General features: G+C 39.6%; 2 protein-coding genes across 2 annotated transcripts; both read left to right on the top strand.

Moving 5' to 3' along the window:
• Window positions 1-18,815: 18,815 nt before the first annotated feature.
• On the top strand, window positions 18,816-20,380 carry LOC104437440 (pathogenesis-related protein PR-1). Its single transcript, XM_010050380.3, has 2 exons — window positions 18,816-19,140; window positions 19,870-20,380. The coding sequence occupies exons 1-2, from the start codon at window positions 18,860-18,862 to the stop codon at window positions 20,204-20,206; spliced, it is 618 nt and encodes a 205-aa protein (XP_010048682.2). The 5' UTR covers window positions 18,816-18,859; the 3' UTR covers window positions 20,207-20,380.
• A 12,978-nt stretch (window positions 20,381-33,358) lies between these two features.
• Window positions 33,359-34,924, top strand: LOC104437439 (pathogenesis-related protein PR-1). Its single transcript, XM_039310443.1, has 2 exons — window positions 33,359-33,657; window positions 34,393-34,924. The coding sequence occupies exons 1-2, from the start codon at window positions 33,380-33,382 to the stop codon at window positions 34,727-34,729; spliced, it is 615 nt and encodes a 204-aa protein (XP_039166377.1). The 5' UTR covers window positions 33,359-33,379; the 3' UTR covers window positions 34,730-34,924.
• The last annotated feature ends 26,024 nt before the right edge of the window (window positions 34,925-60,948 follow it).

The following is a 60,948-nucleotide window of genomic DNA, read 5'->3' as shown; positions in this document are numbered from 1 at the left end:
TAAAGAAAAATCAGAAGTATTCGGGATGTTCAGAATGTGGAAGACCGTGGTAGAAAAAGAAACAGGTTATCAGATTAAAGTTCTGAAATCTGATAATGGTGGAAAATACACAAGTAAGGAATTTGTAGAATATCTGAGTCGAGAAGGCATACACGGGCTAAAGACTGTTCCTAGAACTTTTCAAGAGAACGGTGTAGCTAAAAGAATGAACAGGACTATTCTAGAATGTGCGAGATGCATGAGACTACACGCGGGTCTCCCGCTACACTTATGGGCTGCCACAGATGATGCAGCTGTTTATCTTATCAACAGAAGTCCATCTAGTGCGTTGGATGGAGAAATACCACAAGTGCGGTGGTCAAGTAAAAAGATTAATTATTCACATCTAAAGGTGTTTGGTTGTATTGCATATGCTTTGATTGATATGGAGGATAGGAAAAAGGCTTGATGCTAAGTCCCAGAAGTGCATCTTTATCGGATACGGTGGCCATGAGTACGGTTATAGGCTTTAGGATTATGAGAATAACAAAGTCATTCGCAGTCGCAATGTGGTATTCCATGAAGAAAAGATGTACAAGGATCGTCAGACAGAGACATAGCATGAAAAGGTAGTACAACCAGAATATGTTGAATTAGACACAATGCCCGTGAAGATGTTTCCAGTAGATCAAAGTTCATCTGAAAGAGAAGTTCAAGATGAGCCTATTATTAGTGAAGAGGTAGTTCAAGAAGAACGCAGTGATTCGAAGCAAACGAATGACCACGGGAAGTACTGTCTTGAGAAGGTCTACACGTGTGAGAAAGCCAAAGGTAATTTTTGATCCATTAGCTAATACTGTTCTGAGCCATGTCTTATATATAGATTCGAGAGAACCGGAGACTTATGATGAGGCGAAGGCAGACACGCCTCACTTGCAGTGGGAGTGTGCTATGAAAGATGAGATGAGCTCGTTACTTCAGAACAAAACTTGAGAGTTGACCAAGTTGCTCACAGGTAAAAAAACTTTATTAAACAAATGGGTGTATAGGGTTAAGAATGAAGCAGATGGTAGTATTAGATACAAGGCGAGACTTGTAGTCAAGGGCTTTTCTCAAAAAGAAAGGATCGACTATTCCGAGATATTTTCACCTATAGTGAAAATGACATCAATTAGAGTTCTGCTAAGTATAGTTGCAGTGGAGGATCTTCATCTTGAGCAGTTAGACGTAAAAACAACGTTTTTACACGGTGACTTAGATGAAGAACTATACATGGTACAACCTAAAGGTTTTGAAGTCAAAAGTAAGGAGCACATGGTATGTTACTTGAAGAAAAGCTTGTATGGCTTGAAACAAGCTCCGTGGCTATGGGACCTAAAATTTGATGGTTTCATGCAAGAAAAAGGATTTGCACACTGTGAGTCTGATCACTGTGTTTATTTTCGCAAATATGATGATGGTGACATTGTGTATCTCTCTTTATATGTGGATGACATGCTAGTGGCTAGTTCCAATATGAAGAGAATTGTAGAAGTAAAGAAGATGTTATCATCACAGTTTGCTATGAAAGACTTGGGAGAGGCCAAGAATATTTTAGGCATGAAAATCATCAGGGATAGGAAAAATAAGAGATTACGGTTGTCGCAGGAAGACTATGTGAACAGGGTGTTAAAGAGATTTAACATGGACAAGGCAAAACCAGTTGCAAATCCTCTAGCAAATCACTTTAAACTTTCAAAGGATATGTGTCTGAGCACTCAGGTTTTGAAAGATGAGATGGCGGTAGTTCCATATGCATCAGTAGTTGGGAGTTTGATGTATGCCATGGTGAGCACGAGACCAGACATTGCACATGCAGTGGAAGTTGTGAGTCGATATATGCAGAACCTAAGCAAACAGCATTGGAATGCATTGAAATGGATATTGAGATATATAGTAGGTACTTCCAATTACTCATTTTGTTATGGTGGTACATCTCTAGAGTTGCAGGGTTATGTAGATGCAGATTATTCGGGTGATCGAGATAGTGGTAAGAGTACCACTGGATATATTTTTACAGTTGTAAGTTTAGCAGTCAGCTGGGTATCTCAACTACAAAAAGTAGTGGCTTTATCGACGATAGAGGCAAAATATGTAGCGATTACGGAAGCCTCCAAGGAAATCATGTGGTTACAAGATTATATGGAGAAGTTACATCGAAAATAGCTAGTCAGTACACTTTGGAGTGATAGTCAAAGTGCAGTGCACTTAGCAAAGAATGCAGCTTATCACTCAAGGACTAGACATATCAAGAAGCGTTATCACTTTATCAAGTTAGCATTGAAAGATAATGAGTTAAAGTTACAGAAGATTGATGGCTCCAAGAATCCAGTTGACATGATGACCAATGTAGTAGACAGAGAGAAGCATATTTTCTGTACTACTACCATTGGTATTACTCCACGCTGATTGATGAGGAGTATTGCAGAGGCACAAGTTTTTCAACTACTATTTTTTGAAGAAGATGGATGCAAAGTTGCTTGGTGCTTGGGTACATTTGTCTTCAAGTGGGAGATTGTTATAGATGAAGTCAAATATTTGTTTTTAGGGGCTTTTTTGTCTTTTCTATTAGATTTCCTTTTAGGTTAAAAGTGGTATCTTTATATTAGCGATGGCAAAATCCTAGCCGTCAAGACACTGAAAAAGGAAATAGATAATCAAGAAAAAGAGAGAAGAAAAAAGTGAGTGTTTTTTTTTTTATATGAGAGTTCTCAATCTCTTTGTGCTCTGATCTTGAGAGAAGATCATTGTTGTATTCCAACTTTTTCTGAAGTCTGCAACTTTTTTTGAAGTCTAGTGGATTCGCAGAGTGCCTCTGCGCGGAGACGTAGCCTAGGTTTGGGTGAATTTTGATAACAAATTTTTTGACGTGTTTATTTGATTCTGCTATTTTATTACTATATTATGTTTGGTGAATTGTTTGCGAGCGTTATTTTTCTAGAATCGACATGCAATTTCATAACAAAAAGAACCATCGGGTTTAGCACTACAGTCACTCGGACCTAGTAGACTTAGATTGCGTCGAGTCATAGCCGAAAGCAAATAGGTTGATCATTAGCGAAGCAGGGGTAGCATCCTCCACAGCACCATCAGGAGGGTCCAGCTCCATGGGATCCCATTCAGCGTCCTTGGGGCCTTTATCGGGTGGCCCGTCAAAACCTTGTAGAGGATCGATCTGCATATCTCCATCCCTAATGAATCACGCCTAGGAACCAATGGGGTATCCATTGCCCCGGTTCCTCATCTACCCAAATAGTGGATAAATACTTCTTGAAGAGGTGCGCTTGACCTGGGAAGTGGTGGCGTGTCACAACAATATCCCAGTCCTTAGAGATACCGAACCTCATTAGCGAACCTTTAAGAGTGTGAGGACTTAGCAATGGAATAGTAATCCCACAAGTGCCTTTCATTTGTAAGATTCATTCAGAGGGATTAGATTTTCGAGAGGGAAAATGAGACACTATTAAAGGCGATAGAGAGCGACATAGTGAGATGAGCTAGCTAGGGTTTTTGGGTAGAGATAATGTTAGGGTTTGAGGAAGGGGCAGACATGGCTATACTTATAATAACCCCGCCTCCATTTCTAGGGTCATGAGTGGCAAGGGTTATTTTTGCGATGTCATAGGCTCGTCACCTTCCTAATTCTTTTTATCTTGTTAATAGGCATGTGCAAAAGTGTGAACAAATAAATTCTCCAAAAAACAATAGCTAGAAGATTATGACATACATCACATAGAACACGTTACTTTATATTACAACAATATATTTGCAAGTCTTTTCTCTAAGGGTCCTTCTTTTTTACATCATACTACAAGTTTTGGGAATTTCTATCTCATCTAGCGTGACTACAACTTCTAAAATCGACGTGAAACTTCCATGCCTACAAGTCTAAAACATAAGGGAGTGAGTTGGGGAACTCATTAAGTAAAATTCCTAATTTCTGCTAGGAGGACATCTCATCATCAAAATTTGGTTAGTACAGCAATCGTAATACAACGTCGATGGGAGATTAATAACAAACTTATTGTTATACCTCGACTACATACAAATATCCATTGCAGCATACTTCAATGTATGCTTACCTTCAGCTTATTAATAAAAACATCAACATATCATAGTTATACATATACCAACACACATAAAAGTTTCATTTAATTTCGTAATACAACGTCGATGGCAGATTAATAACAAACTTATTGTTATACATCGACTACATAAAATATCCATTGCAGCATACTTCAATGTAATAAAAACATCAACATATCATAGTTATACATATACCAACACACATAAAAGTTTCATTTAATTTTGTCATGGCTCAACCAAGCCCTCTCTACTTGTCCTAGGCTTCCAACTTCATGTTGGGCTTCCCGACTCAACCAGAGCATCTCAGAGTTGGTATCCCGAGACTTACGGGCTTAAACCTAGGCATCTCGTTGTCGTGAGGACATCTCTCTCTCATTAACAAGGTATCCTATTAGCGTAGGGGCATTGTGGCCACCTCAAGTGGCGATGGTTCTTATTCTTTTATAGGTGATCACACATGGTGCATCACACAAGCCAGTTTTTCATCCTTCATCTTAGCCAACGCATACAAAGGCCTAAAGGCGTGCTCATTCAAGAATGTGTGCCAGGATCCTCAATATCATATCATACAAAATGCCAAGCATGATTTTTGGTTTGTAGCTTGAACTATATGCCTAGATTGATCCTCATATCAAGCAAGACTTGGAATCAGCACGCTTAATGTCGTACCAAGAGCTTATGGGCTTGGGCAATCTTTGTATCGAGTAAGACTTGGAACCAACATGCCTTAATGCTGACACAAGATCTCGCGGCCTTAGACAATCCCCACACCAAACGAGACTTGGAATCAGCATGCCTTAATGCCAATCCAAGACCTCGCAGCCTTGGGCGATCCCACACTTAATAAGACTTGGAACAAGCACACCACAATGTTGATCCATGGCCTCGCAAGTTTAAGCCATCAAAACTTGACGTCGATTTCAAGCCAAGCGGACATTGACCTCATCTTAAGGCATGAATGCATTCAAGCATGCAAACATGAACAAATCATACAAAGATCATTATAATATACACATGTCAACATGGGTGAACATATAACTGAACTAGACGACGTAACATATCACCTTAGCCAAGAGTTAGGAATTTTACTTACATATCAAAGCATGAGGCAACTGATTGTTAACATGTACAAAAATTAAGCTCGAATGAGAGCGCAACCAAGTCCGAGCAACGTGACTCACGACTTAAACCAACATGCCTCAATGCTAGTTTAAGACCGAGCAAGACCCATCCGTGACCCGGTGCGCGATTCGGCTTAGGAATGTAAACACATGAGCAATCAATCATCAATATGTATAAAACTAGGCACATGTGTGTATACAACTAAACTCAATGACATAGGCTATCGCCCTAATTAAGAGTTAGAGATTCTGTCACGCCCCGAACCTTGAGTGCGCCAACATCCCACCATGGTCATGCAAATGCGACATTCCCAAGTAATGTCGTCGACCCCATTAATTTATTATTGCGTAAGCGGAACGTATTATAAAACTCATGACAATGAAATACGAGACAGAAAAGCAGGAAACAAATCACAACATAACACTTTCATAATTCAACAGAATTACAAACAGAGGTCTACGGCCAACAGTCTACAAAAGACCGGCTCTTAAAAAGGAATTGTTCTACGATCTACAAGTCGGACACATTATCCAATCCTCATGACTTCACCTCTGCAACTCCTCAAGGCCAACCAAAGCTATCTAGCCGCTCCGTCCACTAGGGACTTAAAATTGTAATCCCCAAACCGGGATGAGACAATGTCTCAACAAGTTCAACCCCCTAAACCCCTATTAGAAAGAAAATACGCCCCGGGTGGCCTAGCCACATCACACAGAAGACTTACCTCGCATTAGCCTTCATCTGTAGGTTAGCACAATTTATATAATTCAACCACGTACAATTATGATAACCAAACAACCATGGCACAATCACATTATCAAAACAATTCAACCACTTGGATCGTCTTAGCGATCAATCGACTAGGCCGATTACATATCATTCTAGCAAATTAATCATTGCTCTCAATCACGGCCCTATAGGAAGGTTTAACAATCAGTGGCAATCACGGCCCCACTCGGCACAATTAGAATCAGTGGCATCATGGCCCCACTCGGCGCGACTTCTAATAGGTGGCATATCACAGCCCAGCTGGGCGCGACCTCTAATAGGTGGCATATCACGGCCCCACTGGGCGCGACCTTTATCGGTGGCATATCACGGCCCCCCGGGCGCAACCTCTAATAGGTGGCATATCACCCCCCCAGGCGCGACCTTTATCAAGTGGCATATCACGGCCCCACGGGCGCGACCTTTATCAAGTGACATATCACGGCCCCACTGGGTGCGACCTCTAATAGGTGGCATATCACGGCCTCACTGGGCGCGACCTTTATCAGGTGGCATATCACGGCCAATCGCCCATCAATTTCCACACTTAGGATTTTATAAAGAATCCCTATTTATCGCAATCACACTCAATTTGCCACAACCAATCATCAATTTCAAATTCTAAATGCATAGCAGCGATCAGCACGAAATTCTGAGAATTTAGGGTCTCAAAATAATTTTTCAGAATTTATTAAATAATTAAATTTATTTCGAAAATTAATTAAATAATAATATCCATATCTTTCACGTTCCATGCTCAATTTATAATATCCAATCATCAATTTCAAAATCTGACTACACAGCAGCGATCGGCACGAAATTCTGAGCAACCGGGGTCAACAATAATTTTTCCTTTTTTTTATAATAATATTTTAATAATTTCGGATTATAATATAATATTATAATTTCCAGAATTTCGAAGCAATTAAATAATTCAAAATTAAAATCCTATTATGTCCCATCAAGGTTTATTATCAAATAAATTCTCTTAGCCTTTAATTAAACATGCTTTAAATTAAACAAACATCTTAATCTAATTCACAATTAAATAAACTAAACTAATCACCTAAGCTTACTTAACTTAGGCTAAGCACACTTAGGGCATCATTAACGGTCTAATCAAGGTTTAGTGAGTTAAACTCACCGGATTAACGAACCGAGCGGACCAAAACGACGGGGACGACGCGAGGATTGACTTTCCTCGGGCGGGCCGAGCATTCGGGCTCGGGAAGGCGGCCGAAACGGGCCAAACATGGGCTGCCATACCCATTTTCTTGGTTGCTATCTTGGGGCCGAGAGGGAGCGGATCCGGCATCGATTGAGCGAAGGAGAACCAGCGGTGGCAGCAGCTGGTCTCGGTGGCTGCAGGCGGGACTCCGGCGACCTTGGCGATGGCGAACGGCAGCCGGCGACGGACGCAACTCTGGACGACGGTGGTGACGGGCTGGCGCGGGCAAAGCGAAGCGGAGAAGGCGGTGCGATGACGAGCGGGCACGGTGACGGGCGTGCGGGCGAACGGCGACCGCGACGGCGAGCTCCGGCGAACGGGCGTGCGAGCGGGCGAAGAGGGCGGCGTCGGGCTCGGCTAGCTTCCGGTCGAAGCTCCCCCTTCTCTCTCCTCCAAAGTCCTAAGCTTGAAGATGATGTTGATGGGTGCCTTTCCAAGAGCCAATATCCACCCTCCACTTGTCCAAATCTCATTCTCTTTGGCCCAACCACCATGACATCATCTCATGTCATCTTCCACTAACTCATTTCCTCTACAACCTATTTCAATGGGTCCAATTTCATTTTCCGCCGGGGCATAAAACTTTGTGTAACAATTTCTTCAATTCCACTCGATTCTCTTCCAATTGAGTTCAATTAAAGTCCATAAAATTAATCCAATGTTACCATACTTCAATTCACATCTTCACTTGTCCATAGAACCAACTTAAGTCCCAAAAGCGCGACCAAAGGCGGACCTACTAATTTCTCGAGCCAAATTAGCCATTCTCTGATTTAATTTCTGAAAAATTCTGATTACATGAAAAATCTTCCGAAGATGAGTTAATATTTCTAAAATGATTTGTGACACACCCATACTTCCAATTTTTGAATTCGATCTCAATTCCACGGTTAATTTCACTTTGGCACAATACTAGCGCGGCCCAACCTACCAGGTAGCCTTTAGAAATTTTCATGCATTTGACTTGTGGTTGATCATCTCAAGCCACAATGTACATCTTTGAAACATTGGCGACTTTCGGTTGTCGGTAATCTCAAGGTTTCAAATACGGACATAGGGTACCCAATCGATAGAAAAGTCGGTCCAAGTGCCGATCAACCAGAATTGTGGATCTGGTGGAATCACCCACACCCAATCACATGCCTCTGTCGAGTCGACCTATCTCCAATCTCTAATCGATTTTTAATTGTGTCATAATGACCCTTGCAGATTAGCTCGGTCGAAAGATCGCTTCCTGGTCAAATTCTCGCGTCTGATGCATTAGAAACTCTTAACGGCTTCACCCGATAGACTAGTTTTCACATGAGTGGCCGACTCAAGGAAAAGAACTATATGCGTGCCAATGAAATGCCCGTCTCAAATTATTGAAAATAGAATTGGAAAATCGGGATGTCACAGATTCTATTTACCTTCGATGAATTAGAAGTGATTTTATCAAGAGAGAGCTATCTAGTGAGGCGATAGGTGAGGGTCAGCAAGGTCGAGAGAGGATGAGGGGCGATGATGAGAGGGCGTTAGAGAGAGAGAGAGAGAGAGAGAGAGAGAGAGAGAGAGGGAGAGAAAGTGATGGAGAAAAGGTGGGCAAGAAAATGAGGGGATAAGTGCCTCTATATATAGGCAAAGCTCTCATCATTTCTCTTCAAAGTGGACCAATCACTTTTTTCTATGTGGATAACTTAGGATGAAAAGGTGGCAAGTTAAAAAAATGAGCGGCAAGTCTAATTTCTAGAGGAGTACATTTACTCATTCTCACGTTGGGCTACTTGAGGCTTGAGTCATTTTAGTAATGATGAATAGTAATGATGATTATGTTAATTAGGGGACACCTAAGTCTTATGACTCACCCTCTCTCATTTAATATTTAGATTTGACAATCATGAGGTTTGGATATTTACCATATATCTAAATTCAAGAACTTGCTCCCTAAGTTAAGTTCTCTAGAACATTCTTCCTTTTAGGCCACCTAAGGAATTGAGTCACCATATAATAATGACAAGTAATTATTTCGTGGATGCCTAAGCTAGTGACTAAGCTTTTTGATTTAATGCTTAGATTTTATGTAATCATTAAGTTTAAATATTCATCACATGTCCATAATCAAGACTTGCTCTCCAAGTTTTAGCCTTCTAAAATCTCCTACCAAGCTTTCTTCCAATTGGTCCACTTAAACCCTTGAGTTATCCCTAATGAAGACCTTATTTGGAAGAGGTGGCATGCCTAATAGGGTTACGTGACTCTCCTAAGCTTTAGGGAAATGATAAGATTCCTCAGTGTCTTTCTCTTATTGGTACACTCAAGCGTAAGTCACTAACTTCTCATTCAAGGCAAATCTTTTGGCCATCATTACATAATCTTAAGATGATCACCAAAGGGGGTGCTTCATCCCTTTGCATTTAATGACCAAGCAATTTTATAATCTTCTATTTTGTTTTGTTTTGTTTTTTTTTTTTATGACCCGAGAACCTCCGTACAGCCGGCAATCGATGGGGTAAACCCGGGGCGAACTGGGCCGCCACCACAGACCCAGCCGCAAGTGAGTCGCGCAATGGGGACGCGAGGTTTCGAACCCCTCCCTCCTCAGTGGGGGAGAAAGCTCTAACCATTGCGGCTAGCGCGGGCGGTGGTATAATCTTCTATTTTGTTTTCTTCCAAAGAACACAACAAACATGGAAATAAGGCCATTGGAAGCGTTAATGAGTTTGGGTGAGAGCTCTTTATGTTCATCCACAAGCGACCATTCCAACCGAATTGAGATTCGAGGCCAAATCACCATCAAGTGGGGCAAATTCATGATTGAACTCTCCTTGCATGGATAGGTCAATGGCCCATCTTGTGGACTCAGTGACCAGCCCCACGGTTGACACTGGGCGAGTAGACTAGGCCTAAACTAACTCGAAGCTTGGTGTAGGGTTGGGCACAAGGCTTGGCTCACGGCCAAGCTCCTGGTTTGGTCCATAGCCTTACGAAAGGGCTCAAGGCCTAGTCCAAGGCCGATCCATCACTTGGTATGAGGTAGGGCTCATGAATTGGCACAAGGCCTAATGAGAAGGTTGCCGAGTCAATCCGAGACCTATCCAAGACTAGTCCATGATTCATTGCAAGGGGCTAGTTCTCGATTAGTCCATGGTTAAGCATACTTGATCCATGGTTGGCCCTCGATTGTCATGTGGTTGCGTGAGATTGGTCGATCTGTGATTGACACATTGTCGCATGGGATTAACTCATGGTCGACCACGGGCAGTACACGACTGAGCAAAATCACTCATGATCGTAACATGATCACTTGGGATCCATTCATGATCATCTATCGATTTGCGGTGGTACGTGACCATGCCACAACCAATTCTTATGGTCGGGCAGCCATTCATTGGTTCACTTGTATGGTTGGTGGATTGGTTCAGGCCTACTCTCAATTAGTCCATGACCAATCTTCGATTGGACCATGGCTAATCCCTTGATTACCCTTCTGATTAGCTCAACCAATCCATGACTGATCCTTGGAATGATTCATGGTCGATTCTCACCATCGCCACACCAAATGCATAGCCAATCCTCATGGGGTCAGAATTGTGGATGTTACAGCACCAAAAGCACAAAAACTCTTCCAAACAAGAGAGAGAAAAAATCTCATGGGGCTATATATTTGGTACCCATCAGTTATGAAATAGATGACTTAGAAGGCACCAAATTATTTCGGTAGTGTACAACTCGTGTGTGTATAAATATCTTAACATAAACACACATAATTAAATATCATAAAATACCTTAACCCATTATATTAATAGGTCAATTTCCAATTGAACAAACTGGAGTCTACACTCAAATGCATATCATCACTAGTCATGTTGAGCGAGTTGAAACATTTTCGACACGTATGTAAATGAAAATTAAAGAAAGAATAAGATATTCTCATTACCTTGTCGGGATCATATCGTATTCTCGCATGCTAGATGTTATCATTGGGGCACGCCCTCGTCTAGACTCAAATGCATATCATTCGGGCACACCCTAGCCTCAGTGGTCAACGAAGTCACCGCATCTCTCAATGATGGCTTTCAATCATGGTACAACTAAGAGAAGCAAACGCATCTTTGGTCAAAAAACGACCATCCTTCAAGTTCCCTACATGACCCTGGTTTGCAAACCGGGTTACAGCCATGCCACTTGAATTGCATCCTCTGAAATACACCCAACATCTGTGGTCCCTAACAAAATCAGGAGGATCCACTTCACGACATTGCAATGTACACTTGGATTAAACATATAAGTTCTCCTCGCTGCACCTAATAGATGAAGCCTAGTAAAAAAAACCCATATATGGGATGATCCTTCACGGATATAAAAAGAAGACTCAACACGCACGGGACACCGAGCGCACTCGAGCTCTCAATCTCTCTCGCGAAGCTCTCTCTACTGAGGTTCAAGGTGGTTGTTCCTTCTGCATCTATTTCCTCCATCCGCTGTGGCCGTCAAGGCGGTTGTTCCTCTTCAGGATCTTGCCGGTTCATCCATCAATCTACACTGGTGATTGCGGTTTGACAAATTACACGCTTTCTCCATCGGGAGCACCACTATGGCGATGGCTAACCTTTTGGAATTGGCGCTCTAGCTTTCAACACTCGTCCGACTGGTTTCCTCAGTAATCCTAACTAAGGTAAGGTCAATATTTTGATCCTGGTGGTGTATGATTGATGCTGAACTGGAGCACGACGATTGAGTCTAGTATAGTGCATTTTTCTGTCGATCGATACGGTAGTTTTATTTCTTCCGGCTCACGGTTGGATGATTCGTGTTAGACAAAGGGATGGTTGAATGTATTGATACGATCATAGGCGTCAATAACAATGGTTGCCTCTCGCTTGCATTGTAGGTCGATGGTTCCTAGACAAATTGGTGGAGTTTCGTTAAATGCTACAGAGACAGACATATGTGTCCATATCATTGACATCTGTGTTGAAACTTTGATGATATTTACGCGCAGAATGGTTCCTTTGGTTGGGCTTATTTTTCTTTTCGTTATACGTTCATGATTGTTGTTTTTCTCGTGGCTTCACTCCTACATGGGTGCCTATGGGCAATCATATGATAAAACAACTGAATCTTTTTGGAATGCGTAGAGAGTTCATTAGCTATTTGCTCCTCTCTTGCATCATAACGATTTTATCAATCTCACATCATATAGTTCATATATTGAAAAATTGGATATTTGAGCCAAAAGATTAGACTCTCAATTATATTATTCATGCATAGTACATAGTAATTATTAAGAGTCCAATATTAGTGTCATGATCTCTATGCATGTAGAATGTCTTTACATATTGTCGATATATCTTACATGCATCCATATGTTCTTGACATAAACTTGAATATTCTTAATTATTATTTACATGAAGATTGATTTGCATATTTGAACTATTAGTTTTTGTTCTGTCGTACATTAGTTTATGCATATAAGTCTGTGTCGCACGCCTAGGTTTCATTGAATAAGTTTTGTTCGTATTAATTTCAATTAAATTAGTATCTCATCTAGTTGATACCTAGTTAGTTGATACATTAATCTATGAATAAAGTTCACGTCATTTAAATTAATGCACGTCACACTGGGTGTAATTTTATAATGTTGCATCTAGGTTGCAATTAGTTTTATATAGTATACATGGCATTAAATTAATTGTTATCGATGCATGTCACTTAGGGAAGTGACTTTGTGACTTTTCTTTAAATAATGAGAAAAACAAAAAAAAAAATTAGAGTAGGTTGCATATGAAAAAAATTTGCGTTGCGACTGTAAATGAGTTTAATTTGTAATTCATGCATAATTGTATATATTATAGGCATCTAATTTAGACCACGCTTACATTATGTCATTTTATCTGTGCTTTTGTTCGGTTTTTAGTGGTCGGGTTTTGGCTTGGGACTTGATGATGAGGCTTTGCTCTAGTTTGCTTAGTGCGCTTCAGATTCTTTAAATTTTCAATCATTTATTTACGCTTTGATAATTTATTTTCATCTTTAAATGTTCATGCACCGTACATAATCACTTTCATTTGTTAGTGACTAGATATAAAATCAATAAAAATGTTTTCATATAATGAGAAAATGAATTGAAATGACGCAAGATTAATATAATGAAATTAAGTCTCCGACTCGTGAATTTCTATTTTGTAAAAGTGAGGTAGACTAGTCATGAATATCTACTTCGTAGAAGAAAGGTAGATTCACTTGTCTTGGCATCACGTCCATTCAGAAAATAATCCGTTTATCCATATGAGATTTGCCCCCACATGACCTTGTCTACCTTTGTGAATTCTGTGAAAAAAAAAATTTGAAAAAAGGCTGGAATATTTTTTCGTAGCAAATCGAACTTAAATTGGAGCTCACCATTTCCTCAAGGACATGTTTGGAGGTGATTTAGTCTCTATCATGCTATTGAGTTTATGTCATCTGAGTAAAGTGCAACATACATTAGCATCTGTGCTCTCATTCCTCGCTTACCAAATCAAATAATGGAGGTAACAATATTCCAGGGCAGTCTTGTGAAGACAAAATCAGCATTAGCATGGCTCAATCAAATCAAGTTACAACTTGGTCTGCACAGGAATTTGATTCTCTATAGAATTTGGGGCCTTGTTCCTCCGCTAGATCATCGAAATTTGTCATGCCACTTATATGAATTCCGAAGTCACAACAGTTTACAAATTTGGTAGGGATGGTGCACAAACCCAACCTTTATAGAGGTTCCATCATAGGGCTAGTTTGGTTTACTTCAACATCTTAAATATAGTTTGGTTTACTTTAACATCCCAAATAACATGAAATGTTTATAAATTTGCACTTATTAATCAGTAAGAACATTTTTCAACGGAAACCCTGGAAAACAATTAGTATATATGAAACAAATCCAGGAAGCAATCGAAATTCTAGAAAGCTATCAAAAGAATTCTAGAAAAAAAGGAAAGGCTCTTACGATGGTATAACTGGTTGCTTGGACAGTTTCATTATCCAGCAGATCATCCCATCTAATGGGCATGATGTCCTTATATTTATATGTAAATTTTAATTAAATATTTAGGATTAAATTGTATAGAAAATTAGGTATCAATTTTTGACCCTAACAATAATATCCTCCTTAAATAGCTCACTATGCAAGTATCAATATTACTCACGTTGACTTACCCAACCACGAGCAGCGCACTCGATGTGAGTTTTCTCCAGTGATCTCCGGCAGTTCCTCAGTCATAAATATATATATTACTTACGTTGACTTAGTTTTATTTTTATTATTTTTTATTACATTTCACTTTCCTTTATTTTACTTCATTTCAGATAATTAGAAAATTTTAAATAATAATATTTTTTAACAGAAATTATTTTTAAAAAAAAAAAGAAGAAGAAGAAGAAGAAGGGGACCTCTTCTCTGCCGCGCACGCAAGGAGGACAGAGGAAGAGCGGTCGCTCGACCCCTGAGAGGGAGGCTGAGCTCGAGCACAAAAACAGGGGCGAGCCGTAAGAGAACGGTGAGCAAGAGCAGAGCGTAGTCTTCATTTTCACGCCAAAGCCAACTGTAGGTCGTGTTCGATTTTTCTCTGTTCAGGTCGGTTTCCCAAGGATCCCGGCTCGGAGACGCGCGAGGCGGATGGACGTAGTCCAATCTATCGAGCTTGTCCCCCCGTCCGACGTCGCCGAGCCGGGTAAGAGGGCACCCGACGACCGCCCCTGTTTTTCCCCTGTTTTGCGCCTTGTTTTCGCCCGAGCTACTGACCCGGGGCTCGTCGCCCCATTTCGCGTGCGCGACGGACTCGCTAGTGCCGTTCTGCGTTGATATGGAGCTTTACTTTGCTAATCTGTGTCGACTTTTGATCCGGTTTTGGGTCTCGTTCTTGTCCGCGCTCGCCTTTCGTTTGACGCACCCCAAGCGTTCGATACAAAGCCTAGACTAGATCTGAAAACTCGTGCTGAGAATGATTGTATCTGAGATCGTTTCTTCGTCTCGCCGTCTTGTCCTTGGCCGTCACTGCCTCTTTTCTGGTCAAATTCGAAACGGGCGAGTGTCGCCGGAGCATGGTATTCGGTCTGCGGGGCGTCGCAAGACTTAGAGTTTGGTCCCGGTTTGGCCGCTCTGGGCAAGGATGGCGCGGTCGTGAGTGGGCCGGCGAGGGCAAGAGGGTATCGGCGGCGGTCGTGGTCATCGGCCGCAACTCGCTGAGCGCCAGACGCGGCCGGACGTGGAGGGCCGGCCGTCGCTGGTGCTTCTCGGTTGGTCCGGACAGGGAGGCTAGTTGGCGAGCGGCTCAGTCGGGTCTATTGGAAGACACGGGCCGGGTCATCTGTGACGGATCCGGGTCGGTTCCGAATCGGGGAGATGCTGGAGGGCCAGCTTATGTCTGGATCAGGGTTATATTTCAACGGGCCGGCTTGCTTGGTTTAGGTTTAGATTCAGTTTAGTTCGTGGGCTGGGCTTGGGTATTTAACTTTTCTTTCTTTGGGTGTGCCGGTTTTTTTCTTCGGGGGCCCGGTTTGGCCCAGACCCGGCCAGATCCGGGATAACCCACCGGGTCCCTATTTTCGGTTAAAAAATAATAATATAAAATATTTTCATTAAAAAATATTTTAAAATAAAAGTTAAAAAACCCCAATTTTTTTCTCAAAATTAGTAAAAGACTAAAAAAATGGGTTTCTTATCGACTCACTATAATAAATCAATTAGACACCGTAAATGCATTAGTTAATTAATTAGTGTGATGAAGTCTCAAATTTTAATTTCTTTGGTTACGTAAGAATAGTATTTTTCTCGATACTTTATTTGGGTTTCTTATCGACTCACTATAAATCGATTAGTGGTGATTTATAAATGAAATTGACTTGTTGATTAATAATTCGGACTGTTAGTTATGAAATGGTGGGTTTGGGTGAGTTCAGGTTAAAGCCTAGACTCAGCGAATTATTAGCCTCCACATTGTTGGAGGCTTCAAAAGGTTGTGACACTTGACATGAAAATCAGCACTTGGTGGTCTAGAGTATGTGCTATAATAGTCATATTCGAAGTGCTGGTCTAGAGTATATGCTGTAATAGTCATATTTGCTACTTGGTTGTCCTAATGCATTAACTCCTGGATCACCTTTTTCATACCTCCTTTGAAGCGTGGCATTCAACTTTCAGGAAGAATTAGTGGTTGTGACACCTTTGCCTTTTGGATCGACATTGGCGTCCTCTAGTCGGCTTATCGTGTCCGACTTGGGAGGAGAAGGTGGAGCTGTACTCAGCTTGTCCAAGCAATCTGACACGTGTAGCAGTGCATTGTTTAGTTTGTCCACTTGACGTTGGAGTTGTGCCATCCTATCATCACCCTCTCATTTGAGCATCAACTTCTTGGTCATTTCTTCCTTGGTGTCATCTACCAAGACCCAAAAGACTAGGTTGGTTCTTGGTCCTAGATTCTTGAACTAGTATTATGTAAGTTGGTCATCGATCCTAAAAATTTAGGGTTGGTCCAACCTAGACCCACCCAAACTGTATCTAATATATAATTTATAATTTTTTTTTTTATATATATTCTAAAGAGAAAACCTTAAGTCAAATAGTATCAATAGTATTAAATGGCTTATCGTGGTGTCCAAAATGACATAAACATCATTAAACAGCTCCTCACGGCATCTTTCTCTAGTACTTGTTCTCTTTTGTCTTCTTTGTGCTCTTATTCTTCAATTTGCCGAAATTGAAAGAAACAACTTTCTCGCTCATCACTCAACTTCCCAATGTTCCTATCTTGTCCCCATATCTCTATGAGCAGTCTTAATTGTTGTTATGGTTTTTTACTTTTAGTAGGTGTGAAATTTCTATTATTGTCTTATCTTAAATTTGTTGAATATGTACATGCATTATAGTTTGGTTGCATGATGTCGTATTGTTGATGAATATATAATTTGAAATGGTAGGTTTGTTTTTTGTAAAAAGTGCAAAAAATAAAACAAAAAAAAAAATTATTGATTGGTCTCCAATTGACCTTAGAACTAGACTAAATCAATTAGGTTGCGTTGATCCTTAGTCCCAAGCTTAATAGGGTCAGTTCTCAATCCTAAAAATTGAGGATCAACATTGTATTGGTTGGTTTTATGGTTGGGGGAGGATTGACCCAACCTGGACTATGCTCACCCCTAATTGCCATGACTAAATTTTGTGTCTTTTATTTATTGAGTAGACATGATTGTATGTTTTTTTGGCCAACAACAGGGTGTATAAACCTAGACTCCTAAAAGCACCTGGCTAATCTCACTTGAATTTCTCGGTCGTCATGCTTAAAGAAGATCGCTTGAGCAATTAAAGGATGGGGATGAAGTTCGTAAACTTTTGCCCAATTTGTAATGCTTAATGTAGTCAATAAATTTTAACTTAATGTGTAATGTGATTTTTGAACTTTCAATTTGTTTAATGTGGCATTTAGGCTTTTGATACATGTTTAACTAAGTCCCTGAATTATATGAAAATCTTCAATGTTGAAAATTGAATAAATTAAAAATTTATGAACTACATTACACATCGGATCAAAATTTAAGAATTATTTTTGTCATTTTCCCTAATGAATTCACATATCCATGTCCTTTGATAGGGTTTGCGTCAAGAGATTTTGCGCATGTCTTGATGCGTCGAATTTTCTCATCAACATATTATATTCAGACACGACATTCTAGCGACATGTGAACATTCGTGGGGTTCTAGAATGGCCTACGTGGGCGATCTCGTCCTATAAAGCGAACAAGACAAGGGTTCACGGGTGTTCAACAACAGAAGCCAAGCCTGCTCTGATTTCACGAGAAGCCCTTCAATCATTTGTTTGCTTTAGGTCTCTAATCTCGTGCAGGAGGAACGCCTGAAGCGCGTGCTTGAAACGTGCCGATTTACTCGGTCCAGATTCATCCAACTTCCCATCATTCAACTGCTGCGATTCCACTCTCCATTCGTTCAGGTGAACCGAATCCTGTGGCAATGAAATAATATTTCTGAGGTGTCACCACCAATCAATAGGACCTTCTTCGCATTGTAAAAGATTTCATGTCCACGTACCATCATGTGGTCGAGACGTATCTATCATTCGGAAAATCATTTCATATCGAATCGTGATCACGAGACTACTGAAGATGAAATATAGAATCATGCGATGTCCCAAGGGAAATGTTGTGCACATGTGTATTCATATTATAGCTATGTTGCGATATATTGTAGCATAAGCCCTCGTTAATAACCCGGGTCTGTCTTCAAGGAACAGACGTTCATTTGTATGAGATGCCTGGTATAGGGTATGTGTTTAATTTCCATGACATCCAGTGCGAACAATCCCATATTCGAGCCACTCATTAAGGTTCAGAGGGTAGAGCCGGCTTGCTCGTCTTATTTGATTTTTGGGGTCAATGATTTATTTCACGAGTCAGTGGCTTATGTACCTTAGACAAGTTTTGTCATAGTGAAAGATCCAAAGCCATATGGTCCCAAAGATAAGTAACATTACTGTGGAAATTTTTTAACAATGGGTTTGGAAATTATTGAGAAACAATTGATATGTTCCCAAGACCATCTATATAAAGCCACAAGCGTGGAGCTCTGCAACACCCACACTCCTTCCCATTCCAAAGAACAAAACCATGGGCAGTCACCTCTCACTCTTTCTATTCCTTGTACTCCTCACGAGCAGCAGCAGCAGCAGCATCAGCGGAATCTCCGCAGTCTCGGCCGCTCCCTATCTCTCTCCACAGCTCCAAGCCAAACTGCTCTCTTCGAAGCCAGACAACGAGACGATATACAGGGTCTCCAAGCAGCTCTGCTGGAACTGCATCGGCGAGTCCCTCCAGTTCTTGTTCGCCCACAACCTCGTGCGCGCCGCCAAGTGGGAGCTCCCCTTGATGTGGGACTTTGAGCTCGAACGGTACGTGTAAATTCGATGTTGTTCTACTCTATTGAATCGGCGTCTCGCATCTCGCATCGGACGGGAGAAGGATCGTTATTCATAAGTAAAGATCGGCTTCAAAAGGCCATCACTTGAATGCATTACCCCTTTCGAAAGCTTGGCTGGCATTTCTCTTGTTCTGTTCATTCCTTAGCCGCAGGATTCTCAGTGTAATTTTTATCCGAATGTATAATATGCTTTATGAATTTTCTGTGAATTTCCTGCATCTCACTCCAAGTTAGATATCGTGCACTTACATCAAATAGGCATTTACAGTTTGTTGCATCGCTTGATAATTCAATTCTTTAAACTGCTTTTGGTATCCCTCACCGGGATCTTTTACGTACATACATAAATGTTTTGAATGACCAGGGAGCATTACATTTATCACGGGCACATATATTATTAACTTTATGGATTACAAAGAACACGAGCAGAAATTTAACAGCAGTCCAAATAGGAAATTGTTCACTCACACTCGGTGACGAGGGTAACTAAATTTGTGTGGTCTGCATCGTCTACACATGTACGTGTCCCTTTCTTAATCACTAAGCCAATTACGTACTCAAATTGGTATAAACTCTAGAGAACATCTTAGAAATTCTAATAAAAAGTAAATAAGGAAAATCTCATTCAGATATGGTTCAAGCTACTATGGCATATTTTCCCGTGGAATTCAACAACTGATGTGACTTGCTAGTAAGAAAGGTACGCGAAGTGGTGGGCCGGCCAGAGGAAGTCGGACTGCAAATTGGAGCATTCTTTCCCGGAAGACGGGTTCAAGCTAGGAGAGAACATTTACTGGGGGAGCGGCTCGTCGTGGACGCCGAGCGACGCAGTGGGCACTTGGGCGGCGGAGGAGAAGTATTACACGTACGCGACCAACACGTGCGAGGAAGGCCAAATGTGCGGCCACTACACGCAGATCGTCTGGAAGACGACGAGGCGGATCGGGTGCGCCCGGGTGGTCTGCGACGACGGGGACGTGTTCATGACTTGCAACTACGACCCGGTGGGGAACTATGTCGGGGAACGACCATATTGAATGTCTCTAATTCTGGAGTGCTTATCAATAGTCGAATATGCTCTGCTTCGAGCGATACTCTCTTCAATGTCTTGTAGAAAGTAAATGAATGTACTATACCAATATATGATAGAGCTATATGGATTTGGCTGAGGCTTGCATATAATAGCTATCGACAGCGACAAATATTACATATGTAAGTTACATTTTCTTTTTTTCTCCTTTGACATAGCATATTCAAAACTTCAACTCGACAACCATCCTATAAATTGGGAAGAGAATATTGAATCTATGTATATGAGATATGTATCAACATGATTTTCTTCATTCAAGCGCTCTCGAGATGATGATAAGCAAGCCTTTATGTTTAGTTTGATCGGTTTCATCAAGCGAATCAAATGTTTTCCCTCGGCTGTAAAGGTCAATCTCTTCCTTGTTCCAAAAGAATCCCAATTTTCCAAATTCTATCCCCTTTTCCCATTTTTGAAAAACGTTTTAATTTAATGCGCTAGCAGAACATTGCGGATCTCTCTCTATCTCTCTACTGATCCGAAACAAACTCAGCATACACATCGCAACTGCTCAGAAAAAGGCGGATCTTGGAATCGAAAACGGGTGAAGACGCTCAGATTTTATTTCAAACGAATCTCTCTCCCCTCTCTCTGCGTCAACAGCGATAAGAGGGCACGATCGTTCAAAAATTGGAGAACACGACAAAGCTTTATCCTTGTAATTTTCCGATTGTTTGCAACTCTTCTCCTTGTCTTCAACTCTCGTGAGCAGTCCCGCTGCCACGGCCGGCCATGGCGCTCCGCCGACGCTCCGCCGACGCTCCCACCGTGTTCAGTGAGCCCAGCCACCTCGAGATTCCCGTGACGCCTCCCGCAGCGAGTTCCAGGGACCGTCCGGCGAACTCGGAAGCTTTCCCGACATCTCCTGCAGTCATTTGCCAACGTTGCTCCCTCCTGGTGCTCCCTGTAGCGAAGCATCGCCGAGCTGATCCTGACGAGGCCCTCGCCACCTTCATGCCCAGCGGGTCCGGCGAGGAGCACGGCGTCCTTACCTGCCTTGTTGTGCGGCCACGTCTTGCGACTGCACCACGCCTCGACAGCCGCTCCTGCGGGTAACTGGCGATACTGACACCCCCTTGGCGTGCTTCCGCATCCCTTCGCTGCCTCAGTCCACCGAACTCCACAGCAGCAGCGCCTCCAGCGAGCTTAAGGCCGTGATTGACAATCGCCTAACTGCTTCGCTGCACCTTGAGTTTTCCTTGCAGGTTTCTCCGGCGTAGCCGCGCTGTGTTTGCAAAGTCGCCACTTTCATTGCTTTCGGCCTCACCCCTTCGCTGGCCCCTCGTTCAAGTCTACGGTCGCGACCTTATTTTGTTTTGCCTCTCGGTGTCCCCAAAACCCATCTTCAAGGTAAATATAAAGTGTCTTAAATGTAAGTAGTAGCATAGATGGGTTTTATCTGAATAATTCCATAAGCATTGACCATGAACAAGATTGCTATAGCTTCCAAAAAGAGGTCACGATGCCATATCACGTTCTTTCATAAACAATGTGACCATATAGCTTTACATAGGCTTTAATATCATATGACGTTGTCTGCTTGTTGAAGTGGTTATATAGGTCAATCATCATAGCATGAATCTCGCACTTATTCGAATGCCATTCATCCTCAGTATCGAGATAGATTATTACGCAATGACCTTATTACAATCGGCACTAACTACTGAGACCTAAAGAACTTGAACCAGTCTGTTTCAATGCGACAGAGTACTGGCTAGAAGTTACAACAGGATTGAGCCCACCGAAATGCAATGATACCCAAATGCTATCGATTGGTGCGGAAGCTTCATTCCCGCTGATTTGCGCTTTCTGCCGACTCTGTCGTGTGATGTCTTCGTCCTGCTTTCAGACGAAGATCTCTGGTTCCTGCCACAGCAAAGCTCTCTTTATCAGTCTTGATTTTGGTTACATTCAGTCGAAGCTTCTCCATCGTACACAGCGATTACTGCAACAAGATTAAAGTTATGTTCTCTCTCATTTTCAGACTTTCGTTTTTCGATTCATTGGCATTGATCCTCGGTCCTTTCTTGAATTTCCAGAGGTTTCTTTGTCAATTTTCCTTCTCCATCGCCCCCCTAACGCCAAAATCCACCACTAATTGACACCGCTAGCCACTCCGGAGACTCACTGATCGCGCCTCCCTTTTATTCTGTTTTCTTATCAGAGACTACAAAGAGCTCCGCTCCTGCTCGCTTCTTCTTCGCCGACGCGGATCAACAGCGAGATTGCCTCCAAGACATCGGCTTCTTAGTTTGATCATCCTTCGAAATTAACATCCACATCTTCAAGGTAAGTATATCTGTACTCTGTTCTTGGAGAAACAAAGATGAGAAATCATAATTACTGGTTCCCGGAGAGTCGTCTGCCTTTGAGTTCCTGTTTGTGATTTGAACACGTTTCATTAAATATGTGATGATTAGAATATGGATTATGGCTTTGCTGAGTTCCCTGCTTGCTGAAGATTTTTTATGATGTTAAGTTTTTGAAGCTAGAACAATGATGGACAAAGCTAGGGGTGTATTTGGTAACATTTTTGTTCTCTTGGAACAATTTCGTTCAGAAATAGTTTTTTATATTTCTATTCCTTGGATGGGATCTTGAGTAGAAAAACATGTTTTGTAATTGTAGAAAAAGTTTATACTCGGAATAAGAAAAAAACACAAATGTGTTTGGTATGACTTAGAAAATTTTTATTCCCAATTTTTTATTTAATTATAAAAAAGTCAATGAAGACTTGACATTTCATGTTTGGATGAAACTGGACTTTTGTAATGATTTAATTGATCAAGATATTGTAAGATAATCGAGGAAAATCTAACATAATAATTAGTCAAAGATGGATGACTGAAAATGACAATAGAGAGTCCTACAAACATGTTCGTAGACCTTTTGAGCATTTTAAGCTACAAGAAGAAAAGCAAACATTGCTTGGAGTCGCCAAGCTTTCTTGGCCTAGCATTGTCTTTAAAAGAAAATGACATTAAAAAACCTATAAAATAAAACCCTAAAAGCTGATTCAATTTTTCCAATTTTCATTAAAAAATGATTTTCAAATTTTTTATGCTAAACTAATTATAAACTAAAATTAACATTAAAATCTAATAAAACTGCTCAAAATCTAATTTCTAATTTTCTTTTCACAAATTTCTGAATTTATTATTTATTATTTACTATTTATTTCTATTTTTTATTCCAAAAAAATGGGGACTCAAATCGGGTTAGAAGACTTGTGTAAGGATGAGCATTAGGCTATGCTGACCTTGTTTTTCTAAAATGACCTTATTTCTCTTTTTGTTTCTAAGAATAAAGAAGTAAGCTTTTTTTACTTCTTGTTTTTATTCTAAATCTATTCATTGGCTATTAATTTGTTTGGGAAATAGAAAAATTAGCTAACGTTACCAAACATATTTCTATTCTTTTTCTTGTCCAGAAACAAAAAAAAAAAAAAAAATAGAGAAATAAAAAGTTACCAAATGGGGCCTAAGTGAATGATGAACGGAGCAAAGATCTAATCACGTCTCCGTGCGATGTTTGAAAGAAAGAATAAATTAATGAGGCAAAGGGAAAAGAATCGAAGTATGAGATCATGTTCAGAAGGTGATGGACTGAGAAGAGACAGAAATAAGGAAAATAAATGAAAGAAAATAAGGAAAAATGAAAAAGGCATAATAAAAAATAAAAAATAAATGAAAAAAAGGAGGAGAAAGTTTAGGTGACCTACGTGTGTTTGGGCGTAAAGGAATAATAAAAAAGAAATTCAAGGGAATAAAAATCATAATAAAAATAAAAAAAAAATTATCCACAGATATGTCAAATTATCATGTGTATCTCAAAACTCATCAATGCCGTTAATAAATCCCTTCGTCTTCCAAATTTCCATCAAATGATCTACAAATATGTCAAATTCTTCGTGAAACAGTACTCTTCATTTAAATCCTCATAATAGACTTTTAGAAAACCGAGCCCTTCATCCACGCCTTGAATTTTGATACCCGAATTTGTCTCTCCAAGGGTGAATGTTGTCCTTATTCCCAAAAGTTCTTCCCACTTCATCAACCAACACTGGAAAACCAATGCACTTTCTAACCATGAGTAAATCAAAATTTTAGATGGAAAACTCTCCTTAATCCTTAGCGAGAAGTCTTTATAGAAAAATGTGCATTCAACATGCACGGCGCATGCAATGCATGTGCACCGCATGCGCGACACATTTGTGGCACAAGCACGATAAAATAAAATTTCGGCGAAGCCAATGAAAAAAGAGTGGCCGAACTGCATAGTGAGGCCAGGCTTAATTGGGAGAAACGAAAGAATCCCAGCCACTTTATCCAAGACTCTTTGCTCTCAAAGGAATTGAATTTCGTGAGAAATTTGTATAGGCTTTTTTTGTTTGAAAGTTTGTGGTAGTGTACGTATTATTCTACTCACCACTTGGTTCAAAGTGATGCTGATTGCACAACCTTACACACACAGTCTCAATGGGAAGATCTCGGAGTTGTGTACTCACAAGATTGGTCCTATCTCAATGGAGAAGGCCACGTAGGACAACATGGAGGTGATGCACATGGCCACGGCCCACATGAGCTTCGTGTGGCTGTGGTTGATGATGGCGAGGGTGAGCGAGAAGATCATCCCACTATGCAGCTCTGCGGAAATGGTTGCCTCCCAACTTGATTGAGGAGGAAGATTGTGATGAGAGTGAATATTGTCTTTACAAAATCGACTACAATAGTTGTGAGGAGCTTTTTGTCAAAGGAGGCCTTGTTGAATATGCGAGGGTTGTAGAGGACGTTGGTGTCAATACCAGAGTCGCTTTGGAAAAAGTGGATTCCGATTGTGCAAATGAGCATGTGGTGGACGGATGGGTCCTGCCACCCACCCTCTTTGATGCTCCACTTGGTGACCTTGACTATGTCGCCTTGAACTCGTCAGGAATTTTGATAATGGTTCATCTACGGAATGTCATTAACAATGTCATTCACCTCTTGTCAAGAACCCTGAGGAGTGCAACGTCGATGTTATCAAGGTCACCACTAGGAGCACTGGGGAGCGTGTGTGGCTAGATCTCATCAATATCATCTATCCCTCACATGCTCGTTTGCATCATTAGGATCCATTTCTCTGGCATTGACACTATCGTCTTCTACAAGCTTTGCATTTTTGAGAAGGCTGCCATCACCTCCTTTCACAAAATGCTCCTACTGACCATCGCAGTTAGCTTTGCAAAGACAGTGTTCATCGTTATTGCCACCATCCTCCTCGATTGGGATGGGCAGTTGCCAATGCTACGGAGCAGTGTTAGCAAGATGATTTTCCCGCACTCCTCCCTCGGAATGTGCCTCATCATCATTGACCAAAGCCATACAGAATGGGCAGTGGCCATTTGCATTTTCTCGGTGTTGTCCTACGTGACATTTTTCTTTTGGGATGGGGCCAATCACTTGGATGTACAGGTCGAATATCTTGCTATAGAGAGTGCGTGCACAATTAGCGTTGCTGAATCAAGCGGCGAGTATAGCGTTATCGATAATGTACTTATTGCTGTATAAGGCGATCACCATTGGCGAGGCCTTTTTCTAGTTCACAGCAATCGCGAGTATCGCATGCAAGTTCTTTTCCATGAGGATGCCGGAGACGGAGAGGTGGACCTTGGAGGAGATGGGATAGTATATTGGTAAATACACCAGTCGGAGGTCTGCGGTGAGGGAGATGGAAACGCAAGGAAACAATGGGGTTAACGGCAAACGTAATAGAGGGGCAGTTGGGAAAATGATTATAAACTAGGGTATATGTGGTAAAAAATCAATGACTTTGTTAGGATATTTATATTAATTATATATGATATGAATTGGGTTATGTTTGCGGACGTGGATGAGGACAAAAAAGAATTACAATGATGAATTTTGAAAGAAAAAAGAAGAGAAAATGTATGTGGAACATGTACGTCACGCGCTTATGGTTAATGCAAAGACATAAGGAAATTTCGGGGAGGCCAAGCAAAAGGGTGTGTGGTCCAACTACATAGTGGGGTCGGGCGCAAACAAACAAAAAAGGCTATGGATTAAGGGGAGTTTTGCATCTAGAATTTTGGTTTGCTCTCCTTAATCCTTAGCCTTAGCCTTTTGAAACCAAGACTAATCTCACTTGAGTTTCTCGGTCGAGCTTAAAGAAAGCTCGAGTGATTAAAGTAGACATAAATCCAAACTCTTTGACGGGCTTCGGTTCAAGAGAATTGCGCATGTTTTGATGCATCGTATCCTCTCATCAACATAATAAATCTAGACATAACATTCTAGTGACTTATGAACATTCCTAGAGTTCTAGACTAGCCTATGGGGAAAGGCTACATCTAGTACTAGATCAATGGCTATGCGTTATTGGTCCTGAAGAAGCAATATATTGGGGTTTATCAGGACCAATGCTATGAGCTTCCAAAATCCAATAGGATCTATGACAATTGTCTTTCTGATTGGTACCACAATGGCCCTTTTGGTTGGGTGTTGGAGCAATATTACTTATTGGTCCTAGCCATTGTAACACGTTCCTCCCCCAAGGCATAAGGTCTATTGTTGCCCTCTATGGTAGAATCAGCTGTGGGGCGAATGAGTATGAAAGGACAATCAATCGAACAAAACAAATAGGTCATTTACTTCTTTTCAATGGAGGTTTTATTTTTCCATAATGGTTGCCACCGTTGAAATTTGGAACCCAGAACAGATTGTAGGTGGACGATCTTGTCCTATAATTCGAACAAGACGAGTTCACGGGTGCACAACAACAGAAGTCACCTTGCTCTGATTTCACGAGAAGGCCTTCAATCATTTGTTTACTTTTATGTCTCTAATCTCATGCCGGAGAAACGCCTAAAGACTTGCCAATTTACTTGGCCCGATTCATCCACCTTCCCATTATCCAACCTCTTTGGTGAGGAAATTTTATGTGAATTTCCTTTATCTCATCCCAAGTTAGATATTGCGCAATTACATTTAATTGGAATTCACAGTTTGTTGCATTAGTTGATAATTCAATTTTTTGATCTGACTTTGGTATTTCTCGCCAGGATCTTCAGCACATGCATAATTTTTTTCAAATGACGAGGGAACATTACATTTATCACCGGCACATGTACTATTAACATTATGGACTACAAAGAACACGAGCAAAAAATAGGATGGCTAGTTCAAATAGGATATTGTTTGCACTCGGTAAAGTGGGCAACTAAATTTGTGCGGTATACATAGTCTTCACACGTATGTGTCCATTTCCTAATCACTAAGCCAATTACGTCAGGTTCAAATTGGTAGGAACTTCAGAGAACAGGCTAGAATCTCTAATGGGAAACAAATAAGGAAAATCTCATTTAGATATAGTTCAACCTCCTATGATATATTTCCCATGGATTCCTACAACTAATGTGACTTGCTAGTAAGATAGGTATGTAATTTAACATTTGATTGCTGGATGTGCTCAAGCTACACCATGAGACTTTTTATTTGATTTTTATATTCTTGATATATAGTTGGTTGTAGTTAGACCCATCAAATGAGTGGGTCGGGTCGAAAATGGGTCGACTCATATTCGACCCATTTAACCTGTTTTTGACCCATATTCATGTAGTGTAAATCTAGTGGCCCATATATGATCCGACCCGACCCGTATTACGAAATCCTATTAATATTTTAGGAAAACCCGCACTTACTATATGCTTGTCGCGACCTCTTTTTTCTCGGCGCCCGCAATCGGGTACGGGCGCCTAAGGAGGCTAATGGCTCGACTAATTTTAATTATGCCCGGACTCTCCCAAGTCCACCAATTCACGACTTAATGGTTCAAGTTTTTAACCTGTAATTCAATTTTTAAAATGGTGTCGCCATTAATCGATTTGGGGTGGGTTGATTAGAAACCCAAGTGAAGTATAGGGAGAAATACTCATTCCTGCGCAACCAAAGAAATTAGGATCGGGGACTTGATTACACTAGTTAATCACTAATGCCCTTTCGGTACCTAATTTTGTTTAAACCTTGAGGTTTTTGGATGTTCGAGGATTTTCCATGCATTTTGGAGGAAAAACATTTTTGAGTCATTTTCTAATTTTTTGGACACAAATGGGATTTTTTTGGGGTTTTTTGGGTACTCTTTTGGAAAAATACAAGTCTTTTTGGCATTTTCATGATTTTTTTGGCTTTTTGGCATTTTTTGGAAAATATGAAATATTTTTGATTTTTTGATTTTCGGAAAATAAATTATTTTTTAAATATTTTTAATATTTTCGGAAAATAAATTATTTTTTGATTTTTGGCTTTTCGAAAAATAAAATATATTTTTTTTATTTATTTAAAATATTATTTTAAAAATAAAAACCGACCGGGTCGGATCCACGGGTTGTGTCCGGCCCAGCCGGCGACCCGAACGAGGACGGGCCCGACTCGGATTTTTTTTATCTTTTTTTTTTTTATCACATTAAAAACGACACCGTGGCCGGGCGTTCGGGGACGCCCGCCCGGCCCGACGACCCGAATCCAATCCGACCTGCGACCCGGCTCCCGCGAACCCTACCCGACCCGGCTCCGATTCGCGACCCGACTCCCGCCGCCCCGAATCTCGTGAAACCCTACCCGGTTTGAGACCCAGATCCGACTCGGCGACCGGAAAATCGCAAACCCTAGGGTTTGCGAATCCGTGGCGCCGAGGGGGAAACCGGGATGCTTGTCGGCGACGGAGACTACGGCGGCGGCGCGGCGAAGGCGACATCGGCGACGACGAAGGCGACATCGGCGACGGCAACGGTAACGGTGACGCTTTTTTACCTTCTCTCGAACGGGGACGGCGACGGCAGGAGGGCGGTTCGCGATGGTGGAGAAACGGCGAGCGACAACGGTGACGGCGAGGCCTGGTCTTGGTCGGATCTTGCCGGAACACTCTCTCTCTCCCTCGGGTTCGCTTTTCGAGCTCCCCAAAGTCTCTCGGGGACCCCTCCGGGCTCACCACACCACGACCAGCCTGAACTCGAGCTCCCCGAAGTCTCTCAGGGGACCCCAAGCTCCGGTGGCCTCTCTCTCTCTCTATCTCGGTGTGTCTCTGTGCTCGCTTCTCCGGCCGACCTTGGATCTCGGCGTGCTCGTCCTCGGCCCCCCTTCTGAAGTCTCTTAGTGGGAGGTTTCGAGGATCTGCAGCTTTCGATCCTTTTCCGGCCTCTATCTTCCTCTCCTCGTCGACGGTGGCCCCCCTCTATTTATAGGCGCGGGAGCGGCCGGTCGGCGAGGCTTCGACCCGCCGGTTGGACCGCCGTCCCATCCGCCATCATCACCTCCTCCGGTCACGTCCAGTCGACGCCAACTGCTCCTCTGCTCCGCACGCGACCGCCGTCCGCTCAAGCTTCTCCGGCATCGCGCCTACCCGCGCGTGCTCCTCAGTGGCGCGAGGAAGAAGACGACACAGAGGGGGCTGGGCTTGAGGCAACGATGGGCTAAAGGCCCACGCGGGAGGGGGCTGCCTTTCCGCTTTCGCTTTTCTTTTTCGTTTCTTTTTTGGTTTATTATCCGAAAATTAAATAAACAAAATAATAATAAAGCCTAATTTTAGGCGTCAACAATGCTAATTGGATTAAAACTTCAAATTAAATTAAAAATAGTAAATAAAATAAAAAAAATAAAAAAATCTATAAATTGAAATATTCATAAAGAATTAGACCATGCACATGCTTCTTCTCTTGTTTGAAGTGAACATACTATTAAGTAACTGAAAATTGTAACATGAAAAATGTTTAACCAAACCTAATAAAGCTCATTTTTATGATATTTTTTTATTTATAAAAACAACGTATTGATAAAAGTGTAAAACACTTTTATGCAATACAAATTTAATGGAATTTTTTTATAATTCTATTAAAATTATAATTTTAAAAAAATCGAATTTTTAATCATTTTTTATTTTTTATTTTTAAATATGCGAGCTTGTGGTCGCCGACAATTGGCGATGCTCGCCATGCTGGCCATCAGCTAAGGAAGGAGGAAAAAGAAAGAAAAAAAGAAAAGATAAAAGAAAAGAAAAGAAAATTGAAATATGAAAAATAATTATAATTTCGATTTATTATAAAAAACATTTTTATAAATTTAAAGAGGGAAAGATTGTGAGGGGCTTGGGTTGGAAATTTAGAAATAGGTTCTAAGATTCTAACCTATTTGATATTTTAAATGGGTCGAAAAAGGGTCAAAAGTTTTGACCTATTTTTGACCCATTTAAATAAAACTCATTTTTTTGACTCATTTTTAGTTGGGTTTTTAAAAGCCTCTGACCCATATTCAACCTATATAAATAAAATATGAGTCTAATTTGATACCTCTAGTTGTAGTCCAAATGTTTTTAATGACCCCTTCCATGAGAGAATTAAGAAGGGACGGTTTCATGACTCCTTGGATGGTAATTTAATTTTGGCACCTCTAGTTGTAGTCCATATGTTTTTAAAGACCCTTTCCATGAGAGAATTGAGAAGGCACGGTTTCATAACTCCTTGCTAAAACATTCGGACTACAACTAGAGGTGTCAAAATGTGTCATGAATCCATTTTTAGACTCATATTTTATTTATATGGGTTGTATATGGGTGATAGGCTTTTAAAAACCCAACTAAAAATGGGTAAAAAAAGTGGGTCTGATTTAAATGGAACTCAATTCTAAATTTCCAACCCAAGCCTCACACAATCTTTCCCTCTTTAACTTTATAAAAATGTGTTTTTTATATAAAAAATTGAAACTATAATTATTTTTCATATTTCAATTTTCTTTTCTTCTCTTTTTCTTTTTCTTTTTTCTTTATTTTTCCTCATTCCTTAGTCGGTGGCTGGCACGGTGAGCATTGCCAGTCATCGACGACCACGAGCTCACATATTTTTAAAAAATAAAAAAATAATTAAAAATTTGATTTTTAAAAAATATTTTAAAAAGAATTATACAAATTTTCCATTAAATTTGTATTGCATAAAAGCGTTTTAGCAATGCTTTTTTTTAATAGAAAAATATCATAAAAATGAGCTTTCTTAGGTTTGGTTAAAGATTTTTTATGTTATAGTTTTCTGTTACTCAATAGTATGTTCACTTTAAACAGGAGAAGCATGTGCATGGTCTAATTCTTTATAAATATTTCAATTTATAGGTTTTTTTTTTTAATTTTTAAAATTTATTTACTATTTTTAATTTAATTTGAAGTTTTAATCCAATTAGCATATAGTAGGTGTGGGTTTTCCTAGAATATTAATAGGTTTTCGCAATACGGGTCGGGTCGGGTATGGGTTCAGTCTGGGTCGGGTTGGGTATGGGTTCAGTATGGGTCGGGTCGGGTATGGGTTGTGTATGGGTTTGGTCGGATATGGGTCACTAGATTTACACTACATGAATATGGGTCAAAATGGGTTAGATGGGTCGACCTATTTTTTTAACCCATTTTTGACCCGACCGAACCCGATCCCACCTATTTGATGGGTCTACTCAAAAGGGTATTCTCTCTATTTATAGAACTCTAATTCACTATGGAACTATAAGAATCATCACCCCATGAAAAGCTTCATTGTTCATCCAATTACAAAATCTTTAACAATATGTATCCTACTTCCACCAATTAAGTACAAAATTTTTTTGTAACACTTTTGCTAACCGCAGCTAAACTCAATGACTACCCACTTGACTCATTGAAACTCTCTTTTTAGGGACCAATTTCCAAAAATTTTCTAATAGTCTACATCTATGACAGCATTTTCATTCCAAATCTATATCGGAAGTTTATCTACCTAGAGGGGAGATGTTAGAGTGGTTGGTCCCTATTAGTGAGGGTCATATATTTTTCATGGCTTCAAAGGACTTGTAGTTTATCTACGTAGAGGGGAGATGTTAGAGTGGATGGCTTCTGACATCCGTTGATGGCAAATTTGAGAATGGAATTGAAAGGTTTTATGACGTGGATTCAGATCATATGTGGCTTATGTATTCCAGAACATGGAGGGAAGAAGACGCTTTTGGTCCAAATGGTTGGAGTCATTTTCAGTTTATCATTAGAGTATCATGTCATGATAAAGTGAAAACGTGTGGTTTCCGACTAATATGCAAGCTATTGGAGAATGATTTGGAGGTTTTGCTTCAACATAATCTGTTGTTCAATCCAACTTTACTCCACGAGGTTCGGCATGATTATAGTCAGACAAACACAATGGAAGAATGTTCAAATGAAAGAGAAGTTTTGTGACTTACTTTAACTAGTGCAAAGGAAAATAATTTAAGTGGCTAGTCCTCGAAGGGTTGAACATGGCTGACTTCTCACTTCAGGTCTCTCTCTCAGTGATTCAGAGTCTTATGTTGGGTGCACTACGTTTGTTTAATGCAAAAGCTGAAAATGCTAGATAAATAAACTAATATAGGATGATTATGCACCTACATGTAATAGCGGTGGCTGGAGCATGAAGATAATCGAACAAGCAGCAAAGATGACATCTCAAATGAAATAGAAGATTTACAGAAAGTCAAACGAGCACAAAGGAAGATAGTTCAAGCAAATTAGTCCACAAAGGATTGAACAAGTCTGACTTACTCAATTGAGGTCTCTCTCTCCCTCCCTCTCTCTCCCTCTCTCTCCCCTTGCGCGCATGCGTGTTGATACGATGTGTTTGTATAATGCAAAAGCTGAAAATTCTAGACCAACAAACAAATCTAATATGTAGCCATGAGGGTCACCATGTGCTTCAACTCATAACAGTCGTTAATAACCCGGGTCCGACTTCGAGGAACAGACGTTCATTTGTATGAGATGCGTGGTATAGGGTATGTGTTCAATCGCATATTCGAGCCACTCATTAAGGTTCAGAGGGTAGAGCCGGCTCGGTCGTCTTATTTGATTTGTGGGGTCAACGATTCATTTCACGAGTTAGTGGCTTATGTACCTTAGACGAGTTTTGTCATAGTGAAAGATCCAAAGCCATATGGTCCCAAAGATCAGTAACATTACTGTGGAAATTTTTTAACAATGGGTTTGGAATTTATTGAGAAACAATTGTATGTTCCCAAGGCCATCTATATAAAGCCACAAGTGCGGAGCTCTGCAACACCCACACTCATTCCCATTCCAAAGAACAAAAACCATGGGCAGTCACCTCTCCCTCTTTCTATTCCTTGTACTCCTCACGAGCAGCAGCGGCAGCATCAGCGGAATCTCCGCTGTCTCGGCCGCTCCCTATCTCTCTCCACAGCTCCAAGCCAAACTGCTCTCTTCAAAGCCTGACAACGAGACGATATACAGAGTCTCCAAGCAGCTCTGCTGGAACTGCATCGGCGAGTCCCTCCAGTTCTTGTTCGCCCACAACCTCGTGCGCTCCGCCAAGTGGGAGCTCCCTTTGATGTGGGACTTTGAGCTCGAACGGTACGTGTAAATTCGATGTTGTTCTACTCTATTGAATCTATAACGACTGCGGCGTCTCGCATCTCACGTCGAACGGGAGAAGGATCGTTATTCATAAGTAAAGATCGGCTTCAAAAGGCCATCACTTGAATGCATTACCCCTTTCGAAAGCTTGGCTGGCATTTCTCTTGTTCTGTTCATTCCTTAGCCGCAGGATTCTCAGTGTAATTTTTATCCGAATATATACTATGCTTTATGAATTTTCTGTGAATTTCCTGCATCTCACTCCAAGTTATATATTGTGCACTTACATCAAATAGGCATTTACGGCTTGTTGCATCGCTTGATAATTCAATTCTTTAAACTGCTTTTGGTATCCCTCACCGGGATCTTTTGCATACATACATAATTTTTTGAATGAGGAGGGAGCATTACATTTATCACGGGCACATGTATTATTAACTTTATGGACTACAAAGAACACGAGAAAAAAATTTAACAGCAGTCCAAGTAGGAAATTGTTCACACTCGGTGACGAGGGTAACTAAATTTGTGTGGTCATGTACGTGTCCCTTTCTTAGTCAATAAGCCAATTACGTCAGGCTCTACGTACTCAAATTGGTAGAAACTCTAGAGAACATCTTAGAAATTCTAATAAAAAGTAAATAAGGAAAATCTCATTCAGATATGGTTCAAGCTAATATGACATATTTTCCCGTGGAATTCAACAACTGATGTGACTTGCTAGTAAGAAAGGTACGCGAGGTGGTGGGCCGGCCAGAGGAAGTCGGACTGCAAATTGGAGCATTCGTTCCCGGAAGACGGGTTCAAGCTAGGAGAGAACATTTACTGGGGGAGCGGCTCGTCGTGGACGCCGAGCGACACGGTGGGCACTTGGGCAGCGGAGGAGAAGTACTACACGTACGCGACCAACACGTGCGAGGAAGGCCAAATGTGCGGCCACTACACGCAGATCGTCTGGAAGACGACGAGGCGGATCGGGTGCGCCCGGGTGGTCTGCGACGACGGGGACGTGTTCATGACTTGCAACTACGACCCGGTGGGGAACTATGTCGGGGAACGACCCTATTGAATGTATCTAATTCTGGAGTGCTTATCAATAGTCGAATATGCTCTGCTTCGAGCGATACTCTCTTCAATGTCTTGTAGAAAGTAAATGAATGTACTATACTAATACATGATAGAGCTATATGGATTTGGCTGAGGCTTGCATATAATTGCTATCGACATCGACAAATATTACATATATAAGTTACATTTTCCTTTTTATTCCCCTTTAACATAGCATATTCGAAACTTCAACTTAACAACCACCCTATAAATTGGGTAGAGAATATTGGATCTATGTATATGAGATATGTATCAACATGATTTTCTTTGTTCAAGCGCTCTCGAGATGATGATAAGCAAGCCTTTATGTTTCGTTTTCTCGGTTTCATCATGTGAATCAAATGTTTTCCCCTCGGCTGTAAAGGTCGATCTTTTCCTCGTTCCAAATGAATCCCATTTTTCCAAATTCTATCCCCTTTTCCCATTTTTGAAAAACGTTTTAATTTAATGCGCTAGCAGAACATTTGCGGATCTCTCTCTATCTCTCTACTGATCCGAAACAAACTCAGCATACACACCGCAACTGCTCAGAAAAAGGCGGATCTTGGAATCGAAAACGGGTGAAGACGCTCAGATTTTATTTCAAACGAATCTCTCTCTCTCTCTCTCTCTCTGCGTCAACAGCGATAAGAGGGCACGATCGTTCAAAAATTGGAGAAGACGACAAAGCTTTATCCTTGTATTTTTCCGATTGTTTGCAACTCTTCTCCTTGTCTTCAACTCTCGTGAGCAGTCCCGCTGCCACGGCCGGCCATGGCGCTCCGCCGACGCTCCCGCCGTGTTCAGCGAGCCCAGCCACCGCGAGATTCCCGTGACGCCTCCCGCAGCGAGTTCCAGGGACCGTCCGGCAAACTCGGAAGCTTTCCCGACATCTCCTGCAGTCATTTGCCAACGTTGCTCCCTCCTGGTGCTCCCTGTAGCGAAGCATCGCCGAGCTGATCCTGACGAGGCCCTCGCCACCTTCATGCCCAGCGGGTCCGGCGAGGAGCACGGCGTCCTTACCTGCCTTGTTGTGCGGCCACGTCTTGCGACTGCACCACGCCTCGACAGCCGCTCCTGCGGGTAACTGGCGATACTGACACCCCCTTGGCGTGCTTCCGCATCCCTTCGCTGCCTCAGTCCACCGAACTCCACAGCAGCAGCGCCTCCAGCGAGCTTAAGGCCGTGATTGACAATCGCCTAACTGCTTCGCTGCACCTTGAGTTTTCCTTGCAGGTTTCTCCGGCGTAGCCGCGCTGTGTTTGCAAAGTCGCCACTTTCATTGCTTTCGGCCTCACCCCTTCGCTGGCCCCTCGTTCAAGTCTACGGTCGCGACCTTATTTTGTTTTGCCTCTCGGTGTCCCCAAAACCCATCTTCAAGGTAAATATAAAGTGTCTTAAATGTAATAGTAGCATAGATGGGTTTTATCTGAATAATTCCATAAGCATTGACCATGAACAAGATTGCTATAGCTTCCAAAAAGAGGTCACGATGCCATATCACGTTCTTTCATAAACAATGTGACCATATAGCTTTACATAGGCTTTAATATCATATGACGTTGTCTGCTTGTTGAAGTGGTTATATAGGTCAATCATCATAGCCTGAATCTCGCACTTATTCGAATGCCATTCATCCTCAGTATCGAGATAGATTATTACGCAATGACCTTATTACAATCGGCACTAACTACTGAGACCTAAAGAACTTGAACCAGTCTGTTTCAATGCGACAGAGTACTGGCTAGAAGTTACAACAGGATTGAGCCCACCGAAATGCAATGATACCCAAATGCTATCGATTGGTGCGGAAGCTTCATTTCCGCTGATTTGTGCTTTCTGCCGACTCTGTCGTGTGATGTCTTCGTCCTGCTTTCAGACGAAGATCTCTGGTTCCTGCCACAGCAAAGCTCTCTATATCAGTCTTGATTTTGGTTACATTCAGTCGAAGCTTCCCCATCGTACACAGCGATTACTGCGACAAGATTAAAGTTATGTTCTCTCTCATTTTCAGACTTTCGTTTTTCGATTCATTGGCATTGATCCTCGGTCCTTTTTTAGTCAATTTTCCTCCTCCATCGCCCCCTTGACACCAAAATCCACCACTAATTGACACCGCTAGCCACTCCGGAGACTCACTGATCGCGCCTCCCTTTTATTCTGTTTTCTTATCAGAGACTACAAAGAGCTCCGCTCCCGCTCGCTTCTTCTTTGCCGACGCCAATCAACAGCAAGATTGCCTCCAAGACATCGGCTTCTTAGTTTGATCATCCTTCGAAATTAACATCTACATCTTCAAGGTAAGTATATCTAATTACTTGGAGAAACAAAGATGAGAAATCTTAATTACTGGTTCCCTGAGAGTCGTCTGCCTTTGAGTTCCTGTTTGTGATTTGAACATGTTTCATTATATATGTGATGATTAGAATATGGATTATGGCTTTGCTGAATTCCCTGCTTGATGAAGATTTTTTATGATGTTAAGTTCATGGACAAAGCTGGGGGTGTATTTGGTACCATTTTTGTTCATAAATAATTTTTTCTATTTCTATTCCTTAGACGAGATCCTGAGTAGAAAAACATGTTTGATAATTACACAAAATTTTATAATTTCAAAATAAAAAAAGAACACAAATGCGTTTGGTATGACCCAAAAATTTTATATTCTCAATTTTTTATTTAATTATAAAAATGTCAACGACGACTTAACAGTTCATGTTTGGATGAAATTGGACTTTTGTAATGATTTAATTGATCATTCTAAGATGACCGAAGAAAATCCAATGTAATAGTTAGTCAAAGATGGATGACTGAAAATGACAGCAGAGAGTCCAACTGATTTATAACTCACAACATGAGGAGGTTGATAGTAAATCTTTGAGTATTATAACAAACATGTTTGTAGACCTCTTGAGCATTTTAAGCTACAAGAAGAAAAGCAAACATTGCTCGGAGTCACCAAGCCTTCCCGACCTACCATTGTCTTTAAAAGAAAACGACATTAAAAATCTATAAAATAAAACCCTAAAAGCTTATTCAATTTTTCCAATTTTCATAAAAAAAAAAGATTTTCACATTTTTTATGCTAAACTAATTATAAACTAGAATTAACATTAAAATCCAATAAAACTACTCAAAATCTAATTTCTAAATTTATTTCACAAATTTCTGATTTTTATTTTTATATTTTATTTAAAAAAATGGGGACTCAAATTGGGTCAAGAGACTAGACCTTGTGTTGATTGTGTAAGGATGAGCATTAGGCTATGTTGAACTTGTTTTTTTTTAAATGACCTTATTTCTTTTTTTGTTTTTGAGAACAAAGAAGTAAGTTTTTTATTTATTTATTGTTTTTGTTCTAAATCTATTCCTTGGTTATTGATTTGTTTTGGGAAACATAAAAATTAGCTGATATTACCAAACAAATTTCTAAACTTTTTCTGATTTGGGGAACAAAAAAATAGAGAAACAAAAAGTTACCAAACAGGGCGTTGGTGAATGATGAACGGAGCAAAGATCTGATCATGTCTCTGTAGGAGGTTTGAAAGAAAGAATAAATGAATGGGGCAAAGGGAAACCAAGCGAAGTATGAGATCATGTTCAGAAGGTGATGGACTGAGAAGAGACAGAAAGAAGGAAAATAAAAGAAAGAAAATAATGAAAAATGAAAAAGGTATAATAGAAAATAAAAAATAAAGAAATGAAAAAAAGGAGGAGAGAGTTTAGGTGCCCAACATGTGTTTGGGCGTAAATGAATAATAAAAAAGAAATTAAAGGGAATAAAAAATCATAATAAAAAAAAATTATCCACAGATATGTCAAATTATCATGTGTATCTCAAAACTCATCAATGCCGTTAATAAATCCCTTCGTCTTCCAAATTTCCATCAAATGATCTACAAATATGTCAAATTCTTCGTGAAACAGTACTCTTCATTTAAATCCTCATAATAGACTTTTAGAAAACCGAGCCCTTCATCCATGCCTTGAATTTTGATACCCGAATTTGTCTCTCCAAGGGTGAATGTTGTCCTTATTCCCAAAAGTTCTTCCCACTTCATCAACCAACACTGGAAAACCAATGCACTTTCTGACCACGAGTAAATCAAAATTTTAGATGGAAAACTCTCCTCAATCCTTAGCGATAAGTCTTTATAGAAAAATGTGTATTCAACGTGCACGGCGCATGCACTGCATGTGCACCGCATGCGCGACACATTTGTGGCACAAGCATGATAAAAGGAAATTTCGGCGAAGCCAATGAAAAAAGAGTGTGGCCGAACTGCATAGTGAGGCCAGGCTTAATTGGGAGAAACGAAAGAGTCCCAGCCACTTTATCCAAGACTCTTTGCTCTCAAAGGAATTGAATTTCGTGAGAAATTTGTATAGGCTTTTTTTGTTTGAAAGTTCATGGTAGTAATTCTTTTTTGTCCTCGTCTACTGTGGCAAACATCACCCAATTCATATCCTGCATAATACTCTAAATACCCTAATAAAGGCATCTTTTTTACCATATCCCCCTTTACCTTATAATCATTTCCTAAGTACCCTTTTTTGTTTGCTATTTGACATCTCCATAGTTTGTGGTACCCCAGTGTGCGATTCTGGCATCATTATTCTACTCACCACTGAATGGTTCAAATGGTGATTGATACAGCATAAGAATGTTGTACGTATTATTCTACTCACCAGTTGGTTCAAAGTGACATTGATTGCACAACCTTACACATGCGGCCTCAATGGGAAGATCTTGGAGTTGTGTACTCACATGATTGGTCCTATCTCAATGGAGAAGGCCACGTAGGACAACATCGAGGTGATGCACATGGCCACGGCCCACATGAGCTTTGTGTGGCTGTGGTTGGTGATGGTGAGGGTGAGCGAGAAGATCATCCCACTATGCAGCTCTGTGGAAATGGTTGCCTGCCAACTTGATTGACGATGAAGATTGTGATAAGAGTGAATATTGTCTTTACAAAGTTGACTACAATAGTTGTGAGGAGTTTTTTGTCAAAGGAGGCCTTGTCGAATATACGAGGGTTGTAGAGGACGTTGGTGTCAATACCAGAGGCGTTTTGGAAAAAGTGGATCCCAATGTGCAAACGAGCATGTGGTGGATGGATGGGGTCCTACCACCCACCATCTTTGATGCTCCGCTTGGTGACCTTGACTATGTCGCCTTGACCTCGTTAGGAATTTTGATAATGGTTCATCTTCGGAATGTCATTAACAATGTCATTCACCTCTTGTCAAGAACCCTAAGGAGTGCAGTGACGATGTTATCAAGGTCACCAATAGGAGCACTGGGGAGTCGGTGTGGCTAGATCTTATCCTCCACCTAATATCATCTATCCCTCACATGCTTGTTTGCGTCATTAGATCCATTTCTTTGGCATTGACATTGTCGTCTTCTACAAGCCTTGTATTTTTGAGAAGGCCGCCGTCACCTCCTTTCACAAAAAGCTCCTACTGACCATTGCAGTTAGCTTTGCAAAGACAATGTTCATCGTTATCGCCACCTTCCTCCTCAGTCAGGATGGGCGGTTGCCATTGCTACTGAGCAGTGTTAGCAAGATGATTTTCTCGCTCTCCTCCTTCGGAATGTGCCTCACCATCATCGACCATAGCCTGGGCAATGGCCATTTGCATTGTCTCGGTGTTGTGTGTTGTCCTACGTGACCTTTTTCTGTCGGGATGGGGCCAATCACTTGGATGTATAGCTCGAAGATCTTGCTATAGAGAGTGTGCACAATTAGCGTTGCTGCATCAAGCGGCGAGTACAGTGTTATCAATAATGTACTTATTGCTGGATAAGGCGATCAACATTGGTAAGGCCTTTTTCTTGTTCACAGCAATTGCGAGTATCGCATGCAAGTTCTTTTCCATGAGGATGCCGGAGATGGAGAGGTGGACCTTGGAGGAGATGGGATAGTATATTGGTAAATACACCAGTCGGAGGTCTGCGGTGAGGGAGATGGAAATGCAAGGAAACAATGGGGTTAACGGCAACGTGATAGAGGGGCAGTTAGGAAAATGATTATAAACTAGGGTATATGTGGTAAAAAATCAATGAATTTGTTAGGATATTTATATTAATTATAGATGATATGAATTGGGTTATGTTTGCTGACGTGGATGAGGACAAAAAAAATTACAATGATGAATTTTGAAAGAAAAAAGAGAAGAAAATGTATGTGGAACATGTACGTCACGCGCTTATGGTTAATGCACGACATAAGGAAATTTCAGGGAGGCCAAGCAAAAGGTGTGTGGTCCAACTACATAGTGGGGTCGGGCGCAAACAAACAAAAAAGGCTATGTATTAAGGGGAGTTTTGCATCTAGAATTTTGGTTTGCTCTCCTTAAAATCCTTAGCCTTAGCCTTTTGAAACCAAGACTAATCTCACTTGAGTTTCTCGGTCGAGATTAAAGAAGCTCGAGCGATTGAAGAAGACATAAATCCAAACTCTTTGACGGGCTTCGGTTCAAGAGAATTGCGCATGTTTTGATGCATTGTATCCTCATCAACATAATAAATCCAGACATAACATTCTAGTGACATATGAACATTCCTAGAGTTCTAGATTGGCCTATGGGAAAAGGCTACATCTAGTACTGGATCAATGACTATGCATTATTGGTCCTGAAGAAGCAATATATTGGGGTTTATCAAGACCAATACTACACGAGCTTCCATAATCCAATAGGATCTATCACAATTGTCTTTCTGATTGGTACCACAATGGCCCTTTGGTTGGGTGTTGGAGCAATATTACTTATTGGTCCTAGCCATTGTAGCGCGTTTCTCACCCAAGGCATAAGGTCTATCATTGCCCTCTATGGTAGAATCAGCTGTGGGGCCAAATGAATATAAAAGGAAGATCAATCAAACAAAACAATAGGTCATTTACTTCTTTTCGATGGAGGTTTTATTTTTTCATAATGGTTGCCACCGTTGAAATTTGGAAATTGAAACACAAACGTATTGGTATGTAATTTAACATTTGATTGCTGGATGTGCTCAAGCTATACCATGAGACTTTTTATTTGATTTTTATGTTTTTGATATATAGTTGGTTGTAATCCAAATGTTTTTAAAGACCCTTCCGAGGAGAGAATTGAGAAGGCACGGTTTCATAAGTCCTTGGATGGTAATAGGTAAATCACATTTGAGAAATAATAAAAATTGAATGATGAATTATATTCAACTCGTATTTGACAAATAAATAATAGTTATAAATCAACAAAAAAATCCATCATCACAAACATTATGTAACATCATTTACAAATAAATAAATATAATAAATCTACCCATCATAGAAAGAAAAGAAATTTATGCTTAGGGAGTTTTATTATATATGTTTCAATAATAAATTAACTCTACAGTTGAGGCCTAGATGTTCACTACATCATCGATCCAAACTCCTTTAGGGGTTCATGTTGGGTGGGAACAGATTGCCCAATTTGGTTGATTCAGGGATGAATCTAACATGACCACTTTCTTTGCCCAATCACTCCGGCCATCCATGTCCTTCAATTCAACAAAGAAAACTGGCCTCAAAAACAAAAATCAATCGATTACAATCTTGGGTGGTCGGACTTATACATAGGTGGGTCAGTTAAACCAAAAGAAACAAGCAACTGGTCCATTCGATTAAAACGCGTGGAGACAACACTACTTATCGACGGTAAAGTTACCAATGATGGTGAAAAATTATTTAGTATAATTCCTCCCTCAGTGATTTTTACTGTGGTGGGCTTTTGCATATAGAATCTATTCAAGAAGATGCATGCTTTTGGGCTTTGGCAGGAGAGGGCTTATGGAGACCAAGACCAAAATATTACTCATTTTTTGGGGCCATACTTGGGGGGCAAAGGTTATTGCCCAAGTGCGTCCAAGTGACGGACGAGTCCTTCGCGGCACGATTCGGGGTTGAGAGTTGTACTCATCGATATCATGGGTCAAAAACCGAAGTTCTTACTCATTTTTTTCGGATAATGTTCACAATTTTATGTTTGGATTTATATATCGTCCCACGTGAATTATTCTTGTTGGATTCATCACTCTCCACATTAGATCATTTTTATAGTTATGCGCCATGTTTGTTGATACATATGCATTTTACCAAAATATTAATGTTAACAATATGTAGATTTGGGTTAGTGGCATTAGTTTGAGATATATTGTGAAACGAAAATTAGTTTGCGATAAATATATTATGAGATACTAGTAAGCTTTTTAATGTTTCTACTCCCCTTTAGTGACTCCATTTTGGCCATAGAGCTATGTGGTGTCATTTCTATAAGGGAGTTCATGTATGATGGCAAAACGAAGTCGTTTCTTAGGGAGAAAGGAAAACGACGTTGTTTATGCCATTTCATGTGTACAGTCTTCTTAAATTTGTGCCACATCAGTTTTTTTTTTTTTTTTTTTTAAAGTAAAAGCCACGTAACAAATTTAGCCGGAATCTCTTGCCGATGGCACTAAAGTGATCATTTTTTCTTAGATATGGCACTTCAGTGATTTAATGGAAACTTTTGGTACCAAAGTGAGCACTGTACACAACTTTTGTCACTTCTAATATACTTATTCCCAATATCCTGTACATGCAACAAATCATTTAGCTTTTCAAAGAAAATAAAACACGAGTAGGAATGGCAAGGAAGCACAAAGTCGTGAGAATAGGCAATTTAATATTGGAATAAACTGAATTGTCAGCTTGATGACCACATAAGGTTCATTACAATTAATATTGAGGAAAACAATATGAACCATTGAGGTGCTTAGAAAATATCAAATGCTTCTGCACGCTTGTCATGCAATCTGATCTCTGACTTGACTTTGCTTTGATCAAAAGGAAACTGCAAGAGAAAATGTGTGAAAGACTCACCATATTGAGAAAAACGATTGTCAAAATGATGCCTTTGAAGACTAGATCACAGGAGATGTAGAACTTGAAATACATAATAACCAGTAGCCATACCTCCTTTTATTTCTTCTTCCAATTTTGAAACTCTGCTCGAGCACACTTTTTGGCTAGCATTGCCTAGAAGCAGATACATAGAAATTTTCGCTCTTTAATAGTAAAACTTCTAGAGTTTCACACCCATCACCAATTCAACAAGAGAAATCTTGCTTTGGTGAATGCACCAAACATACCGTTTCCTCCTCGCATTGAGACTTTTCAAGCGCTCTTTCTTCCATTCTCTTCTTCATTATTACTGCTTGAATAACAAGCAAAAACAAGCAAGGGTGTAATTAGAGTAACATTTACTTTAAGACTTTTTGCTTTCTAGCATATGGGATTTTGCATTTATTTCATATAGCACTACCTATCCTTAAAAGCCTATATATAAATCAATATATAAAGTCACTTGAAATCATGCAACCTTTTGTCGAATTTTTCAAATCTATCCTGAGCTTTTCCCTTATTGGCAGGAAAGTTAACAGGTCATTTTTTGTTGCTTAAAAGACATACACGATGGTTCAGTCATTCGTCTTTGTTCAAAAGTGCTTCACATAAGAAATCTAAGAACCTCAGCCCTAACCTAGTACCACTTGTTCATGGATAAACCAACTAGGCAAATGCAAAAGGAATTTCACGGTGCATCTCTTTTATGGAGACATTGAATGGCGAAAATCGGGATGCAATCATTCTTTCAATTAGATTTTAAAGGTATGCGGTTAAACCAAAACAGCTAAGTTGGATTATGTTGGTTTTGTCATGCCCCAAATCCCGAGTACACGAACATCCCACGACGGTCGATTAAAATTGCAACGTCCCAAGATGCATTGCTGACCCATTCTTTTTATCTTTCAATCAAACACATGCGAAAGCAACTCAAATAAATAACACCTAATCAATCATCAAAGCAGGGATAGTAAAACATAGAAAATATTTCCAAAGGCACAACCTTTATTTATTACTTGTTAACCCTAGAAAGTTTAACAATTACAAGCCTATTCCAAAGGGCAACTTCCTACCAACCAACTCAAAAAAAAAAAAAAAAAAAAAAAAAAAACCTACTAGGGTCAAGGTTAACATAAATTTCACTAACGGTAAGGTTCGCCAAAAAGTGTCGCATCTTGCACCCATCATAACTGTGCTTGGTAGTTCTCCATGCTACGGCCTTGAAAATAATTAACAACAATGGGGTGAGATATAAATCTCAGTGAGTCAACTTCCTAAACCTCGATTAGAAAATTAATTGGCCTTGGAGGCAGCCTAAACACGCAATGACATACAATCTTACCTCACCTTGACACACTCCTGCATATTAGTACATTTCACATGGCAATATTAATGCAACACACATAAATAATAATCATAACACATTTGAAATATTCCAAACGCATTGCCAACACGCGTGTTCTAATTATTATGACCCCTCCGGCTACAGTCAACACAAAAGTCAGCGGTCTTCTGGCATGACTGGGCATCGTCCCACCCTATCGAGCATGGTATATTGTCTAGAACTCCCGCCTAGATGACATTCCATAAAGGAGCATCGATCCAACCTCAACTGCGACTCAGCATCCAAGCCCCTACTGAGCATCTGATAAAAATCGGGAATCACCCCCAAACTCCTACTTAAAATTCCTAGTAAAATATTTGTACGTGGCCATGTATTTGACATCAACCTGTCAAACTTTGCACACTTCCATTTTAAAATTCAATTGTTTTATTTAGCACGTAAAATTTGGCGTCCAAACCCGACACCTCAAAATTCTCTGTTTTCTTACCCATAAAACCCTTTTTTGGAAATAATAAATAAAACCTATAATTGAGCAATTAATAAGATAGCCACGCACCCCTTCCTCCCACGACGCCAGCAGCCACGCCTAAGCCCTCTGTGACGCCAGAAGCCGCTGTTGCTGCGCCTGCACTGCAAATCCCGAGCCCTGGTGTCGACGCCGATCGTCCCCCCTGTTGCTGCTGGAGCACCTAGCGCCTGCATCTGCTCGCCTGCTGTTGCCCTGACGCTCTGCTCTGCCTCTGCTGTCACCAAGCTCCCACACGCCCGAGTCCTCCGTCCCCGCACCCGCTCGGAGCTCGACTTGCAGCCGACACGCAACGCCAAGATCAGATTCGAGCTCCCACGCGCCCGAGTGACAACCGACTGCGCCCACATCCCCGTCGACGGCTTGCTCCTCGCCCAGCTCCGGCCGCGACGCCTCTACCCGCCCGGCCTGCTCGCCGCCGATCCCCCTCGCTAGACCTTCGCGAGCTTCGGCGTGACGCCCTCCGACGATCGCGGCGGCTGCCCTTGGAGATCCACGAGCAAGCCGTGCTTAGGAAAGAAAAAAACAAAAGAAGAAAAAGAAAAGGAAATTAGGTAGTTTTATTTTCTTTTTTTATTAACTTTATATTATTTATTTCTTTTAAGTTTAGTTGTTATTGTGTAAATTTGAAGTGATCTTCATTTCATAAATTTTGTAGGTATTATCCGCAAGGTCTTCCCTAGAATTATTGTAATTACTAATTTGATCCATAAGATCTCGGATAATTTTCTTTTAATTATAGTATTTTAAGTGTTGAATCAATATAACTATTAATTTGATTCGTAAGAATTCGGATAAGATTTTTAGTTATTTTAATCTTTTTGTCTTGATAATTAGGGTTAGGATAATCGTTAATTTGACCTGTGAGACAACATGTTATTTTTTCGATTATTTTAATCATTTATTTGATTGAATATCTTGATTGTTTAGATTTAATGTTTAGTTGATAATTGCTTGTTTTTTGAAAACCACTAAAAATCTAAAAAATATTTGAATTAGGATTAAGTTTGTTTTGGAATATTTCTTGTTATCTTCCATATCTAGAATAGGGATTTTATTCCGAATTTAGAAAAAAAAAAAAAAAAGTGCATTCATTTAGATTGTTAGTTTTATCATTATTTGAATTGCATGTGAAATTTTAATTTCGAAATTAATATAAAAACACAAAAAATCATCATGCATATATCATGTTGAATTAGGACATTCTTTGCATGTCATTGCATATTAGATAAATTGCATGTTAGATTAAGATAATATCTTAATTTAAATTAGGATTTAATGTGACTTGATCCTTAGTTTAAATTAGATAGAATTTTAATCTAGCTAGATCATTTTTGCATTTTTAAATAGAAATATCAAATGCACGTCATTTAGTTTTTATTAGGTTCATTTAATTAGAACTTCCTCGTCATTAGACTAAGTCATTTAATAAATGTCGCATGACATATAATCCGCATACTAAATTGTATGTTGCGTGTCCTTTTAGTTAAAATAATTTTGTATGTCATTGTATCGCATTACCCGTCATTAGAATTAAATCATTTGATTAATTTAGATTGCATATTTAATTGTTGCATCTCTTTAATTTCAAATTTCATGAAAAATACAAAAGAATTAGAATGAATTCATTCCATGCTTTAGGATAGATTGCATGCTTATTTATGACATACAATTTTGGTCATGTTATCATATTATTTCATGTTAGAATAGTGACATGCATTGCATAAGTCATGATTTTCATTAAATAAATGAAAACAAAAAATTAAAATTGCATGTTAATTAGAAATCATATCTAGGATTGTTGATGTTGATTCTGATTTAACAATGTAGATGCTTTCGTTGTTTCGAAGTATGTTTTGCATTATTTAATTGCTTTCTTGAGTGTTAAATTGGTGGTATGCGCACATGTATGATCACCTCACATGTTAGGAAGTTAAATTAAAATCAATTCAATTGCCAAACATTTTTTTGAAAATGAAATAAAAAGGTACCGAAAGGGCACTAGGATAGTCTAGTGTAACCAAGTCCCCGAACTCATAAATCTCTAGTTCGTAGGAGTAAAGTAAATCTCCCATTACTTTACTTGGGTTTCTAATCGACCCACCAAAAATAGATTAGTGGCGACTCCTGATTGAAAAATCATTTGCATGTTAAAAATTCAAATCTAAGTCGCGAATTAGTATGGGCTTCGGAGAGCCCGAGCTAAGCTTAAAGACTTAGTAATCCATTAACCTAGTTTTAGGTGGTGAACCCGGAAAATTAGGTTGCGACAATCTGCAATGCTTGTAAAGAAAAGGAAAGGAAAATTTTGGGCTTGTGAGAAAAGGGAAAGAATGAGGGACAATCCAAGGAGAGTGGATGAGGCATGGAAGAAATATGGGCAAAAAGCAGGGCCAATTACATATTGCACGACCTTCTTCATTATCCTATCATGATGTATAAGATAACTATACAAATTTCTTCACATAAATGATTTGATCAGGAGCATAGCATTCTCTCCTTGGTATTATGATAGAGGATCCTTTTTGCCTTTGACGTTGTTTGCTATATAAGTTCTTAGTTGCATAGGCTTATTTCAAATTGTTATCCTATCATGATGTATAAGATAACTATACAAATTTCTTCACATAAATGATTTGATCAGGAGCATAGCATTCTCTCCTTGGTATTATGATAGAGGATCCTTTTTGCCTTTGACGTTGTTTGCTATATAAGTTCTTAGTTGCATAGGCTTATTTCAAATTGTAAGGATTCATATCCACAAAAGCATAACTTAATTGATCCTTCCATGAGCACGATTCGGGTGCATACGTATCCAAATACCATTATAGAAATCGAAACTTCTACCAATAAAAGGAAGTAAAGAACACGTGCTTGCAACAATGATTATAAGACCTATATGGCAATTTCGTTGATAGAAGTGTCAATAAAGTATTAAACCTATTGTATTTATACCAATTTAGTATTAAATCTTTTAATGGTGCCAATTTAGTTCTTCATGCTAATTTTGGATGAATATTGTTAACGTGGACGCCGGTTGGCCTACATGATATACCGGCATCGACATAGATAATTTTTAATAATATTTTAAATATTTTTTTCTTTTTTTCTTCTTTTGACCATCACCCAAGCTTGCCCTTACCTGGCTGGGCCTCGCCTATGGCAGGAAATGCCAAGCCTCACCCAGATGAGGCCAACTCGGCCGTGGCTGGTGGCCAGCCATTGGCAAAAGGAAAAAGATGGAACATAAAAAGAAAGAAACAATATTAAAAAAAATCGAAAAAAATAACAAAGTATTATTAAAAATTGTTCGCATTAGTGCCGGTAGGCCACATAGGCTGATTAGTATTTATGTTAGTAATATCTAGCAAAAATTAGCCGAAAGGATTAAATTGGTACTAGATCAAAAAATTAAGGATGTCATAAATACAATAAATTTATGAATTTTTTCAACACTTTCCCCCAATTTTGTTTGTCATATTTGGCAAATTTTAGAATAAAGAAAATTTCGCATTTTGCATCAAGTGACGAAAATTTCACAGATCATAAAACATCGACGGACATGCAAAAGCGTGATAAAACCATCTTCATACATTGTAAATGTCTATTGATTCATAGTGAATTTGTCGCATTTAATGGTACTTACAAGAATGGTAGTGGCTGGCACTGTTGGTCCAGTAATTTAATATTAGGACTTTCCTTTGTACGGCAAATGGATGAGTTTGAGACAAGCTGACCTAAACAAGAACAATCCAAAAATGGAAAAAACAGAAAGAGTTTGGGATTTTTAAATAAATGACATTGTGGCACACAATTGAAACTTGATAAAAACATCAGTGAATTAAACAAATATTAGAGCAAGGCATTTTATCGGAGCCATAGTTTGCTACGGGAAAAAGAAAAAATTCCCGGTAAAAAACTAACCGAGCAGAGTTGCATCTCTAGACTATTTTGCCTGCAAAGAGCTGGCTTCATTGGTGAATGACGAACCTTTTGAATATGAGCTTTATTTATATATTAAAACAAATATTATTAATATATATGGGGTATTACCCTTCCAATTGTTTATTAAAGTGGTAATTACTATAATAAAATGTAGTATTTATTTTAACACAATCACATTTGTGTGCTTAACTTTTAATCATATTATATAGACATTATTACAGTAGAAATAATTATGATATAATAAACCTTTTATTTAATGATACATATGCCGGCTATTCAATTTGAAGATCGTGATTGACTATTAAAATGATAACCATGATATTTTCACTAATTCTAATTTTAGGGGTATTTTGGAAATTTGGATGTTACTCCCCCTTATTACATATGTTATTCACATAATTAACGGTGCAATAGGTAACACATTACTTAAACCAAATATACACTTCCAATGTAATAGTTATTAAATTATAGTTTTATTTGATGACTGCAACCAAATATGCTGTAAATGTTACTGGACTTTCCTTCAGAAGAGAAGGAAGAGTGCTGAGACCAACTCAGCTATCGTCCTAGTTTGCCGAGGAGAAATTATTAGATAAGCGTGCTATATGTACTAAACCAAATATGAATCATCATGTGGAGTCTACAACATCTATAAGGATCCAAATTCATTTTAGTGTATGCATCAGATTCACTAAATGCCCCTTTAGGAAAAATTGATAGATTTGGGAAATTAGGAAGGTTGGCCGATGAGCATCCCCCCACCCCCAAACAACTCTCTCTCATATAGAATCGCACCATCTAGAACTTGTCATGCATCACTTTAGATAGAACGATTGTGATATTATTGGCAATGAGAAGCATATGGTCACGACGTCGGTAACTTGTGGTTGCATGACCATGGTTAAGACTGCAAAGGAAAGAGAGAGAGAGGCGGAGGGCTGACAAGGATTTCGAGAACTCTTAGGCATGCGGCGATTTTCCAGTAATTTGGATAGGTTTTGTTTCTTAATGGAAAACCTATGCTGTGCTTGGTTGGTCTCAGACCTACCTATCATTTTGCCTCTTATCTAAATCCTATGTTCGTTTAACCCAATAAAACGTATATGGGTCGGATACATGTATTCACAGGGACTAATCATGCCAAACGTCTAAATATTTCTCGTTAATATAAAAACATAAGTAGTAAGTGACATTCTTTTCAATGTGGATAAAAATCAATTGTAGTCTCTGCAAAATCCATATATAATTGTCTTATATATTGGTATAGTACATTTATCACCTATCTCAAAAGTACCCTATGGCATAAAAACAATCATTTCCAAATTCCCCGAAATAGATATGCCAAAATTAACTTACGATGACATTAGATGATTTAAAGTGGAATGAGAACTGCTAATCTCGACCTGATACTTTCTTGAGTGTATCAATATATCACAATCGTTGATGTTTACCTCATTTACATCATTCAACTATTAAGAAGTAGTTGAGGCATCAATAGGAGCATCATATCAAATGTGGTGACCCATCTCCATTCTTATTTCTAGATGTTCTCATTAATCATTTTAATTACCACTGCTTCATTTGGAAACATCAACTGGGCAAATTATAATATGTTTAAGTATGCATGTTGCCAATTAAATTTTCTCGTGTGCTAGCGAAAGATTTTGACATACAATACTCGAGATATTGTAACATGTCATACTTCTCGTAAATCCATAGGATCTACTGTCTAGACAGTCCCATTCTCTACATAATTTTGGTACTTTTTCACCACTCGCCATGCAAAAGACACGTATACGTGAAAGGCTTTGTTGTGGGTGTTAGATGTTATTCTTGGACAATTAAATTATAGGCGACGTTGCTATTTATTTTCTTGTGCTGGATTGTCTTAGTATTGGAATGTGATCCCCCACTGGATGGTACGAAAGGATTGATCCACGAGTCGAACAAAAGCAATGATCTATAAAAGTTTGTGAGAATTATGACAAGGAAGCTTCAAGAGTTTGCAGCACGGGGTCCATATTTCTCTCTTCTTTTGTTGAAATTTAAATTTTAGCTACCTTAATTGATCAGTATCGCATAAAAAAGATTAGGAGTCAACCTTGACCAGTAAACAAAAAATATTTTTTATAATTTGGATCCTTATTGCGTTTCTTTGCATTCTAGGACTTTTATGATGTTGAAGATCGAGGTTTTAAAATTTAGAGACCGAGGTCCAGCCGTAAGTTTCATAATGGAAGGATACGAAAGTTTGGAGGTTCTCGAAGAAAACTCGTGAGATTCAAGAGAGGGGGACAATGAATAGAAAAGGAGAAGATTGGAGGGACTGATCCTTGGTCAAAGGCCGAAGATAAGAACTGAAGAATTGGAGAATTAAGAGAGAGAAAGATGCGGGCGATGAAATACCTAAGGACTCAAACATAATTTATTATTATTATTATTATTTTTGGAGTTGAATTATCATCATCTACCCAACCATGGACAGCTGCGTTGGTATATGTTCTCTCATTCACCACAGAGGTCGAGAGTTTGAATCCCCACGTTGTTAACATGACTTAAGTGGGAGGTCATGAGTATTGGGGTGTGCTAGCCTCCTCCAAGTATAGTTAGTGGTCTTCGTTGGGCCTTTCGGACTAGCAGTGGCCGTGAGCACCCCATAAAGTGTGTCAGGCTGGATCCTGAATATAAAAAAAAAAAATAAATAAATAAATTATCATCATCTCATCGCCGATCTCGCTTATATCGGGACTTTGAGTCATTGTCATCACTATCTCACTTGAAATAAGATCATCTTCATCTGCCGTCGGGCCTCAAATACATTCAAGGATCCTCAAACGAGCACTCCACACACCCGCGGCATGGAAATTCCAGTGGCTTCTCTGACAATACAGCGAGTTCCCCAAAGACTCGACGGCCCCTACAAGTCCTCCACCACAACAGGCCAGCCGCCTGCCCTGCTTGCGCCCTGACGCTAGACGACGCTGTTCTTTGCCGAGCCTTGCTGCCGCATCGTCACTAATGCAGCAACTCCCCGAACCGCCGGTCTTGCTCAGTTGAAGCTGCTGCTCACTGTCTACTGACGCACACCTGAAGATCCAGCAACCTGACGCTTCCCACCACCATGTTCTGCTCCATCGCAGCCGTGGCCACGACAACCTGATTTGCTTGTGCGGTTGTTCAGATATATCCTCTTCCAAGAATCCGCAGCACGAGGTACATATTTCTCTCGTTTCCTTTACATTCTATGCGCATGAAGTTGAATTTTGTGAGTGTCAACAATGCAAAGGGACCTCACCATCAAAAACCTCTGTTCATGAAGAGTATTCAATTAATTCTCGTTTTCAACTGGAAGTAGTGTATCACCGGCAACGAAGAAATATTATCAAGTTGAATAATGGGAAGTTGATAGAGACATTATGAAAGTGACCCGCGGGATGAGCACTAGAGTAGCAAAATCTGCAGAATCCGCATCCTCTCTTCACCGGTCATCTCAAAGGTATTCTTGGACAGAACTTTCCATGTTATGTCTATTTGAGTTGTTAGGAGATATTGGACATGTGATATCCCGAAATTCGACTATTCTCAATGTATGTGAAATAGTTATTTTATCAATGCACTAATAGTTAAATTACTTTGAATTGATCACTCATGAATTAACTAATCTACTAAGAGATGCCATAAAGGATTAGAACGCGAAAGACCAGAGAATTCAATCAGGGATAGACCGCTTGACCATGAGAATCGACAAAGGTCAATACTGCATTGTTATAAGTCAATTAGCAAACGAATATAAATCGACAACAAATGTAGTCGGTCTGCAAATGATTCTGCACGATTACGATACTTGTTGCGAACGACAATAAACTGATTTTCTATTGATCTTGTATTCACATGTAGTCATCAATTCCTCGCGATCACATGACAACCAAAGGTCATCCATAATTGAAGAGGTGCGAATGTGGATCGAAAATTATCGACCACGGGTCTACTGCGTGAAAACCCCTAAAAGCCACCAGATAGTTTAGGTCGTGCTAAAGTCGCATTAAATCAATTTTAACCACGAATTATAATTCAATTTTAGGCAGCAAACTTTTGAGGATTCCAAGACCAACATATTGGGGTTGCCTCAATTATTTGTGATTTATTGGCAGGCTTGAAATTTTTGGATAAGTACTAATTGGTGGAAAATTGGAAGCCGGGCCTATTGACACCTAAATTTTGTCATTTTTATAAAAACTTAAATGCATAGATAATTAGGGATTAGTCTCTAAAAAGGATTTTAAAAAAAGAAGTAAAAAGTAAAGAAAATAATTTTCATTAAAATGTATCATGTTTTCATTAAATTGCATGGCATATAGACTTTAGAGGCATTTGTATTAATAGAAATTGAGCCTTTTATTAAAAAAAAAGAAAAAGAAAAATTAATTAAAAGAAATTTTTAAAAAATATTATTTAAAAAAAGAAAAGAAAGTGAGATTGGGCTAGGGCTAGGCCGGTCCGGCCTTCTCTCTTTTCCCTTCTTCTTCCCTCCTTCCTTTTTCTTACTTGGGCCAAACTCATTTTTTCTTTCCCTAGCCCAGCCCACGTACCATCTTCTTCCTCCTTCCTCTCTCATGCAACGCATGCTTCTCTGTGGCGTTAGAGACGTACGGGAGTAGAAAGAAAAAATAGTAGTGATTCGATGGTCGGAATCAGGTTGACTAGCAAGTTGGTAGCGGTAGAAGCCATGTGCGCTTGTTAGTCGCCTTTAAGAGAGAGATAGGAGGGCTCATTCCGAGGGTTTCTTTGGTTGGGATTTTGGCCAAGAGAGAGCAACAATGAAAGGGAGAGGGGGAGGAAACAAGTTTTTTTGGTTGAGGCTTTTTTTTGGTTTTGGTGCCAAGGATAGCAACGTTTTGTAGAGGGTAGGAATCGGAGGGCTTGACGGCAGACACAAGGAGAGAGCGAGAGAGAGCTTAGTTTAAAGAGAGATCCAAGTGAGTGAAGGGCCGAGAGAGAGTGATAGCTAGGATTGAATGGAGAAGAAGAGGGAGCCTTAGCCGTGCGCAAGCTTCATTGACAACCCTGTAAGAGTTTTCCTTATGTGGGCTACATTAATTGAGATTGTAATTACCGTTTTATGGGGTTGGTGTAATAAGGTAAGGCATAAGGTTTTCTTAATGGTCAAATATGGGCCTGGCATTGTGTGGGCCGAGTTGGGCTCGGCCCGTGATGAAGGGGCCCATCCAAAACTCTATAAATAGCGCTAAGGTCCCTCCTCTAGCCTTCATTTCTTCCACGAACTCTCTCTCACCTCACATAAGGCAAGCTGTGAGTGGCGGTCTCATCGAGCCAGGAACCGAGGGTCATAGAGGAGAAGAACCTGAGCGTCATATCGTCGTTTAAGCGTTGGATCGTCGTCATTCCGCATAAAGAACGATGGATTCCAAATTAGGTATGCAAACCTTTGTATTCTCCTCCTAAATGTTCGGTTTTCTAGCTACGTCGATCCTAGGAAGCAGGTTCGGTGGCCAACATTTGGTATTAGAGCCTCGTAGCCAATAACCCGAACTGTTGCTTCTGGCTCGTTTTCGGAAATTTCATTCGTTGAAACTTGGTTTTGATTGTGTATTTGGATTTGTCTTGTCGAGCCGAGCGTTTCAGTGGGTGGCACGCCTCTGGCGGAGGCCAAATGCACCAACGATGAGAATTTCATATTTCACCTACCTTTGGAACATTTCGCTCATTTTTGTGAATTTTGGTCTGGTGAAAGTGAATTTTGATCTTCCATACGACCATTTTGGTGGGTAGAACATCATTAGACAATGCCGGAATCTGCCTCACGCGCCAAGGTGGTGCTGGGAGTTGGCGACACGTGCCGCCGTGCGGCCTCATGCGCTCGCACATGCGCTCATGCGTGCCGACACGTGGATCGCCTTAGCAGTGATGACATCATCCGTGATGTCATCCCGTCGACTTCGCCACCGCCATGGACATATGTCCAATGATGACGTCATGTAAGCCGCCTTACGTGCGACCGCCACGTTGCATGTGACGTCACCAATGACGTCACCACAGACTTGACTTGGTGTTGACCAAGTTGACTCGACCCGGGTTGACCCGACTCGGCTCGACTGGTTGACCCGACCTGGTGGACTGTTGACCAATCGAACCCTTAGCTAGTCGAGCCGTTGGCCAATTTAACCGTTGGCCAGTCGGACTGGTTCAAGACGTCAACGCGTGCCGCTCACACGCCGCACACTCTAGTTGCACGTGAGGGTGCGTATGATGTTCGTTTGGCGCGTGGTTAATGTGGGCACGCTCGTATGTGAATTTCCTACCTTGTGGTGTATTTATTTGCATTGGTTTGATGCCTTTAAGGATATGAAAATTCATGTGAAACCCTAAGGTACGTAATTTTGGGGGTATTTTTTGTGTATTTTTCATGTATTTATCTATGGTTTTGGAAATACATTGCGAGCCTCACATGTATATCATCACATAAAGATTGTATAGAGCATTGATTCTTTGATAACATGTATAAGGTTCAGCATGTATTAACGAATGGAGCAATATGATAGGCATGATATGTGATTTTATTGATGAATTGCCCCTGTCATCCGGTCTAAAATCACATTTATAGAATAAATGTGAGTTATAAAGTTTATATCCCTGATATAAGAGAGTTTCAATAATTCAATTGGATTGTGACCGCTAAAGTGGCACGCTTGATTGAATTTGAGAAACACCAGTCTCATATCGTAATGGGATGTCTCATATTCCGATGCATGTTTATACTCCCAAAGAAGGTAATTATGTGTTAGTTCATGGAGAGATGCATGTACAACATATGGTTGAGGAGTGACTGACCTTAGTGGTATGTACACCCAAAGGTGGTGAATTTGCGAAATGTCAGAATATATTCTCATGACCGCTGTCATGTGGAGAGTATGCAATTGCATGTCATGTATTTTGCCCAAATGTGTTTATATGACGATGCATGTAACTTTCAAGATGTGTGCTTATAAGGTTTTCAAATTACACAGTACTCACATGGTGCCAATTATATATGCTACTTGTTATTAAGTTACATTATCAGTAATGGCAACTCCATTGTGACTGAGGTTCCTATTGGTCAAATTTTAAGTAGTGAAGAGGATTTTCTATCACAGACGGATGCTGGTAAATGTTCATATTACTCTTGTTTTGAATAAGCTGAGAATCTCACTGTTAGTTATATGGAATTAGAATGTATTCATTGCTACTTGGGAAGGGGCAATTGAATTTGTCCATTATCCATGAGACTTTTCATTCTAGGAACACTTAAAAATCGTTTATCAGTTGCCTGCATCGTTAATAGGATGATGAAAGCCTTGGTGACTTGAAATTATATCTTGTCTATTATCGAGATTGGTATAAATGTAAGGACTTGTCAACATAAGGTGTGATGGTTCTAATGAGGTTAAGGATTACGTCCTATGGATAGTAGATTTAAAGTCCAGAATCATACTCATAAAGGAATTCATAAAACTGCTGGTTATTCTGACAATTTGATCTCAAGATAATACATTTGGAAAGAAATGGTGTCATTTACCACTCTTGTAGAAAGAAATGACACATAAGGACATTGTAATGATGTAAAGCTTGGTTGTCCAAGCGTGAGTCTAGAGTTAATAATTCATTGACATTCATTTATGAATTCAATTCCTATAAAAAACCTCATCCAGTTCTTGGTGGCTAGATAGCAGTGTAACAAATTACGTTGTTTACCATAAAGGAATTCATAAATCTAACAAAGTCAAATTAGAATGAATCATAACTCATTGCGGGAAACAACATTTAACATCGTTTTAGTGGGAGATGTTGTTTTGACTATGAATTGTGCTTTGCATTTGATATTGAAAAACACTTTTATGTACTTTTCTTTAGATGAAACCTAGTTTCCGTATCATGTCTGAAAGTGTACAGCTATTCTTTTGAAGTAAAGAACAATGTTAATTCTATGTTTTCCAAGTCAAATAAAGTTAGGTACTGCAATGTGTCAAATGAATTGTACCAATTGTGCTCATCTCCCAAGGATATGTATGTCATTTTACAATCGAAAATGTTGTTTCCGATAGAGATTTTCCTGAAGAACAGTCTTATGCATTATAGCATAAATGTCTTGATTATATGTCTAGTAAAAGAGTAGAAAGACTGATAATGTAGATATTTTGTCTAATTTTAAATGTTGCCTAAAGACTTGAGTAGACTATTGTAGAAACAAGATGATTAAGATAAAGAAGAAAACTGCAATCTGAAGTCCTAACCCGTTAGAGGTCATTGACATTGATATTGGTAACCATAAATGGTAAAGTTGTATAGAAATATTAATGACTATTTCCTTTTGATTAAAGAAAAGTCTAAATCTTTGGATATATTCAAATTTTTTCGGACTAAAGCCAAGAAACAGTTGGGATGAGTTTTAAAGATTGTTAGATATGACCACAGTGGTGAGTATTTTAACAAATATGACAATGCTGGATAGCTTAAAGGGCCTTTTGTTAAATACTTCGAAGATTCTGGGATAATAACTTAGTTTACTATACCCAAAAGGCTTGGAACAAATTGGTGTGGCCGAAAGGGGTAATTCCACCATGATGGACATGATAATGTGTATGATTACTAGGATTAATTTATCAAGTTTTCTATGAGGCAAAACAACCCAATATGCATTAAACCGTATCACTACAAAATGTGTTCCATTAGCTCCCTTTTGAGTTGTGGATTTGACGTAAACTTGACTCGAATCATCTTAAGGTTTAGAGCGTCCTACAGAAATGAGATTATATAATCCAACATTAAGTAAGTTGGAATCTAGAACCACTCATATCATACCCAGATCATTTAAAGAGATATCATGTTTTATTATCCCAATGGAGGCACAAGAATTGTGGAATTACAGATAGTGAAGTCTCTAGAGTTTGACAAAAATGCATAAAGTAACTACTCTTAGACTATTAAAGATAGTAGTACGGTGGGGACCATTGTGTCTTTGTCTTTGCCTATACAGACAATTGTGGAGTCTTTTGCACAACAAACTAAGTTTGTGAGGTTTAGGATACTGTTATTGATACAATTCCTAATAAGGTTTCCCAAGCCTCTCAAGTGAAAGATAAAATGATAGTAGTTCCACTCAAGAGATCTGTTACGAAAAGACATTCAGTTATACCACCAAACTATATAGTCTATCTGTGAGAGCATAATTGCGAAATTTTTTGTGTGGTCGATCTAGTGACTTATATGTAAATGTTGTTTCTTGTCCTTGGTCTGATTTGTGGTTGGTGATATGATGAAAGACAGGATGCAATTTAAAACGTAATAATGTTTGAGAGCCTATTGAATTGACTGAGGGTCACAAGCTTATCCACTGCAAATGGGTGTATGAGACTAAAATGAATTCCAAATGATATATTAAGAAATTTAAACTCAAACTAGTAGTGAAAGGTTTCACTCAAAAGAAGCTTAGTCTTTTCTAAAGACTAGTTCAAAGTGAATATGGTATTACTAGCTCATTTTTTTATATGGAGTTACATTAGATAGATTATTCTAACTGTGTTTCTCAATGGATACCTTGATAGATAAATCTATGTGATATAACCCGAAGGTTTTGCAGCTGATGATTTGGGTAAGCATGTGTGTAAATAGAAAATCCTTATTTATGGCTTTAAGAAAGTCTGTAGATCAGACGGTGCTTGAAGTTTTATAGCATTATCACTTCATTCAATTTTGCTGAGAATAAAGTAGATCAGTGTATATACTACAAGGTTAGTGGGAGAAAATTTAATTTTCTTATATTCCATGTAAGTGATAACTTGCTTGCGATAGCAATATTGGATTACTGCATAAGATAAAATAGATATTGTTGATGAATTTTGACTTGAAAGATTCTAGTCAAGTACCTTTTGTCCTTGGCATTGAGATTTATAGAGATCGTTCTTAGCGTATATTAGATTTATCTTAGATTGCATATGTTGATTGTATTTTAAAAATATTCAATAAGCCAGGAGTTCTTGCTGTTGTTAGGGCTGATAGATTAAATATCTGGCATTGTCCTTATTCAAATTTTGGGAAAATCCAAATAAAGGATACACTTTATGCTAGTGTACTTACAAGTATCACACATGCTTAAGTCTGCACTAGGCTAGATGTTGCTTTTGTAGCAAAACTTTTTGGCAGATATCAGTCAAGTCTAAGACATAATCACTGGATTGCTGCCAATGAGGTTTTAAGACACTGAAAATGATAAAAAAACTATATACTAGCAAATATGTTCAAGATCTAGAGCTAGTAGGGTATTCGAATGCAAATTTTACTAACTATAAGGATAACAAGAAGTTGATAACATAATATATATTTGTATTAGCAAAATGTGCAATGTTATGACAAAGTGATAAACATAAATCTATATTATCTTTATCGTATAAACAGAGTTTATAACATGACTTTTAGTTGTTACTCAGGATATGTGACTTCGAAACCTCATTAAAGAGTTGATCACATTTGATACATATTTGATATTATGAATAGACCCATACGATTATATCGAGACAATAACTCTTCAGTGTTGTTTGTCAACAACAATAGGGTCTTGAGGGGTCTAGATATATGACGGTTAGGTTTCTGACCATAAAGAAACAATATAGAATGGTGACACTACAATAAAGCATATTTCCACATATGATGTGGTTGTAGACCCACTAATTAAAGATTTCCGCCCTTGTGTACTTGAACGACATGTCGTGAACATGGGCTAAGAAGCATCATTGGATGCTGTTGTATAGTGGGAGCTGTTTTGATTTTACTCTAATAAAGCTTATATATGTTTCACATTCAATAAAGTGTTCATGAATGCGTGGTCACCATATTGAATTGATTATATGTAATGAAAATCTCAAGATATTGTGTAAGCTTTAAGTGAAGGCTTGGGGGCATCTAGTTATCAACTTTGAACATATGTCTTGATTACACATAAAGAAAAGTTAACCACAAAGATAAGATATATGTTGGTTCATTAGAACCATAAAATATTCTCTAGTGGCATATCCGGTTTTCTGTGACACTTAAGGTAAGAGCATAGTGACCGACAAGGGGGATAACACATAAAGTATTGCTCTTTATGAGGTGTTATCCATTTGCCACACAACCATATTGAATCCATATAAATAAAGTTGAAAGCATTCGTGACCATGAAAGGCTCTGTATGAATACAAGCAGTTACCGTCATGATTCTATGTTGGAGACTTTATGGGATAGGATTGACTATTAAGAATTGCCACTAGACCAACATAAATGTGCACACATAAAGTACAGTCTCAATTAATATAGCCCAAGTGGGAGAATGTAAGAGTTTTCCTTATGTGGGCTACATTAATTGAGATTGTAATTACCGTTTTATGGGGTTGGTCTAATAAGGTAAGGCATAAGATTTTCTTAATGGTCAAATATGGGCCTGA

This window comes from Eucalyptus grandis, chromosome 3, assembly GCF_016545825.1.
Source record: "Eucalyptus grandis isolate ANBG69807.140 chromosome 3, ASM1654582v1, whole genome shotgun sequence".
Classification (NCBI taxonomy): domain Eukaryota; kingdom Viridiplantae; phylum Streptophyta; class Magnoliopsida; order Myrtales; family Myrtaceae; genus Eucalyptus; species Eucalyptus grandis.
This window is presented reverse-complemented; position numbering and strand designations above follow the sequence as displayed.

What these genes read in the sequence shown, in the direction of transcription:
- LOC104437440 (XM_010050380.3), top strand. Translation starts at nt 18,860, where the DNA reads ATGGGCAGTCACCTCTCACTCTTTCTATTCCTTGTACTCCTCACGAGC. An exon ending in TGGGACTTTGAGCTCGAACG is followed by an intron (nt 19,141 to 19,869) that starts GTACGTGTAAAT and finishes CTAGTAAGAAAG; the next exon opens with GTACGCGAAGTGGTGGGCCG.
- LOC104437439 (XM_039310443.1), top strand. Translation starts at nt 33,380, where the DNA reads ATGGGCAGTCACCTCTCCCTCTTTCTATTCCTTGTACTCCTCACGAGC. An exon ending in TGGGACTTTGAGCTCGAACG is followed by an intron (nt 33,658 to 34,392) that starts GTACGTGTAAAT and finishes CTAGTAAGAAAG; the next exon opens with GTACGCGAGGTGGTGGGCCG.